General features: G+C 51.6%; 5 protein-coding genes across 9 annotated transcripts; 4 read left to right on the top strand and 1 right to left on the bottom strand.

Moving 5' to 3' along the window:
• Positions 1–2,338: 2,338 nt before the first annotated feature.
• Positions 2,339–29,930, top strand: OTUD5 (OTU deubiquitinase 5). 3 transcript variants are annotated; one of them, XM_057538274.1, is made up of 9 exons: positions 2,339–3,710; positions 13,896–13,986; positions 22,305–22,369; positions 22,457–22,613; positions 22,710–22,858; positions 26,451–26,654; positions 28,138–28,339; positions 28,428–28,541; positions 28,853–29,930. In XM_057538274.1, the coding sequence occupies exons 1-9, from the start codon at positions 3,111–3,113 to the stop codon at positions 28,975–28,977; spliced, it is 1,707 nt and encodes a 568-aa protein (XP_057394257.1). In that variant the 5' UTR covers positions 2,339–3,110; the 3' UTR covers positions 28,978–29,930. The 3 variants fall into 3 exon arrangements, with proteins under 3 accessions (XP_057394257.1, XP_057394255.1, XP_057394256.1); XM_057538272.1 differs by having other exon boundaries at positions 2,340–3,710; positions 13,893–13,986; XM_057538273.1 differs by having other exon boundaries at positions 2,341–3,710; positions 13,893–13,986; positions 28,856–29,930.
• Positions 29,931–32,992: 3,062 nt separating this feature from the next.
• On the top strand, positions 32,993–38,482 carry PIM2 (Pim-2 proto-oncogene, serine/threonine kinase). Its single transcript, XM_007180309.2, has 6 exons — positions 32,993–33,189; positions 33,325–33,434; positions 34,147–34,197; positions 36,081–36,453; positions 36,891–37,067; positions 37,165–38,482. The coding sequence occupies exons 1-6, from the start codon at positions 33,129–33,131 to the stop codon at positions 37,326–37,328; spliced, it is 936 nt and encodes a 311-aa protein (XP_007180371.1). The 5' UTR covers positions 32,993–33,128; the 3' UTR covers positions 37,329–38,482.
• Positions 38,483–39,814: 1,332 nt separating this feature from the next.
• SLC35A2 (solute carrier family 35 member A2) lies at positions 39,815–48,150 on the top strand. 3 transcript variants are annotated; one of them, XM_057538369.1, is made up of 5 exons: positions 39,815–40,408; positions 41,923–42,105; positions 44,658–44,809; positions 46,320–46,466; positions 47,848–48,150. In XM_057538369.1, exons 1-5 carry the CDS (start codon positions 40,318–40,320, stop codon positions 48,016–48,018), a joined length of 744 nt encoding a protein of 247 aa, XP_057394352.1. In that variant the 5' UTR covers positions 39,815–40,317; the 3' UTR covers positions 48,019–48,150. The 3 variants fall into 3 exon arrangements, with proteins under 3 accessions (XP_057394352.1, XP_057394351.1, XP_007180370.2); XM_007180308.3 differs by having other exon boundaries at positions 40,003–40,408; positions 45,730–46,466; XM_057538368.1 differs by lacking the exon at positions 41,923–42,105 and having other exon boundaries at positions 39,877–40,408; positions 45,730–46,466.
• Positions 48,151–48,209: 59 nt separating this feature from the next.
• PQBP1 (polyglutamine binding protein 1) lies at positions 48,210–51,910 on the bottom strand. Its single transcript, XM_007180306.2, has 7 exons — positions 51,753–51,910; positions 51,257–51,341; positions 49,619–49,730; positions 49,313–49,425; positions 48,847–49,131; positions 48,591–48,654; positions 48,210–48,424 (listed from the first exon to the last, which is right to left on the bottom strand). The coding sequence occupies exons 2-7, from the start codon at positions 51,321–51,323 to the stop codon at positions 48,268–48,270; spliced, it is 798 nt and encodes a 265-aa protein (XP_007180368.2). The 5' UTR covers positions 51,324–51,341; positions 51,753–51,910; the 3' UTR covers positions 48,210–48,267.
• A 52-nt stretch (positions 51,911–51,962) lies between these two features.
• TIMM17B (translocase of inner mitochondrial membrane 17B) lies at positions 51,963–55,831 on the top strand. Its single transcript, XM_007180305.3, has 6 exons — positions 51,963–52,114; positions 52,907–53,006; positions 54,060–54,123; positions 55,043–55,171; positions 55,258–55,368; positions 55,459–55,831. The coding sequence occupies exons 1-6, from the start codon at positions 52,089–52,091 to the stop codon at positions 55,545–55,547; spliced, it is 519 nt and encodes a 172-aa protein (XP_007180367.2). The 5' UTR covers positions 51,963–52,088; the 3' UTR covers positions 55,548–55,831.
• Positions 55,832–57,734: the final 1,903 nt, after the last annotated feature.

Here is a 57,734-nt window from a genome sequence, read left to right as displayed (position 1 = left end):
CGTGCCCCATGGACATAATCTGCTCTAGCCCCCTCACTCACAGATGGGGAAACTGAGACCCAAAGCAGCACACGCTTGGTTAGAGGAGACTTGAACCCAGGCTTCCTGACAGCAAACAGCTCTGAACTGAACCCTGATGAAAAGCATCTCTCAGTTTGGCGAATTCCCCTTCCTTGTGGATGTCCCCTACCTGTATTCTCTCTTCTGGACTACTGGATATACTAGACTAGTGTAACTGAGCTCTGTGGAGCACAGAGAAGACAGACCTTGGATTCAGGTTGACCTGGATTCCAGTCCCTGGGTAAGAGAATCACTTATCTTCTCTTGCCTCAGTTTGCTAATCTGTGAAATAATCATTCATTCATTCACCAAATATTTATTAACTGCATAGCATGTGCTAGCCCTAGGGGTACAAAAATGGGCAAAGTAGACATCATCTCTGATCTACAGAGGTGAGCATGGAAGGCAATTAAGCAATTATAATATAGTGTAGTAGAACCAAGATTAGTGGATTACAGAAGCATATAGATGGCAAGAGAACCTAACCTGGCCGAACAATGAGTCAAAGTTAGCCAGGCAAAAGACAAAAGAGTGAAAATGTTTTAGGCAGAGGGAACAGCATGTGCAATGACCTGGAGGTTAGAGCGCCAGCTCAGGGCCTTGGGAAACTGAAGTGGTTCCGCACAGCTGATGAGGAGAGTGTGAGACTGTGATGAGGGTGAGGATGTAGAGGTAGGCCAAATCACAAAAGGCCTTCGAAGCTATGATACAGATGTGGACTTCATCCTAAGGATGATGGATGGGGACCTCTGAAGGCTTATAAACAGGAAAGTCATCACGAGTTTTGTGTTTCAGAAGGATTATTCTGGCTGTGGGGAGTGGGTTATAGAGAACCAGTCCTGGAGGGAGGAAGAACAGTGAGGAGGCTTTTGCAGTTGCCGAGTTGGCAGGTGACAGTGGCTTAGACGGGATCGTGGCAGTAAGAGTTGGAAAGTCAAGAGATTTCAGAGATAGGATTGGCAAGATTTAGGATTGACAGGTATGTGGGAGTTGAGGAAGAGGGAGCAGTCAGGGTTGACTCCCAGGTTTCTGCCTTGGGCAAAGGCTGTAGGGGGTGCCATTCATTCACTGTCAAAGGGAACATCAAAGCTGTTGAGCACACAGTGACAGGCACATAGTAAGTACTTGGTGAAGGTTAACTACAATTATTATCATAAGTTCAGTTTTAGGTGTGTAGTGCTGGACAAATATTGAGTAGGGAGTGGGATACATGTATCAAGTAAGACGGTCCTGAGAAGATTCAATGTGATAATGTGCACAGGCATTTGGCACAGTGTCCTAAACACAATAAGCCCAGTAAACGTGAGTCTTCTCCTCCCATTAAGTCTCATGAGCAGAAAACACCACCATAGTCTGTTTATTACTAACACCCTACAGGGAAGAACTTCAGCTAGGGTTGGCATCTGAAGGGAGAAGGTTAGGTGGCACTCAGAAGAGCTTTCTGATGGCCTGTATATGGCTTGGCTCCTAAGACTGGCAGGGAGCCCTCACCTCTCACAACAACTTCTTGGTTCATGAGCTCATCTCAACTCCATAACTACTCCCTGAGGTAGGCTGGGCAGGCATTATCCCGTTTTACACATGGGTAACCTCAAATTTGAGACACAGTGACCTCCTCAAGGTCATACAGTTGGTAATGGTCCACCGTGCCTGGGACTGAGGTCTTCCTGACTCCAAAGCCTGGGATTCTTTCCACTGCACTGCAGTGCAGACTAATTTACTGAGCACTTACTAGATGCCAGGCACAGCACCAGACCCTTTGCAAGCATTAACCTCTGATCCTTAAATTGGGATTATCATTGCCATTTTACAGAGAAGTAGAAATTGAGGATGGGGTGGCTGTTAAATGACTTGCCAGAGATCACTCAGGAGGGGCACAGGTAGGATTAGCTTATAGCTCTCCATCCGTTCAGTAGCAGAAATTTTACCAACCTTATTGCGAGACGCTGGTTGCTGACAGAGCTGGTTTATAAACTTTGCTCGATTCAGGTAAACACAGTTGGGGGGAGTTGTTGGGGGGGGAAAGGCTGTGCCGCGCCTGCGCGCTAGCCACAGGGGCGGGGAGGTCAACGCGAGGGCAATAGTGCGCCGGTGCCAGAGTGGGCGTGTCTGCTTCCCAAACACCCACTGTCCCAATGGTGCACGTCTGTCCCAAGGTTGGCCCGTTCGACTTGAGTGGTGGCATGTCTTAACCAATCACCGCAGAACTCGGCCTGTTGCCAGGGTGAAGCCGTGCCCGCCTCTCTACTGGATGCGGATTTCTGGTGGGTGGAAACGGAAGTGACGCTTCAGGGGCTAGCTAAGCTCTGGGAGTGTTGATATTTTCGTCAGTCCGGCTGACTGGGGCCAAGTTGGAAGCCCGGAAGGGAGGCGATTTAAAAACTGTCGTGCGCGGGGCAGGCCACGCTGTCCTGTTGCAGTGCCCTCGCCTGCGAGTCAGAGCTTCGGGGAGACAACAGCACAACTGGACCGAGAGGAAAGGCAAGGAACAAGGGTGCCGACTTTGACTGAAATCTGAGACAGAGGGCAGGGGAGGGCGATCGTTCGCTTCTGATTGGCTCGTGGGCATCATCGAGGACCCACGCAACCGCTTCGATTGGTTGGTGCCCTCAATTGTTGTGGCGGCGGCGAAGATTTTGCCCACGTACTTCCGAGCGAGAGGCGGGGCTGTGCCCCGGCGCGCCTGCGCAACGCCCCGGGCCCCACCCGGTAGTTCAAGAACCTGCGAGGGGGCGGGGCGAAGAGGTGCTTGTTTTGGTTCTGTTTCCTTTGAAGCCGAAGGCCGGAACGAGCGTAGCAATAAACTTGCTGGACTTGGAGAGAAGGCTACGACAAGCTCGCCGCGGTGCCTTCATCTTGGACTTCACATCCGGGTTCACCGGCCGCGTGACCCGCGCGCCGCCGACGGTTCGAGAACCGGTGCCTCGATCTCTTTATCCGGGTCCCGGCGATCCCGTCGTGCTTCGCGCACCACTGTAGCCCCCCTTATCCGGGTCCTCTCCCGGCGTGCCCCGCGCCGAGTTTGGTGGGGGGTACTCGGCGGTGCCGCCATGACTATTCTCCCCAAAAAGAAACCACCGCCTCCTGACGCCGACCCCACCAACGAGCCGCCGCCGCCCGGGCCGCTGCCCCCGGCGCCTCGCCGCGGCGGGGGTGTAGGCGTGGGCGGCGGCGGCACGGGTGTGGGCGGCGGCGATCGCGACCGTGACTCGGGCGTCGTGGGCGCCCGTCCTCGAGCCTCGCCACCGCCTCAGGGCCCGCTCCCGGGGCCACCGGGTGCCCTCCATCGCTGGGCGCTGGCCGTGCCGCCTGGCGCCGTGGCAGGCCCCCGGCCACAGCAGGCCTCTCCTCCTCCTTGCGGGGGCCCCGGCGGTCCCGGCGGCGGTCCCGGTGACGCGTTGGGTGCCACAGCAACGGGCGTGGGCGTGGGCGCGGCGGGCGTGGTGGTGGGCGTGGGCAGTGCCGTGGGCGTGGGCGGCTGCTGCTCTGGGCCGGGTCACAGCAAGCGGCGGCGTCAAGCCCCTGGGGTTGGCGCGGTTGGCGGGGCAAGTCCTGAGCGTGAGGAAGTCGGCGCAGGTTACAACAGTGAGGATGAGTATGAAGCGGCTGCAGCGCGCATCGAGGCCATGGACCCCGCCACCGTCGAGCAGGTATTGGGGGGGGGTGACGGGTGACTGGGTGTGGTGGACGGGATGCCCAGACTGGGTAGGGGCCCAAGGAAGGCTATTTGAGATCGCTCCAAGAAGCCTTTGTCTTCTCTCTGAGCCTGGCACTCTTTTCTCTGGTAGTGGGGGTGTGAGAGATCCTCTTTCCCCCGCCAAGGACTTGGGGTTAGAGGCCCCAGATAAGATGGAGGACTTAAAAGCGGGGTCTGTGGTGTCTTCTAGCGCCCGTAGTTGTCATTCTGGGCCCAGGGACCTCATCGTGTAGGGCCAATAGGTAGGGACTCCCCAGGAGAGACAGGCAAGATGGAATGCCTCCTGAGAGGGGAGTCTCATGACTCTCCAAAGGACCTTGGTCTGTGTTCAGTGACTTGAGATTTCTTTTTCTCTGGGATAAGAATCTAAGACTTCTTCTCCAGGGAATACAAGTAAGGTGGAGATCTCAGAGATATGAGTGTCCCCAAGATACCAAAACCGTTTCAGGGGTCTGAGACACTCTATATAGGACAACCCCCTTCTCTTTCTCAGGGGGATACAGCACAGGACCATGCAGCAGTGGGATCTGAGACTCCCTCTTCTAGAAGTCAAGGGCCTGACACACACACATACATACCCCCCTAAGATCCCCTTCCCTATGGGAACAAGGGTCAAAACCAACACCCTGGGACCAGAAAGTCTCCTAGGGTACATGAGATTCATCCCCTTCTAAGTGACAAGGGTCTGTGCTTTTTCTAAGAGGTCTGAGACCTCTTTGGAGGCAAGAGTCTGAATTTCTCTCTAGGAGCTTAAGCTTTTTTTAAGGTCTAGACACTCCCGCCCCCCAGCACCAGGCCTGAACCTTTCTTCAAGAAAATGGGACTCACTGTTTCGGATACTGGAACCTAGGATTCCCCCTGCTTATGGACTGGGGCTTTCAGAGACTGGGTCTGAAGCCTCTTCAGGAAACTGATACCCCTCCACAGAGGTCTTTAGGGGACTTTTCTCCTCAGGGAGTGGTCTGAGTATTCTCTTTGGCCATCTGAGACTCACTGTGCCAAGGACTCTTGAGCTTTCCCTCAAGGACAAGAGATGCATACATACCTCAGTGACCAGTGTGTCTCTAGAGGTGAGGTCCAAGCTTCCCCCTCAAGCAACTTAAGGTACTTCTCAGGAACAGGAGGTCTCCCCTGCAGATTTGAGCCCTGAGACCCTTCCCTTGGGGCATGGGTAGAGTCCCTGGGGAATAGGGTTCCGCATCTCCCCTCATGAGTTTGAACTTTCTCTCAGCATATGTGTACCCCAGTCTTAGAGGCCTTTTGGGGGCATAAGATTTCATGCCTTGGGGACTTGAGCCTAAGCCCCCCTTCCACTTTGAACTAAGTCCTGCGGGCTGCTCATTACTCTTGGGGACATGGGTAAGGTGGGATTCTGGGGGAAAGAGTCTGAGCCTCCTCGCAGGGGCCTGAGCTTCCCCTCTGGGACAAGAGATCCTTCACCTTAGGGAGGGGCTTGAGCTCCCCCCTTGGGTATGAGCCTCCTCCTCCCCTCCCTTCCCCCCCAACCAGGCAATCCTTTCTCACCAGGGAGAGGGATGGGAAGTCCTCCCCAATGTGGCCTGAGGCCTCCCCCATTGGACAGAAGGACCTGGATGCTTTTCACAGTCATAAGAACTCCCTACCTGAGCCTGCTCAGGCTAGGAAGTTCTCCTTACTTTCTGTGAGAAAGTTGTCAGGTACTGGGGATGTGAGGACTGAGGCCTACCCTCAAGAACTAGGAGATGTGTTGAGTCTCTCCCTGACCCAGCTATGCTTCTAATTTCCTGGATCAGGGAAATATTCTGAGCTTTCTGAATTGGTTTCAATAAGCTTTTTTCTTCCCAGAGACAGGGAAGGGGTTTGGGACATCCCCACTGCAGGAAATTCTCCACCCACATTCCTCTCCCTCTTGGTTCAGGTAAATCTTTTTGTACTTCATGGGGGCCAGGGCCTGGTTTTGAGCCCCCGTCCTTGTTCCCTTTCCATGCATTACTACTTCTCCAGGCAGGATAAATCATCTGCCAGGGTGAGGACCAGGAGTTGTTTCTTCTCCCTGGTTGCAGTAAAGTGTGCCTTCCCTTCTCCACAGAAATGAGGAGTCCCAGGAATAGAGAGAAAGTCATGTGCTGCCATGGTGACTAGAAAGACACCTCCTTACATCCCCTTTGCATCTCCTGGGCTAGGGGTCCCTCCCTTGTAATTGTTCCCATAAGAACATGGAAGTAAAGCTCTGTGGTTGCATGATACTTTCCCTTCCCAATGACGGAGGAGAGGCTTCCTGTCCTCCCACTTCTTGGGACAAAGGGAGGAAGAAGATGCTTCTTTTTGCTTCACCTGGTTGAACTTGGGGATGAAAAGAGGGGAGATTCTTCCTGCTGCCCTAGGCTTGGTCCTGAACCGTCACTGGGGGCATTTGTAACCCAGAGGCCAGTTAGATCCTTGGGAAAGAGGGGAGTTGTTGAGAGGGAGCCCAGATGGTGAATCTGGTCCTTGTGACTACTCAGACTTCTTGTCTGTCCTGATGCTGTTACTGTATCTACTGCTTTTAGGAGCCCTTTTGACACCCTGGGGGTCCCAGTGCTAGGAAGGTGGTGTCGTCAGGGGTTTCCTTTCCCAGGTATGGCTGCCTTGCCGAGAGTCTCCCCTATGAAAAGAATGGCTTGAGAGCGTCCTGAGCTTGAGGACCCCACAGGGCATTTTGTGAAGGGGGCCCATGTGCTGAAGTGGTGGGAGAAGGTGGACCTGGCACTGAAGCCAGGATGCCTGGGTTCCCACCCTGGCTCTGATGGGGCTTTTCTGGATGAACCAGAATAGTTCTGCCTGTGCTCTCTGGGCCACAGTTTTCTCTTTGGTCAGGTAAGGAGCTGGTTAGGTATTGTTTAGCTTTGGGATTTTAGGGAGCTCACACCAAAGCCCTTTGGGCCTGGAGGTGACAGGGAACGGTAGGTGTCTTTCGAGGCAGAACTGGGTTCCTCTCCTCTCTCCCCTGCCCCTGTGTTCCCTCTCAACCATCCAAGCTTGGTGGTCAGGACAAGTGGCCTGGTCAGTGTGAGGCTCAGGGTTGGCAGACAGTGGTTTTTGTGGCCAGCTCTGCTGTGGTGAATAAACTCGGGGGTTGCCTCTTGGGAGACCTCTTGGATGGTTTGGAGGTAGGGTTGTGTGTAGAAAAAGTTTAAGCTTTGGAGCTGGCAGGCCTGAGTTCAAATCCCAGGATCTCCTGCTTAGCTGCCAAAAGTCCACCCATGCCCAAGGTTACTGAGTGTCTGAATACCTGACCTGGCCCACCTTGGACCTTGGCTGATTCTTCTCTTGAAGTTTCCCCAGGATCATCTGGGTTCTTCCTAGGAGCCTTTGCAACAACTGATCTTTGTTGGCAAAGACCCTTCATTTGGCTTCTAGGAACCTGCTGATTGCTCTGGTGAGGAGGCAGAGTGGTATAGCAGGAAGTGGTCTCTGCCTGGGTGGTCTGGGTGGTCTGGGTTTGAGTCCTGTATCTTCTGGCAGTTCCTTTTTCTGGGCCTCAGTTTCTCCATCCATAAAATGGGTAGTGGTGAGGAGGGAGGTTGTACTCATTGCTCTGAAGCTAGTTGTAATCTCTTTAATTCTCTGCTCCCTACTCCCCCCATCCATTGTGAAAGTTTTGAGTGGGGCCCCTTAGCTTTTGGGAGTATGCTATGAAGTTTCAAGCAGTTACCAGCTTCCCTCTCCCCAGCCAGTGCTGTAGGCCTTTGTGTGTGTGTTTTTTGTTTTCTTTTGTTGTTGTTGTTTTTACTTTTTGGCTTCACCACTCGGGATATGGGATCTTAGTTCCCTGACCAGGGGTTGAACCTGCACCCCCTGCAGTGTAAGCGTGGAGTCTTAACCACTGGACCGCCAGGGAAGTCCCTGTGTGTGTGTGTTTTTTTAAAATTTTTATTTATTTATTTATTTATTTTTGGCTACGTTGGGTCTTTGTTGCTGCGTGCGGGCTTTCTCTAGTTGCAGTGCGCGAGGGTACTCTTCGTTGCGGTGCACGGGCTTCTCATTGCAGTGGCTTCTCTTGTTGTGGAGCACGGGCTCTAGGCATGCAGGCTTCAGTAGTTGTGGCACGCAGGCTCAGTAGTTGTGGCTTGCGGGCTCTAGAGCGCAGGCTCAGTAGTTGTGGCGCATGGGCTTAGTTGCTCCGCGGCATGTGGGATCTTCCCGGACCAGGGCTCGAACCCGTGTCCCCTGCATTGGCAGGCGGATTCTTAACCACTGCGCCACCAGGGAAGCCCACTGTGTGTGTGTTTTTAACAGCTTTCTTGAGATATAATTCACACATCATGCAGTTCACCAGTTCAAAGTGTACAATTCAGTGACTTTTAGTGTATTCACAGAGTTGTACATCCATCACCACAATCAGTCAATTTTAGAACATTTTTTTCACCTCAGAAAGAAACCCTGCATCATCATCATCCCCCATCCCCTCATCCCCTCTCGGCCTCTGACAACCACTAATCTACTTTTTTTTTTTAAGGAATTCCTTTATTTTTTATTTTATTTATTTATTTATTTATTTTTGGCTGTGTTGGGTCTTCGTTTCTGTGCAAGGGCTTTCTCTAGTTGTGGCAAGCGGGGGCCACCCTTCATCGCGGTGCGCAGGCCTCTCACTATCGCGGCCTCTCTTGTTGCGGAGCACAAGCTCCAGATGCGCAGGCTCAGTAGTTGTGGCTCACGGGCCTAGTTGCTCCGTGGCATGTGAGATCTTCCCAGACCAGGGCTCGAACCCGTGTCCCCTGCATTAGCAGGCAGATTTTCAACCACTGCACCACCAGGGAAGCCCTAATCTACTTTTTGTCTTGATTGATTTGTCTTTTCTGGATATTTCATATAAATGGAATCATACAACATGCAGTCCTTTGTGACTTCGTTCTTTCACTTAGCATAATGTTTTCGAGCTTCATCCATGTTGTAGCATGCATCAGGACTTTTCTTTTTGTTGCAGAATAATAGAATCTTCGTTTTTTATTGTTTCTTTTTGTTGCAGAATAATAGAATCTTCGTTTTTTAATCCCCCCCACCCCCCACCCCAGTGGCCTGGCAGTAGGTTTGGAGCCTTTTGCTCTTTTCCAATTCCTCTGCCCTGGAGAGCTTGTGTTAGTCCTTAGCAGTGTGTCTGTCTGTTTCTCACTGGATGGGTTGCCTATGTTTAGCCTGTGGAGCAGAGCCAGTGTTCCTGGGTATTTTGGGGGAGAGAGGGGTGGTCTTGGCACCAGGCTTGCTGGGACAGAGCTGTGTAGCCCAGAATACTAAAAACCTCTTGGCCGTGGGTTCTGGGAAGACATCTGTCCATGAGCTGCCACTGCTGCTGCCATCTCCCCCTGCCTCCTCCCCGTTTCAGTGGCAACTCATTCATCAATAGACAGAGTCAGCAGCTTCCCAGGCTGGGAGGGGGGATTCCAGGCCCCTGCAGCCTTAATTCTAACCCTTTCCCTGGGGGGATGCAAACAGGGTGGATCCTGTGGGATGTGAGCATTGCCACGTTGCCTCACAGCTCACACAAGGGAGTGCTACAAGGAGGTTGTATTTGTTTCCTGTGGTTGCTGTGACAAATTACCACAAACTGGGTGGTTTAAAACAACAGAAATTTATTCTCTCACAGCTCTGGAGGCCAGAAGTCCGAAATCAGTTTCACTGGGCCCAAATCAAAGTGTTGGCAGGGCCACACTCACTCCACAGGCTCTATGGGAGAATCCAGTCCTCTTCCAGCTTCTGGTGGCTGCTCCCATTCCTTGGTTTTTGACCACATCACTCTGATCTCTGCCTGCTTCTCCTCTGTGTATGGGTGGTCTCCTCTTCTGTCTGTATTAGGTCTTCCTCTGCTGTTCTAAGGACACTCGTGATTGCATTTAGGTCCTACCCTGATACTCCAAGATAATCTCCCCATCGCAAGATTCTTAACCACATTTGCAAAGATCCTCTTCCTGTAACATTTACAGGTTCCAGGGATTAGGGCCTGATGTCTTTGGGTGGTCATTATTCAGCCTACTACAGGGGTGTTCTTGTTTCCCTTCCAGGGCAAGGAAGGGAGCTCATTAAGTGCTCTCATACTGGGCGAAGTCCTATAATATTTGAGTCTTCCCAGTATCCCTATTATTGGGAGGCTTGTTATCCCATTTCACAGATTGGAAAACTGTGGCTCAGAGCAGTTCATCACATGGCTAATAATTAGTGGAGTTGGATTGAAACCTAAGTCAGTTGGGTCCCACAGCCTGCTTCAACTTCTGTTGTGCCTTTGGACCAGTAGGTTGCAGTCTTGCACCTTGGATCCCCTGATGTCAGAGAGCTTTGCCCAGCCCCTTTGTGGAGGCTCAGAGATGTGGAGGGAGTCACCCACAGGTTCAGCAGTGGGCTTGGAAGATTCAGGGTCTGGACTTTTTGTATTTTTATTTTATTTTATTTATTTATTTTTTATTTAATTTTTTGACTGTGCTGCATGGCATGTGGGATCTTACTTCCCCAACCAGGGATCGAACCCTGCAGTGGAAGCACAGAATCTTAATCACTGGACCGCCAGGGAAGTCCCAGGGTCTGGATTTGACTTTCTTAGGCCTGGACATTGATGTAGCTTATGGCTGGCCCAGCTCCCACCTTTCACTCCCGCCATCCCTTCCTTCCTGGGCCATTTTCCTAAACGACTCTCAAGTTGGCGCCTTCCTTGGAGGCTCCTGTCCAGCTGGGGAGAGGAAAAGACTGTGCTCTGAGCTCTTGGGACTCTAAGCTCTTTTTGGAGCCCAGGACCATGACCTCCCTGTTTTCTCCCCGCAGAGGGAGAGAGAGAAGGGGTTTCAGCCAGAGCCTGCTTTAAAGGCTGCTGGTGCCAAAGGCAGTGGGTGGCTAGTGGTCTGGCCTCCAGATCCAGGCCCAGATGCCAGTCTGGCTGCCCCAGTACCGAAGCCTTGCTTGTGCAAGGGGAATGCTCAGGCGTTCTTAATCTTTAAGGACAAATCAGGATTTTCCCAAATGGGCTGCCAGGTACATCTCCATGCTGTGACTCATGAGACTTCTCTTGTTGCCTTTACACTAGGCTTTGCTGGTGCCCAAACCCCAGTTCCTTTCTGCCTTTGTAAAATGAAGATAATGCTTCCTGCCACCTGAGCTGTGGTAAGGACAGTTAAATGAGGTCACCTTTTGCATCTGGCACCTGGCATGGGCAGGCATTCGGCTAATATGAATTCATCTTTTTTCTTGGCCCTGCCCTGCTTACTTGCCTAGTCCTATCCAGGACTTTAGCTCTGCTGAACTCATTGCTGGGCCTCTGGCATCCCTGGAGTGACAGAAGTGATCTCTTATCCAATTAACAAGCGTTTCTGGAGGTCTTGGTGTTTTACTCCTTTACTCAGGTGGCACCTCCTCTCAAGTGCCAGCCTTAATGACTGGCCAGGTCCCTTCCTCTGTTTCACAGCACCCCTGTGTTCACCTCTTTCAAAGCCCTTGCTCACACTTCAGTGTGGACATTGCCTGTTTCCCCACCCCTCTGGCAGTTTATGAATTTATCGAGGTTGAGACCAAATTTGATTCATTTTTCTGTCCTCATTGCCAGCCCAGGGTCTGACTTAGTAGCTGCCTGGTGAACCTTTGTTGGATGAATAAGTAGGAGCCACTCTCGTCCTCTTTGATCCCCTGTCCCCTCTCGATCTCTTTTCCCCCCATACTTGAGGGCAGGAGGTTGCTGTGTTCCCTGCTTTTTTAGAACTACTTCTGTCCAGTCTGGGGTTGTAGTCAGAGTTGCAGCTTCCCTGCTGAAGACCCCTGGCTAGGGCAGGCGCCATGGTGCTGGGAGATGGCTGACCCTGCAGGGCAGGGATAGGGGAACTGGCTGGAGTAGGCCAGTCCAGTGTGACAGCCTCAGGGCAGGAGGGACACCTGGACTGCTGGAATGTTGTACACAAACAAGAGTTTGTGCTGTGGAAGCCCATTAAGAGCTTCCAGGTGCCTTTGTCATCTCTGGAAAGCCAGCCACACCTTCCTGGTGTGTGGGCCCTGATGGTGGGGCTACTGGCTGTTCCCTTGTCACCCTCTCTTCATCCCCTGCTGTGTAGCCACTCACCTGGGACTTTCTGAGGGCCTCTCAGTTGTACGTCATCTCTGTCTGTGCTAGTCTTGCCCCTTCTTTTGTTACTGATGACCACCTCACCAGTGCATGGTTTGTTGTTTAGAAAGCCTTTTCAAGTCCTGAAGCTCCTCTGAACCTCTTGACAGCTGTCGGGCAGATCACATATCCCCCGTTTGATAGGCTGAGGCTTGGAGAGTTCAGGTAGCTTACCTGAACTCATGCAACAAGTGAGTGACAGAGCTGGGGTTGGAACCCAGAGCTTTTTAGCCTCTAAACCTTGTGCTTCCTACTTTGCCAGGAATTTCTCTCACCTGAGCTGGCTAAAAATGGCCTGCAGAGAGGTGACCTTCTCTGTCTGATTGGCATTAGCCCAGATCCTGTAAATCCTTAGGCTGGGTCGTGTCCCCAAGGAGCAGCCTTGGGATTTCTGGTCCCTAGGCCTGATGCAGGCTCAGGCTGGCTTCTTCTGGTGGCCAGCAGATGGCGCGAGAAGGCTGGGAAAGATCTCCTGCTTCTGGTTTGTTTTGTTTTGAGATGGAAAACATGTTTTAAGTGACACTTGGACATTATTTTTTAATAGATTTATTTTTTAGAGCAGTTTTAGGTTCACAGCAAAATTGAGCAGGGGGTACAGGGAGTTCCCATACACCCCTTGCCCCCCCACACATTCAGAGCCTCCCCCATAATCAGTGTCCCCCACCAAAGTGGTACATTTGTTACAATCATTGGACCTACATGGACACATCATAATCACCCAAAGCCCATAGTTTACATTAGGGTTTGCTCTTAGTGTTGTACACTCTATGGGTTTGGATAAATGTATAATGATGTAACCACCGTTACAGTATGTAGCATAGTTTCACTGCCCTAAACATCCTATATGTTCCGCCTGTTCATCTCTCCTTTATTTATTTATTTATTCATTCATTCATTCATTCATTCATTCGTATTTGGCCACGCCAGGCGGCATGCGGGATCTTAGTTCCCTGACCAGGGATTGAACCCATGCCCCCTGTAGTGGAAGCGTGGAATCTCAACTGCTGGATCACCAGGGAAGTCCCTCTCCATTATTTTTTTTAAAAACATCTGAAAATACACACTTGCACAGATTCACTTAACCCCACACCTTTAGGGCCAGCTGTACTTTGGAATTCAGAAAAATTTCAGAACTTAGGAAAGTCACCTGGTATGTGTACTGTGTATTATGTAACACCTCCCGTGGGGTCTATAGCTGCACCTCATAGTCAAACACCTGAATGTTTCTGCATAGAAATGTTTGAATATTCGCCTCTAAGTGGAATAAATGGGTTCTTGTCAACTCAGGTCGGATTGTGGTGCTAAATGAGTTAGATAAAGACTTGGTTTTAAAAGCTTTTAGAAGTTTGGAATTTTGGGTAAGGTGTTGTATACCTCTTATAAAGGAGGCGGTGAAGTAAAATCACCTGTAATACCAACATTTAGGGATAATATTTTGTTGTGTAAAGTCTTCCCAACTTTGTGTGCATGTGTGTTTGTATACATATGCATATATATATGTTAAATGTGTTCTATCACAAGTGAGGTCATACTTTGCATATGTTTTGCCTTATACAGTATATCTTGGAATTCCCTAGCTGTATGTGGAGCTCAGGAACTGGACTCCCGCCAGTCACTCCCTCCTAAACATCTCCCCTACCCTAAGTGACTAGAGGGTCCCCAGGTGAAACTCCTTGAGGTAGAGCCAGGTTCTCCCCCCAGGCACTTGCTGGGTCTGGGCCTCTGGCTGCCTAGGGGAAGGCCCAGCACTGGATTCCCAGCGTGGTCAGCAGTGGTCAGAATACAGATGGGGCTTCTGCTCTCAGGACAGCTGAGACCCCTCTGGGAGCAAGTCTTCTGCTCACACAGTGACTGATTCCCTGAAAGAAAGGGTCTCCTCCTGCTTCACATGCACATGCACAGAGTTGTCAAGCAGGGCAGAGAACTGGACCCTGCCCATTGTCCTCTCAGCCAATCATCTGGGCCCCTTGCGAGCTCAGGGGCAGGGCCCTGGGGCGAGGGTACAGGCCTTTCCTGTTGCTGACCCCCACCTCTTCCCTCCAGCAGGAGCACTGGTTTGAAAAGGCCCTGCGAGACAAGAAGGGCTTCATCATCAAGCAGATGAAGGAGGACGGCGCCTGTCTCTTCCGGGCTGTAGGTGAGTCTCTGCCTCAGCCTTCAAGGGCCTAGGGCTGCCCCTGAGCTGTGTCCCAGTTGTCAGGAGTAACCCGTGTGACAGGGTTGGGGGCAGAGTTAGCTGGTCTTTTAGGGACTCCAGGCCCCAGCCTCAAGTTAGTATCTGGCCTCTAGCCCTCAGTCATGAGGCAGTATGGTGGTATGAGAGTAATAACAGCAATAATAGTGATAAAGAAAATAACATTACTTAGGGATAGATTGCTCTGTCAGACACTACAGGAAACCCTTTTAATTCTCCTCCAAGCTAGGTAAGTGTAGGACTATTGCTTCCAGTTGTTAGATGAGAAAAGTATCTCAGAAATAGGGAATGACTTACCTAGGGTCAGAGAGTACATAGAACATTCGGGAGTCGGAGTCTGGGGTAGGTTAGTCTGAGGCCTCTTAACTGCAGCACACAGCTGTCACCCTGGAATCATAGAACTTTTTTTAAACTTACACGAAAGAAGGATAGTGAACCCTCATGTACCCATCATTCATCTTCAAAATAATCGTTAACATATTGCCAGCCTTGTTTCATCACTACCCCACCCACTCTTTTTTACTCTCCTGAAACGAGTATTTTTAAAGCAAAACCCCATCATGGATCATCTCATTCGTAAATATTTCTGTATGTTTCTCTGACAGATAAGGGCCCTCTTTTTCTCTTTCAGCATAACAAAAATGCCATTATCATACGTAACAAAATAATTCCTTAATACCATCTACTATCCAGTCTGAGCTAGATCTTTGAAGCTTCTCTGGCTCTGAATCTCTGACTCAACGAGCAATTGTGAGGTCCTGTGCTGGTGTCCAAGGGAAGCTGGGAGTGTGATCTGATCCTCCCTTTGGAGCTCTGATATCTCCCAAGGAAAAGTGCCCTCCAATAGGGGCTTTGAGCTGGGAGTCAGAAGCCCTTTCTTCTAGCTCTCCCCCTGACTCATAACTTCCATTTTCCCATCTGTGAATGGTGTTGATTCTGAAGGGCTCATTGAATCCCTTCTGGGTCTGCTATTCTCTTAGTCTGTGCAGACCCTTCATGTCTGTTGGTGGGCTGGACTGACTCAGGCTCCACTTCTGGCTCTACCACTGATTGGTGGTGTGCCCCTGGGCAAGCACCTCTTTTTTTCCCTGAGCCTGTTTTCTGTATCTCAGGTACCTGTGTACCATGAGGCTAAAAGATGTTAAATGATGTTAAATGATAATGGTTAAATGAGATTGCTTTAGTAAATCCCTTTAGTGCCTGACTTGGTAGACTCTCATGGAACAATAGCATTGATAAAGCTTGAATGCTATTATTAGTGGTGCCTCAGAGCCACAAATGTTTGAGTGGGTGAAAGAAAGTTAGGTGGGGTGAGTGGTTGCCTCCCTATTCTACCAAGCAGAAGAGGTTCAGGCAATGGAATCTGCTGGGCTGGGAAAACTCCAACCTTCCTATCCCTGTGGCTCAAGTCCATGTTCTCCCTGGGATGTTTCCTAGAGAAAGAGCTAGGTTTGGGGGCATCTTGGACCAAAGGAAGGCAAAGAAAGAAGAGGTGGGGGCCCATTAGGTGTTAGGCCTGTGCCGAGACCTTAGGTTGAATGTGGGGTAAGCAAGGCTGCTGGTGGAGTGAGGGTCAGAGAATGCAGCTGGGCATCTGGGTCTTGGGTGGTCTTTGAGGCAGACCTTGGGCCTGGTGAGGACCTGGCTTGGCAGTAACCCATGTCAAGAACAAAATTTAAGTGTGTGTCCATCTAGCTGTTTCCCCCAAACACCTTCTGACCCTTCCCCCTCATTGGGGCCTTCCAGTAAGGGGCCTAAGCTTACAGGAAGAGCTGACCATGACAGGTTGAAGGCCTTTCCCTATCAGCACTATGGCTACACATTTCCTCTGACTGGGCTGCCCTTGGGTTTTCTTTGTAAAACCTCAGAAGCCCCACGGCCTCTCCCTGAGAAGTACATGACCCCCGGGCCTCTAGGCCTGACCTGGAGGTTTCCCTGGGGCAGAGTGCACAGGACATGTGCCTGGGAAGGGGACTTTATCTTCAAGCTTTCTGCTGCTGCCCCTCTGCTTCCAGCCTAGCTTGGGACAGGGACAGGTGGTAGTTACCCTAGACTCTGGTGAGAAGGGCTACAGGCCGCCACATATTGAATAGTAGAAGGACCACGTAACTGAGGGCTGGAGTTGGAGGGGGGACCAAAATAGAGGCCACTCTGTCGTTCCTTGACCCCGACTGATTGCTAGGCATTCCTCAGGGTGCTTCAGGTTCACCTGCAAAATTGCGATCATTATCCCATGAGACAGGTGAGAAGATTGAGGCTCAGGAAAGGGAAGTGACATGCTCAGGGTCATTAGTGGCAGAACTGCATGGGAACCGAGAGGTGTCCAAAGGACACATTCTTTCTATGACCTTAGGGAAGCCCTAGCTTCTTAGCTTAGCTGTCAACTGGCTGGGTGACCTTGGCTTTTTTCCTTGACCTCTCTGGGTCTTACTTCTTCCAACTAGGATCCTGTGGTCCTCTACTCTTAGAAATCCTGAGGCAGGTGGGTTTCTACCCTCTGTTTTACCTCTGAGGTCTGGGTGTCCCCAGTGTGAACCAATATCCACTGCTTGTGCCCAGTTCTCTTTTCCACCACCACCTGTTGGGAACTGGTGAGCATTGGCACAGGCTTGGGTGGAGTGGAATTGGCAGCCTGGGTCCCAGAGGTATCCTGTGGTCCACCCTGCCCCTGCTGTGCTCAGATAACCTCCTCCTGGAAACGTGAGTCTGCATCTCTCTTCCCTCCCTCTCTCTGTATGGCTTTGACTCAGCAAAAACCTCTGGCCCTGGCCCTGGTCTTGGCCTTGGCCTCGGCCTCTGTGGGCAGAGTGGCAGCCACATGTGCGTGTGTCTGCGTGGGCCATGGGGATATAGCTGGGACTGTGCATGTTACAGTGATGGGGCCCAGAAACATTAGCGAGGCCCACTGCTCTGGACCTTTTGGCCTTGGAACATGGACTATCAGCATTGGAGGAATGGATCTTAGATCAATTTTGACTCTTCTGTAAAAGGGAAATAGGCCTTAAGAGATAGTCAGGGCCTTATTTTCTAGGTCACACAGCCAGTATCAGAACATTGGTGTTTGAGGTTGAACCAGGCCAGGAGGAGAAGAATCCCATGGGCCACCATGTACACCAGCTTCTGTTGACCTCTCTCTGCCCTGCCTCCTTCAGTGTTCCCATCTTTGCAATGGGCATTTTATTTATCTATCTATCTATCTATTTATTTATGGCTGCGTCGGGTCTTAGTTGCAGCACACGGGATCTTTCGTTGCGGCGCGCGGGCTCTCTAGTTGTGGCATGCAGGCTGCCCTGCGGCATGTGGGATCTTATTAGTTCCCCTACCAGGGATCGAACCCACATCCCTTGCATTGGAAGGCGGATTCTTTTTTTTTTTTTTAATTATTATTAATTAATTTATTTATTTATTTATTTTGGCTGTGTTGGGTCTTCGTTTCTGTGCGAGGGCTTCCTCTAGCTGCGGCAAGTGGGGGCCACTCTTCATCGCGGTGCGCGGGCCTCTCACTATCGCGGCCCCTCCCGTTGCGGAGCACAGGCTCCAGACGCGCAGGCTCAGTAGCTGTGGCTCACGGGCCTAGTTGCTCCGCGGCATGTGGGATCTTCCCAGACCAGGGCTCGAACCCGTGTCCCCTGCATTGGCAGGCAGATTCTCAACCACTGCGCCACCAGGGAAGCCCAGAAGGCGGATTCTTAACCACTGGACCACCAGGGAAGTCCTGCAGTGGGCATTCTTGAGTAGAGGAGCAGGCATCTCAGAGACCAGGCTATTGAGAGGGCTGAGTTCTGCTGTCTCCCCCGCTGAGGGTGTGCCAGTTGGGGTAGCTGGGGCCACAGGCCAGGTATGCACCACAGCTGCTTGACAGGCAGGTGAGGCCTTTTTTTTGGGTTCATCTCCTCAGTGGGGCCAGGGTTCCCACTGGGCCAGGAGAGAAGCAGGGAATAAAGCAGGTCCTGTCTCCCCCTACTGCTTTGTACACACATTTGTGTGGTTTGTTTTTAGATTTCCCTGCACACACCAAGCTTCCTTTTCTGTCCTCAGTGGAGCTCGCTGTGGCTCTTCCAGCAGGCAGGTAGGCAGGCAGGCAGGCAGCAGCCTGGTAGGGAGGTAATCCCCAGGTGCCTCTAAAACAAATTGTAGGGCCTTGTACTTAAACTCTTTATTTATTTTTAAAAAATTTTTATTACTATTTTTTTTGCCTGCACCATGCAGTATGTGGGATCTTAGTTCCCCGACCAGGGATTGAACCCATGCCCCCTGCAGTGGCAGCATGGAGTCTTACCATTGGACCTCCAAGGAAGTTCCCCTTAAGCTCTTTAGAGAGTCCAGGCTCTCCTGTCTTGCTTTTCCACATAATTCCTCAACAAATAGTGACTACATTTTGGGGGACCTTCCCCCAGGCAGCAGGGGAGGGAGGTTGAGACAAGTCTGTTAGAGCCATTGGCTATTCCCCCCTCCCATCAGGCCCCCTGGCAAAGGTTAGGAAGGAGGTGTGGAGGGGTCCTCAGTTTGTACAGCCTCGTATCTTGTCCAGCCTTCAGTCTTTCCTGGTTGGTGGCAAGGGCATCTACTTGTTGGATGCGATAGTTCTCTGCAGTTGTGAGGGTTGTTGTGTGGGTATTTGGCCTCAGGGAACATCTTTGGCAGGATCTGCTGGCTGTGTGCATGCACATGTGCATTTCTATGCTGGTGTCTCTGTATGCTCAGAGAAAGGACAGAAGTAAGGTGTGGGGAGGGAAAGTTCATGCTGACCTCTGTGGCCCTAGTGAGGGGTACAGCCCCTGATATCTGTAATCTCTGCCCACTCTGAGGCCTTTCCTGCGTTCCAGCTGATTCCTGCTTGTGCTGGTGGGGAAACTGAGGCAGTCAGGATCAGGCCTGGCCTAGGGAGTCAGGTGGCTAAGGTGATAGCTGGATTGGGAGTGGTGGTAATGTCACCTGGGGCATCAGTGCTTGAAGTTACCAGTTAACTCTTTGAAAGCCTGGCCTCTCTTTCAACCTCCCAAATGTGTGACCTTGGGCCAACTATGCCACATTTCTGTACCTCAGTATCTGTCCTGTGTAAAGTAGGGTTTTTTGGGGTAAGAATGGAATGAGTTAGAATGTGAAAAGGCCTTGGTGGAACCAATTGTAGTATTGTACTGAGGATTTCTGAGCCCTATTTGGGTTGGGGACAGAGGTGAGGTAGTGGGGACCCCCTTCCAGCTGGACTCTGGGAGGGGAGAGCAGGTGCAGATTGCCCACAAGTGCAGTGTCAGCAAGAGGAGGAGTTTCGGTTTCTATCAAAACAAGTGCTGTGAATTCCCCTACCTCTGCAGGACCATTGGGCCCTTTCCCTCCACCTTGGACCCCACAGGGAAATCCAACTCAGCCCCTGGTTCCATGTGCCACCTTCTCGGGAGGAGGAGGGCTTTCTGCAGGACAGAGGTAGGGCTGGCAAAATCAGACAAGCGTCTCCTGAGTGAGGATTTCTGTGTTCTTAGCCCTGCACTGGGTGTTTTTCCTGCCTTATGTCATTAAAAAGATCCTTCTACTCTCCCTCATTGGCAAGGTACTGTTGCTCTGTTTCCTTGGTTCAGAGATGCACATTTTCTTCCACGTTGATGATCCCCAAACTAGGGTACATCTTATAACCAGTGAGGTGGGTTCCCCCCTCCCAAAAGCTGTGATTAAATACACGTACCGTAGAGAAGGTGATATTTTACATTTTATAGATAAGTAGAGAAGGTCATACTTTGCCCATACGTAAGGAACCCATTTTGTGAGGCCTGTTTGGTTGCTAAAGATTTGAACTACAGGCACAGAATGTAGGCTTGTGGACCTCTGGATTCAGCAAAGGTAGAGAACCAGTTCTCCCTTCATGAGAAGGGACAACCTAGACTTCGAGTTTGGGGCTTTCCTCTGGCTGATGAAGTGCAACAGAAATGAGGAAGGGCTTAATAAGTGGTTCCGGTGACATTCTAGCTGACTTGTGGGCGGCTAGCTATCTGAAGGAGTCATCGTCCTCCTTATGACAAACGGAGCCCTGTCTCTTGAACACCTAGTATGCTTTAGGTGTTCGCAGACCATCCCCTGTAGTCTTAACAACGCCCCATGAGAGGAAGAGGAGTTACTCTCCCCCACTTTATGGATAAGGACATCGCAGCCCAGAGTGGTTAAAGGCCTTTTCCAGTGCCACATAGCTAGGAGGCAGAAGAGCCTTTCTGTCAGGCAAAGGAGTCAGTGACAGGGCAATGGGGGGACCCTCATGGGAAGGTTCTCCCCCAGCTCCCTTCCCTGTCCACAGCCTCCCCTCTTTCCCGCAACGTCTTGCATCTGGCATCTAGGTCGGGTAGATCTACCTCCCAGGCCTGGAAACGCCTGTTGACCCTTCCCTAGGAACATCTCAGCCACCTCCCTGAGCCTGACAGACCAACCCCTATTTTTTAACCCCTTCATTCCTATCTCAGTTCCTGTTTACTGCAGCTGCTGACAGCACTGCCTCTTTGGCACCCCAAGTTTATTCTACAGAAATAGCTCCGGCAGCCACAGTGGGTTCTGTGGTCCTGGCTTCTAAGAAAGGCAGCGGCAGGGGGCCCCCAGCCTGTGCACAGGGCATGTGACTTGCTGGAAGTGCCGCTGGGGGGTGGGGTGGGAGAGAGTGTGGCCGCAGAACCCACATCCTTGTTTACATCGGTGAAGGGGCTACCCCTTCCCGCCTTCACAGCCCCCACTCCCCATCCCTCTCAGGTCTCTGCACCTCCAGGAGGACGTGAGACAGGCATGGGTCCTGTTCTCTATCTCAGAGTGGCCTTTTTCTCCTTATCTCACATAACCCTCCAGGGAAGGAAGGGGAGGGCAGCGAAGGCGTTCTTCTGGCGATTCTTCACACAGGTAGACTGGCTGTCATGGAAGAACTCTGCAGTGTTCCCTGCGGGACCTGCCCCTGCCCCTGCCCCAGTGCCCCAGGGAGATCCCGTCAGAGCAACGGTCCTCCGGGGAGACAAAGGGAAATTCCCTCTTCGTCTTAGCCAGTGGACATAAGGCGTGCCTCATCGTCAAGCCCACTTTAATTTCTCAGGGAGAAGGCTCCCCGGCTCCCCCAGCCTTCCCATCCACTCAGCAAACTGTTGCCAATTTCTTGCACTGCATCAGGCTCTGAGCTGGGGGTGGACTTGGATGTGAACTGCCCTCTGCCCTCAGTGGGAACCCAGTGTGATCAGGCAGATGAAGTCTGTACGCACCTTTGATAAATCTGGTGATAGAGGTGCTCTGGAGGGTGGGGACCTGTTTTAAGAATACATTGCTGTTTGACAAGTAGGCAGACAAGGAGGATGGAAATGATGTCTTAAAAAGGGAACAGCATGTGTGAACATCCTTAAGTGAGGCAGAGGGAGCCTAGTTCTTATTGTGACCAAAACCCTATAATGCCTGGACCATTTGGGCCACAGGCTGCCTTTTCTGAATTAAGCTTAAGTCAGGTGCATATGTGTCTTATCTCTCTTATAGACTACATGCTTCTTGCGGATAGGGGCAGGATTTTACGCACCTCTGTCACCTTCACAGTACTGCACGTTCAGGCCCCACTACAGGAAAGGGGGCTCTGAGTGACTGCTCTGTCCCAAACCCAGTGCTAGTCACTTCACACCTGTTATCTCATTAATCCCACGAGGGGCCTGCCAGGAAGTCATCCAGCTCCATCCCATTTTACACGTGAGGCATATGAAGGTCAGAACACTTGGGTCATTTGCCTCTGGTCATTTTGCTCACTAGTACCTAGCAGAATTGGGCTTAGAGCCCAGTTGTTTTTCTTTTCCTTTCCTTTCCTTTTTTTTTTTAACCTTATAAAGGCCATACTGACTCCTGAGAGTCAGGAAACTGAATTCTAGAATTGAATCTGTCACAGACTTGACTTCTGTGTGACCTTGGTCAAGCCACAAACTCCCCGAGCCTCCGTTTCCTCATGTGAAAAGTGAAGGGGGTGTATGTGGAATTGATGGTACTTAAGGCCACTTAGGGATTTAAAATGTTTGTTGACAAAGTCATCTGCCCAAGAGGCCTGTGGTTGTGTCCCTCTTACCTGTACTCTTGTTCTTAAAGACTGTCCCTGCCTGCCTCTTTTTTCATGACCCTATTCCAGCCCACAAGGCCAAGAACTCTCCATGCCTTAGGGTAGGAAAGGGCATTTCCCTGGCCCCCAGCCCTCCACCCGCAAGGATGTTCTGTGACTCAGAACTCTTCTTTGGTGGCAGCTCTGACCCCAGCCTCTCCTTCTGTCCCCACAGCTGACCAGGTGTATGGAGACCAGGACATGCATGAGGTTGTGCGAAAGCACTGCATGGACTATCTGGTGAGACCTTGCAGAGACCTTGGGGCGGGGGCAGAGTGGGAGGATCTCTTCTCCACATAGAGCTTGCTCCTCTGATCTATTCTGCAGATGAAGAATGCCGACTACTTCTCTAACTATGTCACAGAGGACTTTACCACCTACATCAACCGGAAGCGGAAAAACAACTGCCATGGCAACCACATTGAGATGCAGGCCATGGCAGAGATGTACAACCGGCCCGTGGAGGTGTACCAATACAGCACAGGTACTTCTGTGGTGTTGGTGAGCGACTGATCACGCCTGGTCCGAGCCTGCCCCACCCAGCCCTTTGTGGATGCTCCCTCCTTCTCTTTCTCTGCAGAACCCATCAACACATTCCACGGGATCCATCAAAATGAGGATGAACCCATCCGTGTCAGCTACCATCGGAATATCCACTACAATTCAGTGGTGAATCCTAACAAGGCCACCATTGGCGTGGGACTGGGCCTGCCATCATTCAAACCGGGGGTAAGCAGGTCCCCGTGCCCAGAATGGATGCTGGATATAGAGACCAGAAATCTCTGTTGGAGTTTCAGTTTTGCCCCTAGCCCACAAAAATATCCTGTCCCCTCTCTGAGTCGCCCGTAAGGTCTCACCTCTACCCAAGGTGATCTCTCAGGGCTCATTCTGTGGTCTTGGTTTGCCTGTCTGAGCTGGCTTACCCATCTTTTGTGCCTGTTAAGGGTTGGCATTTTGGGATATGGAGTCACACTTGGGAACTGTGAGCCAGGGCTTGGTCTGGGTGTCTTGGCACCCACATGGATCCTCCTCCGAACCTCAGCAGGTACAGACAGCTATGGTCACAGAGACTTGGAGTGTAGGCCTGGCCCCACCACTTACTGGCTTGGGACCTAAGGCAGATTGTACAAGTAATTTGACTGGCAGCTTGGCCGATACAGAAAGTGCCTAACACTGGGCCTGGTGCCTAGTAGGTGCTCAGAAGGTGGCAGTACATTTTCTCAGCACACACTGACAGATTCTGATTCTCTGTCTCATAAACAGTTGTCTTCTGGGGATTTTGGTATCTTCTATTCAGGTTTCACTTCCTACAAATAAAAAGTGCTCCTGCCTCATTTTAGGAAACACACCCTAACACCAGCACACCCTCTAACATAAAGGTTTTTTGGTTTTGTTTTTAAAATTTTTAATCTCAGAACAGTTTTAGATTTATGTAATTATTGTGATTATAGAATTCCCATATACCCCCTATGATTAACGTATTAGCATAGTGTATTTGTCACACTTAATGAACCAATATTGATATATTAACTAAAGACCATATTTCTGTGACAGTTTCTCTGAATTTCCTTGTTTTTGATCTGTTTACAGACTCTATAGTTTTGCCTTTTCTAGAATGTCATATAATTGGAATCATACAGTATGTAGTTTTCTCAATGGCTTCTTTCAAGTAACACTGTACACTTAAGATTCATCCGTGACTTTCTGTGGTTTGATCACGTGTATCTTTTCTTTTTCCTTTTGTTAAAAATGTGAGTGCCCTAAGTTTTTTTTTAGTAGACTTGCTTAGAATAGTTTTAGATTTCCAGAAAAATTGAGAAGATAGTACAGAGTTCCCATATACCCTCCTCCCCCTTGCGCACATTTTTGCTATTATTCACATATCAGATGACTGTGATACATTTGTTACAATATATGAACCAATATTCACACATCATTATTGACTAAAGTCGTAATATCTCCTTAGGCTCCCTTGTCTGTGATGGTTTCTCACACTTTCATGTTTTTGGTGACCTTGACAGTTTTGAGGAGTACTGGTCAGCTATATTGTAGGATGTTTCTCTTTTGGAATTTGTCTGATGTTTTTCTCATGATTAGACTGGGGCTGTGGGTTTCAGGGAGGAGGATCACAGTGGTAAAGTGCCGTTCTCATCACATCATATCAACAGTGTATACTGTGAACGTGATTTATAACTGTTGATGTCGACCTTGATCATCTGGCAGAAGTAATGTTTATCAAGTTTTCTCCACTGTGAAAATTACTCTTCCCCCACACCACCCCCTTTTCCATGCTGTACTGTTTGGAAGGAAGTCATTTACAGCCCACACTTAAGAAGTGGGGTTAGGGAATTCCCTGGCAGTCCATTGGTTAGGACTCTGTGCTTTAACTGCCGAGGGCCCGGCTTCAATCCCTCGTTGGGGAACTAAGATCCCACAAGCCGCACAGCACAGCCCAAAAAAAAGGGGGGCGGGATTATACTCCATCCCCTTGAGAGCAGAGTATCTACATAAATTATTTGGAATTCTTCTGCAAGGGAGATTTGTCTCTTATCCTCCATTGTTAATTTATTCAGTCATTTATATCATTGTGGACTGATGGGTATATCTTTAATACTTTTACACTTTGGGTTATAATCCAATACTATTTTTATTTTGATGCTCAAATTGTTCCAATTTTGGCTATTGGGAGCTCTTTTTGTTGGTTCCTGCGTCTCTGACATAACCCCATCATTGTGGTGGTGTGTTTTGGGAGCGGGGGGTGTTTCTTGGTTTGTTCGTTTTTGTTTTATTTATTTATTTATTTAAAATTTATTTATTTTTGGCTGTGTTGGGTCTTCGTTGCTGTGCGTGGGCTTTCTCTAGTTGTGGCGAGCGGGGGCTCCTCTTCGTTGCGGTGCACGGGCTTCTCATTACAGTGGCTTCTCTTGTTGTGGAGCACGGGCTCTAGGTACACGGGCTTCAGTAGTTGTGGCAAGCGAGCTCAGTAGTTGTGGCTCACAGGCTCAGTAGTTGTGGTGCACGGGCTTAGTTGCTCAGCGGCATGTGGGATCTTCCCAGACCAGGGCTTGAACCCGTGTCCCCTGCATTGGCAGGCGATTCTTAACCACTGCGCCACCAGGGAAGTCCCTGTTTTATTTTGTTTTAAATACTTACTTTCTGGCACTACAAGGTGCTTCAGGCTCACCTTGTATATTTCCTGCCCCATTCCTAGAACCAGCCATTTCTCCAAGGAGTCCTAGTTCCTTTTATTGGAGAATGTTATTAGAAACCAGCATCTGGGTGCTGAGTTTGCTCCTTGCTATTGGGGTATCCTTGTTTCTAGGCCCTTTCAGCTGACAAAGCAAGGAAGTATATGTGTATGTACTAACCTGTGTGTATACACATATCTAGAAATATTTCTACATGTAACCAACTGTATCTACATGAAGCTGTAGTTCTTACTGATATCTTTAACTGATGGGTACCTTGTCATTTTTAATTTGCAGTTCCTAATGACAAATGGTGTTGAGCATCTTTTCACGTGCTTATTTGCCATCTGTATATCTTCTTCGTAGTTGTGTGTTTAGATTTTTTTGCCCATTTTTTAATTGGCTTATTCTAACAGAGTTTTACATTCTTTTTGGACTGTTATCCATGGGTAAAAAATTACATTTTACATCATTACTTAGCGCACGCACACATTGGTGTGTGGTGTGTATATGTGCATTAAAATAAGTTTCACTGAACGATACTTCACATTTATTCCCTGGGATATGCACTGATACTTTTCATTATTCCGTTTTTAAAGATCTGTTATGTCTCACAGCCTGACAAAGAACACTCTCACACAGTGTTCCACAACTCCCAGCACCCCACACCATGCTGACACTGTTGTCTTGTCCAGTTAAATGCCCCAGTACTCCCTCTACCCTGTGTACACAGAGCTCGCTTCTCGGGTGATCTTTTCTCCTTGTCCCATCTGGGCATAGATGAGGGGGGCCTCAACAACGGAGTCGTCACTGGGTAAGGCTTCTTTAAATTCTAGCCCTGGCTGGAGAGCACCCGACTGCCCCAGACTTAGTACTTCAGTTGAGGTGTCTTAGGGTTGGGAGCAGAGCTTCTGAGTATAGGAGTTTGGAATGACATGTCCCACAACCCAAGCCTGCCTTCCCCCAGTCCCTGATGAATAGGCAGCCTGCCCAGGGGGTTGCTTAGTAAGAGTACCTGCCTTTGTGCCTCCTCTCTTCTGGGCCTGTGGGCCCATCTCCCTGAGCCAGTTCTGGCTCTTGGCCAGAGTTCAGAATGTCAGCCCACATCACTGTTCCTCCCCCACTCCTTGCAGTTTGCAGAGCAGTCCCTGATGAAGAATGCCATAAAAACATCGGAGGAGTCGTGGATTGAACAGCAGATGCTGGAAGACAAGAAGCGGGCCACAGACTGGGAGGCCACAAATGAGGCCATTGAGGAGCAGGTGGCTCGGGAGTCCTACCTGCAGTGGCTGAGGGATCAGGAGAAACAGGCTCGCCAAGTCCGTGGCCCCAGCCAGGTGGGTCCTGGGGTCTGTCACTAGCCTGGCTAAGAACCTGTTAATTCCCACATTCTGCCCACAAACAGGCAGAAAAAAACTAAGCAATTTTGGCATCTGGGAGAGAAGGAAGCTCCCAGCCCCGTCTGTACCTCATCTTGGCCTTAGTCTTGGCATTGTGCCTTAGAACTCTCAACGCCTGTGCAGAACTAGCTCTTTGAAGGAGTGAGGGAGGGCAGCCACTGGTGGTGACATGCAGGGTTCATGGATAGTTTCAGAGGGACAGGCTTTTGCTGAATGTTCTTGTGTGGCAGGCTCTGTGCTGAGGATGTAAAATCAGGTCTGGCCCGCTCCACCCTCAGTGATTCTGTCTGTTAAGGGAAACACATGCGTCAGTGGGACCCTTGACCCTGGCTGGGAGACCAGTGAAGGTGAGGGCTCTGGTCAGTCTCCACACAGAAAGGTTGAACTTTTAGGGCAGGGAGTGGGGCATGACAGTGGAGCCAGGCATTTGAGGAATCACAAGGAGTTTAGAGTGATTAATGGACATTGGCAAGAGCTGAGTAATTCGTTGAACAAATATTTATTGCAGGTCTATGCCAGGCACTGTTCTCAGTGTATAGGGGTACATTGGTAAGCCGGGCAGTCCCAAATCCCTGTCCTTGTGGTACTTACATTTATGCAGAGTGGAACAAAATAAACATAATGAATAAATTAATTGAGAGGTGGTGTGGATGAAAGATGTAGAGCAGGATAAAGGGGATGAGTAGGACTGAGTGGGGCTGGGAGTTCACAGTATTAAATAGCATGGTCGGGGTTGGCCTCAGAGCAGGTGAGATTTGAGCAAAAGCTTGCAGAGGTGAGGGTATTAAGTGCGTATGCCAGGGAAGGCAGAGGGCCAGCTAGAGCAAAGGCCCTGAAGTAAGTGCACACCTGGTGTGATTCAGAAGCAGCCTGGAGGCCATTGTAGCAGAACAGAATGTAGTAGTAGATGGAGTCGGAAGGCGGTGGGGCCAGATCGGAAGGGGCTTGTGGGCTGTGGTGAGAACTTTGGCTTTTTTTCTGAACGAGGCAGAAGCCATGAGAGGGTTGTGAGCAGAGAAAGAGTGGGATCTGACTTAGGATTTAACAGGATCCTCCTGACTGCTGAGTGTAGAACGGAGTCTAGGGGGCAAGGGTGACCAACAAGGAGAAGGCTACTATAGCAGTTCTGGTGACTGACGACAGTGCTGGCAAGGGAGGGGGTGAGAAGGGGATAGATTCTGGATCTATTTTGAAGGTGGAGGGAACAGGTTTCCTGTCAGATTGGCTATAAGGGTGTGAGAGGGGCTTTAAAAGAGCTTACCTTCATCCTGTGGTCCATTGTGTGACCAGGAATGGTGGTGGCCTACGTAGAAGCTATATCATAGCCAGGATCCTGGGAGGGAGCGAGCCCTTTGGGGATGGGGCAGAGGAGGGTTGCGACTAGTATTGGTCCTTACCTCCTCCTCCTTCCTCACTGCAGCCCCGGAAAGCCAGCGCTACGTGCAGCTCTGCCACAGCAGCAGCCTCCAGTGGTCTGGAGGAGTGGACCAGCCGGTCCCCAAGGCAGCGGAGTTCAGCCTCGTCACCCGAGCACCCTGAGCTGCATGCCGAGCTGGGCATCAAGCCCCCTTCCCCAGGCACTGTCTTAGCTCTTGCCAAACCTCCTTCACCCTGTGCACCAGGTCAGTGACTTGCTGATAGGGAGCATGCAGGGGTCAGGAGGTCCTGCCTAGGTCCTGAGCCCTGCCTCTGACTGTCCATCTGCCCCAGGTACAAGCAGCCAGTTCTCGACAGGGGCCGACCGGGCTACTTCTCCCCTCGTGTCCCTCTACCCTGCTCTGGAATGCCGGGCCCTCATTCAGCAGATGTCCCCCTCTGCCTTTGGTAAGCCTCCTCTGTCTAGGGTCCAGGGGCCAGCTGGGAGTTGGGGAGAGATGGAAGAACCAGCTAGTCCTGCAAAGGGGGCTTCTTGGGCCTCTGGCCATCTCCCCAGGAAAAGAGAATTTTTCAGGTCCAAGAGTCTGTCCCAGAGGCAGATCTGAGTGGGGTTTTGTAGGCCCAGAGGAGTCTTCTCCTTAGAGAAAAGAATGATGGGGGCCTGAATGGGATCTCTCCAGAGCCAGGGATCAGCAAAGGGCAAGGAGAAGGCAGGCTTTAAAGTGCTCTGTCATCCTTTTTCCCTTCCTCTTGCCCAGCAGGCCTGAACGACTGGGATGATGATGAGATCCTAGCGTCGGTGCTGGCAGTGTCCCAACAGGAATACCTAGACAGTATGAAGAAAAACAAAGTGCACAGAGACCCACCCCCAGACAAGAGTTGATGGAGACCCAGAGACTGGAGACCATCTCCCAACCCCCACACTCCTGCCCTCTGGTGCCACCCCACCTTCTTTGGCTTTCTTCCCTCTTGCCTTCTTCCTTCTTCCCTCTCTCCCCTCCTTTCACTCCTCCCCACTTCCCTCTGGCTAGCCCACCCCTGCGCGCCCTCTCATTGCTGCCACCACCATCATCACCTGTCTCTTCGCCAGCCGACGTGCCCTGTTGCCCCCTGCACAGCAACATCCCTGCATTCCACAGGGGACTCGGGCAAGGGTGCTGAAGGTAGGCGAGAGGCACACAGAGACAAACCAACTGGCAGCCAGGCAGCCCCTGAGGAGAGACATTCAGACAGAGGAAAGTCTCCCTGTCCCCGATTCCTTCCAAGATCAGAAACTTGGTCACCCCACCACATATGATGCCGGGGAGGTGGGAGGAAGAAGTGGGAAAATCCCCTTCCCAGTACCCCAAGAATGTCTGAGCCTTCAATGTTGAACTTTTTCTTTATTAAAATGTACTTTTATCTTATAAAATCAACCAATCAAAAAGTGATGTAGACAACAGCACTGGCTCTATGAAAGTGGCATCTCTCTGGTTTCGGGGCAGGCAGGCCACGGGGCACGAAGATGTGATTGATGTCCCTGGCCTCCAGCTCTGTGGAGGTGGGCAGGGTCTAGTGTGAGCCAGGGTTGGGTGGGAGGGCAGGGGGGGCAGGTGTCAAGTGGGCTTTGGACAATGAGACTCTGACCTTGCTGCATTCCTTATGCTTCCACCACCACCACCAGTCTTTTTGGAATCTTGGGGTGGGGGGCACCTTTGAGGATCATGGCCGCCGCCCAGGATTTGAGTGTGGGGGGTGGGAGCAGCCTTGGCAGATGGGGCACCCATGCCCTGCAGGTGTCAGCAAGATCCGCCATCTGTAATGTCCTTGGCACAATAAAACCAAATGTCAGTTTCCCCTGAGCGCCTCTGTTCTGTGTGGGACAGGGGGTGGGTGAGCCTCTCATCAGAGGCGGTGATGGCCCAGACCTTGGCTTGACCTCTAAGGGCTGTATGCTCTCCATTGGGGTCTTTGTGGGGGCCCAGAGTTTGTTCGTATTTGATTCACTGGTTACTAAACCAGCTTTTGGACCTGTTACCACCAAGAAAGCTCTGTCTTTGCCCATCGCCCTTGCCTCAGTATTGGCACAGGATGTAGCCTGCCCACTCTATTTCCTGGGGTGTGATGGGAGCAGAGAACTGTGAGCTTAAAGGCAGGGACTGAACTTCCAACTTCTCTGCCTGCCTCTCGCCCCAATATGTTTGCTCTTTCCTTGTGATTGTTTGATTAGGAAATGCTTTGGTCAGCCACAACGGTTGCTTCATAGCAACATGAGTTTAGTGGAAGTGACCAGAGGGGACCCCCCCACACTTGGTTTTAGAAACCGAGGAATAGCTAAACCTTTTTTTGTTCGTATTCCCCAGTTCTCTTGACACTTCTGTCCTTGCCCTTCCTAGACTAGGTAAAGCCAAGGCAGAGAAGGATGGCTGGCCCTCAGGTTTTGTCAGTTGTCTTTGATGTCCCTCAATAATGGGGCCCTTGTGGAAGGATGTGTGTCCAGTTCTGCAGGGGAGGGTGTGGCTGTCTGCAGGGTGTCTCTGTGGAATCCACTGGTTAAGCACATGTGTTGGAGAGTTGGTTTGAAACCTCGGCTTTTTCTAACTATGTGGCCTTGGTCAAATCACAGGCTCTCTGAGTTTCAAGTGTCCCATGTGTAGGACAGGGGTGATTAATGTCTACTACCTCATGCTCTCTCTGGTTGTGAGCATTGAGAGAGGAGTGTATATGGTCAACATAATGTATGACGGCGCAGTGCCTGCCACATTCTGAGAGCTCAAATGTTAGCAGGTATTATTTATTATCCTAATGTTGAAGTTTCTGCACCATTTGGCCCCTGCCTACTTCATCTTGCCGCTCTGTCCAGTTTTCCTTGGCCTCTGCCTGGAATTTGCCCTTCCTCTGTCCCAAGCCTCCAACCTTGTCTTTCAAGATGGGTAGAGGGTCTCCTGAGAAGTCCTGTGTGACCCCGTCCACATTCTCACCTCTATCTACAAATATGTCTTTACTCCTTTCCCAGTAACTGTACTATCAACTTCCTGGGCAAGGGCTATGATGCCTGACTTATCTGTGTATCTCTTAATATCTGCACCCCCTCTAGGGCCTTGCAGGCTTACAGTAGACCCCTAATAAATGTTGGATGAATAAGGGAGAGTACATGTGTGTATTTGCTTTATGGGTGTTTGTGTGTGTGTGTGAGACTGTGGTGAGTCCAAGTCTCTATGTGCATCTCACAGTGTCTTTCTCTAGTTGTGTGTGTGACAAGGGCTTGTTTCCAGGTGTGTCAGATGGTGACTGAGTGTGGGACTCTATCTCTGACAGTTTGTGTCTGTTTCTGAGACAAGTGCATGTCTGTGTGGGTCTGTCTGTGACAGTGCATCTGTGGTTTCTTTCTGATAGGGTGGATGTCCGTTTGTATTCCTGTGACAGATTCTGGGTAGCTATTTCTGGACAGTTTCAGTGACAACACTACATGTCTGCTGGTGTGTGTGTGTGTGTGTGTCTGTGACTGGGTCAATCCATGTCTGTTTTTGTGACACTGCCTATCTGTGGCTCTATCACATAAGTGTATGTCTGCCTTTGGAGCAGTGCATGTGTGTCTTGAGCATCTGTGTGTCTTCCTGTGACAGACTCTGGGTCTCATTTCTGGGACAGTACAAGTCTTTCTGTGACACTGCATGTCTGATGGTGCCAGTATCTTTGTGACAAGTTCTGGCGGTATGTCTGACAGGACATTTCTGTGTCCTTGTCACATGGCAGTGTAGGTCTGTGTGAATCTATCTGGAGTGCCTTTCTGTAACAGTGCATCTCTGGTGTCATTCTGGGACATAATTTTCTGGCAGCATGCCTGCCTGACAGTAGATTTCAGCCTGTGTGTGACAGTACAGATGTACATGTGTGTCTAGGACAAGTTCATGTGAATGTGTCTGGCCGTATGTGTTTGTGTATTTCTCACATGGTGCTTCTGTGTGTGTGTCTTTGGAGTGCATGTCTGTCTGCTTTCAGCATGAGGCCTATTTTTCCCAAATTTGTGACTGAGGGTATTTTACCACCTCCCCGAGCCCTCGTAGCCCCTGTCTTCTCTCATCCAGAAGCACACCCCAAGCCACCACCACTCTGGCTTGCTCCCACCCCCAAGAACCCCCCCCCCCGCCATTCCAGATTCTAGACCTGCTGACTGGGTTCATGGCTGGGGCTAGCCAGGTCTGTCTACGTTAAGGGTTCCACAAACACCCCACAGGCCGTGGCCTCCGGGCGTGGGAACTGTGCCTTGGACCAGCGCTTCCCCTGAGGTGGTTGTCAGGGAGGTTAGCCCTCCCTGACGGCTGAACAGGTTCTTCCAGCATCCCCGGCTTCAGGCTTCGGGCGGAGGCCGCCGGGCGCCTAGAGGGCTCTGGTCCTGGTTTGAGGAGCACCCTTCCGGAGACAGGGTCCTGGATAACCACAGGCCAGGATTCTTAGAACCCTTAGAAGGCCTGGCGTTATCTCCGCGCTAATCTCGAGGCAGCGGCGGCCAACCAACTTCCTGTGAAAGGAGGCGGTGCAGTTTTTTTTTAAGTTTATATATACACATACAGACACATATATAAAAACAACTCCGCGCAACAACCAAAACAAACGCGCTTGCTGCAAAAGGGATTCCCAAAACCAGTTTCCTCTTCGCACGCGCCCCCTCATTTGCATGCAGACCCCGCCCCCGCGGAAGATCCGGGCATGTATTTGCATAAGGGGGTACTTGAAACGTTGAGGGTGGCATGCATATAAGAGCTGGCTCCGATTGGCTGGGGTACAGCAGGTGCTGCGTCCGGATTGATCAAAGCCAAGTGGGCGGGGCCGTCGCCCGGGGCGACTCTCTCGGGAGGCTCGTGCCCTGTCTCAGTAGCGTCGGGGCTGGCGCGCGCGGCTAATCTTAACGTTGCGCTGTTTGCCGGCTCTTCTGGGCCACCAGTTTCCTTACCTTCCACCCTGGCGCCCCCTAGTCCTGGTTCCCCGGCCTCGCTGCCCCGGGCGTCCACGCCTTGCGGGCTCAGCGGGCTCAATCTGCGCAGCTCCTCCTCCATGTTGACTAAGCCTCTGCAGGGGCTCCCGGTGGCCCCCATGACCCCCACGCCGCCGCCAGGTGAGAGAGGCTCCCCTACCGCGCTACCAGGCCGGGCGGGCTGAAGTGGTTGAGGGCGGCGCGGGGGGAGGGGGAGAGGGTCGCGGCCGGCCTCAGCACGCCGCCACCCTGACTTCCTCGCCTCCGCCTGCGTAGGAGGCAAGGATCGGGAAGCGTTCGAGGCCGAGTACCGACTCGGCCCCCTCCTGGGTAAGGGGGGTTTTGGCACCGTCTTCGCAGGACATCGCGTCACAGACCGACTCCAGGTATCCACCACGAGGGTCTTGGGAGGGCCAGGTGTGTGCGTGGTGGCGGCGGCGGGAGCCCTGGGGCTGGGATGCTAATTGAGCAGGGAATGAGCCTACAGTGTGTGAGTGGTAGGGTCATGAGGGCCGGGATCCGGGTTGCTGAGGGTGTCTGAGTGCGCGCGCGCGCCTGTGTGTGTGTGTGTGTGTGTGTGGCGGTCCAGGTGGGTATGTGGGGGAAGGGGGGGTTTCAGGGCAAGGATTCTGGAAGTCCAGGGAGTGAGACTGGGGAGTGGGGGGTCGTGAGGACTCTAGACCTTGCGATCCAGGAGAGGTGGTATATATGTGGGAAGGTGGGGACCTAGAGTTGAGATTTTTGGGATTTTGGAGGCAGGTGTCCAGGGTGGAGCCGTGAGGACCAGGACCCCCCCTACAGGGTTGGGGTGTCCTGGGGCTGGATGGGAAGATCGAGGGCTTGGGGTGTTAGGAAATTCAGAACTCGTCACGTGGAGTGAGGGGTCCTGAAGCCTTGAGAAGGAAGAGCCCAGGGCCAAAGATGGTGGGAGAGATGTACTTGGTTTTGGAGACTTGGAGGGCAGGGGAGAAGCTCCAGCTCATTTGGGGTTGTGGTGTGGAGTGGTTGGTTGGGACCAGAAAGACTAGGGTGAGGGTCCAGACTGGGAGAGGTCTGAGGGTCATCTGCTGGTCCCCTCACCTCAGCCCGCTTCTTCAGGTGGCCATCAAAGTGATCCCCCGGAATCGCGTGCTGGGCTGGTCCCCCTGGGTGAGTATCCTTGGAGTCCTTTTTGACCTGGCGACGCCATCTCTGACGATGGATTTCGCCTTTCTATGGTTTGTATGACTCCTTGGGCCCTGTAACGGTGAGAAGAACACTCCTACCAGCCCATGTTTACTCCCCTGTGGTGATATCCACACCTCCATACATTTCTGACTCACCCCAGTTCCCCTAGAGCCCTGGATTCTCCCCTCCCACCCTCCTTTCTCGCCTCCAAACATTGCCTCAGGGGCTGCCCGCAGGGCATGCTGGTGAGGAAAGAGGGGCAGAGGTCATTGGTTGCTATGGTGACGGTGGCTGCTTCTCTTCTGCCGTTAGAGCGCTAACGGACAACAGGGCGGGTCTGGGCAAGTTGTAGGGGCGGGAGCGCCCCCTGGCGGGCTCTGGGGAAACTGCGCCTGAGCAGGCTGTGGGACCCAGAGGGAGAAGGTGCGCCTGCGCAGTAGCGGAATTTTCATCACCGTGAGAAAACCTGTCTGCGGCTGTGCAAGTCAGCGCACTGGCCGGCAGAGGGCCCCAGCTCAGGCAGGAAGGCTGCTTCTGGCAATCCGTGTGCCCGCGCAGGGCTTCGAGAGTGGGGCGGGTTTTGTGACCAGTAACATGTGTGCCTTTTATTGAGCACCGACTGTATGCCTCAGACTTTGCTTCATCATAAAAGCTTACTGTGTTCCAAGTTCCACTAAGTACTTTCATTCAACACGGTTCTAGATGCTTGGTGACAGTGACAAAATATCACATAATGACACTATTGAGTTCTCACTTTGTGCCAGTTGCAGTTAATCACTTTTAGCTATTTAACAACTGTATATTAGCACCTAGAACGTGCCAGGTACAATTCTAGGCACTTGGCAAAATACTACATTTATTGAGAGCTCTTTTTGTGCTAGTCCTTTTCTACTAATTGCTTTCACCTATTTAACAACTATATTGAGCTCTGCTCTGTTACCAAGCATTGTTCTAGTGTTTGAGCTATGGCAGTGAACAAAGCAGACAAACCATCACACAATAATAGTATTTATTGAGTGCTGTGTCAGATTCTATGCTATAAAGTGCTTTTATCTATTTAACAAACATTTATCAAGCAACACTGTGTGTAAGGTACTATTCTAGTCTCTTTACAGATGTCAGTGGACAAAACAGATAAATTACTACATAATAGTGTTTATCAGTTGCTTCTGCTGAAGGCCTTTTGTTAAGAACCACCTTCATTTATTCCTCAAACATTTCCTGAGGGAATTCCCTGGTGGTCCAGTGGTTGAGATTCGGCACTTTCACTGCTGTGGCCCAGGTTCAGTCCCTGGTTGGGGAAATAGGATCCTGCAAGCGGCACAGCCAAAAAACAAAAAACAAAAAAAATGAACTGAGCTCCTATTACATGCCAGATGTGCAAAGGCTTTGGCTTTTTTAAAATTAATTTTTATTGGAATATAGTTGATTCACGATGTTGTGTTAGTTTCTGCTGTACAGCAAAGTGAATCAGTTATAAATATACATATATACACTTTTACTTTTTTTAGATTCTTTCCCAATATAGGTCATTACAGAGTATTGGGTAGAGTTCCATGTGCTATACAGTAGGTCCTTATTAGTTATCTATTTTATATGTAGTAGTGTTAACATGTCAATCCCAATCTCCCAATTTATCCCTCCCCACCCCATAGCCTTAAGCTTGAATCACCTTCCCAATGGCTATGTGAGTTTAAGCCCTTAAGATGAGAGAACTGAGGCCCAGGGAAGGAAGTGGGTTGCTCAAGGCCACACAGTCAGGAGGCTGAGGAGCTATGATTTAAGTTCAGGCGAGAAGTCAGCCTCAAAGCTGCTAGCCTGACGTCTGTATTCTCTTTTCTCTCCCTGCTTCCCCCCCACCCCAGTCAGACTCAGTCACATGCCCACTGGAAGTGGCACTGCTATGGAAGGTGGGTGCAGGTGGTGGACACCCTGGTGTGATCCGCCTGCTTGACTGGTTCGAGACACCAGAGGGCTTCATGCTGGTCCTTGAGCGGCCTCTGCCTGCCCAGGATCTCTTTGACTACATCACAGAGCAGGGCCCGTTGGGTGAAGGCCGAAGCCGCTGTCTCTTTGCCCAGGTAGTGGCAGCTGTTCGGCACTGCCATGCCCGTGGAGTTGTCCATCGTGACATCAAGGATGAGAACATCCTGATGGACCTCCGCCGGGGCTGTGCCAAACTCATTGATTTTGGTTCTGGCGCCCTGCTTCATGATGAACCCTACACTGACTTTGATGGTAAGGCTTCCCTAAATCTCTGTGGGGGGAGTTTTCACCTTTTATCTTTTTGGCCTCTTGACATTTGATCTCCAGTGCTGGGGTATCCTGTAACCCTTGATCTATAGTACACCTTTATAAGGTTCTTGAGTTTTAATATTAGGGGCTTTCAAGCCTTGCCCTCTAATAAGTCCATCTTCTGACAGTGCCCTGATCTTGTTCTGGGCTCTTATTCTGATGAGGGGATCCTGCTATTATCCTGAGTCTTCTTTTTCTGGTAAGGAGGTCCTACTGTACCTTTTAAGTGCTTTTATTCCATTGAGCTTCTATTCTGGTGAGGGGACCCTGCTCGTACAGTGAATTCTCTTAATTCTAGTGAAGCAACCATACTTCCTGGGGGGGGTGGGATGGGAGAAGGGCATTATCAGAGAATGGTCTAACCTGTGGCTTGTGTGCAGGGACAAGGGTGTACAGCCCCCCAGAGTGGATCTCTCGTCACCAGTACCACGCACTCCCAGCCACTGTCTGGTCACTGGGTATCCTCCTCTATGACATGGTATGTGGGGACATTCCCTTTGAGAGAGACCAGGAGATTCTGGAGGCTGAGCTCCACTTCCCTGCCCACGTCTCCCCAGGTGAGGCCCCACCCGCCCTAGCCCACCAAACTTCATCCCTCCCAGGGATTGGTGCCCCCAACTCACTGCTAATCTCCTGTGTGCTTCTGATCTGCAGACTGTTGTGCCCTAATCCGCCGGTGCCTGGCCCCCAAACCCTCTGCCCGACCCACACTGGAGGAGATCCTGCTGGACCCCTGGATGCAGACACCAGCCGAGGATGCATCCCTCAACACTCCCAAAGGGAGTTCCACCCCTTTGGCCTGGTCCCTACTGCCCTAGTCCTGGCCAGGGCCCCCATTAGTTGGAATAGCCATCCCATGGCCACACCACAGGGATAGATGGACATCTGTTGATCTGGTTTTACAGGTCATTAAAAATCCAGTGTTACTAGGGTCAGAGATTGGGGATCAGGGGTCAGAAGACATAAGCCAAGTTTACCTAGTCCCCATCCCAATCCTGCTAAGGAGCCTTCCTCCCAGAACGTACGCTCTCTTATTCTGGAGGGGGTCCTTCTTTGCTTCTTGTTTTGCTAAGGGTGTTTATTTGGTTGAAATTACTTACATTCTGAGCCTGCAGGGCTCTTATTCTGATGAGCAGTAACCCCTACACTGGCACCTCCTGCTACCACCACACAAACTTAGTTTAAATGCTCTGACTTGGGCAAGGGTGCTTTCCTTCCAAATACCCCAGCGGCTCTTATTTTAGCAAAGGGACCCTTTCCCCTAGCCTAGGGTCCCATATTCAGTCAAGCTGCTTGCCTACCTCAGCCCAGGGTTGTTTATTCTGGGGGAGGTAAGCCCTATTGTTGTCCCAGGGCTTTTGTGTGTGTGTGTGAGGGGACCCTACTCTGTTATCCCAAGTGCTCTTATTCTGGTGAGGAGAAACCCCACTTTCATGATTTGGGAGGGGATGGGAGATGGACACTACTAGAGTCCACTAGAATGGGGTGGATGGTTTTTGGGGGGATGGGGTGGGGGAAATAAGTCTTGTTGTTTGTTCTCCTAGAGCCCCACCCTCCACCTTTTTTGGATTCTTGCTGCCTCCTTCTGAGCCAGGGTTGTCCAGTTGCTGAAATGTAAATACTTATGTATTGGGGAAGGAGAGCTCCAACTGTATCTTCCTCTTCCTTCTCCCCCGCCTGGATTATTTAAAAAGCCATGTGTGGAAACCCACTATTTAATAAACGTAATAGAATCAGAAGCGACTGGCCATTTGTAGATGTGGTGAGGCATTCGTGGAGCATCTACTGAATGCTGAGCCAAGAGGGAGATGGATTGGACCTCTCTGTCCACGGGAAGCCTCAGTCTTGTGGTGCCATCCTGAAGATCTTTTATGGGTTCATTTAAGGTGAAATAAAAACTTGATTTTCCCCTCAGCTCTTATGTAGCACCCCGTATGTGCAGAAAGGCTGCTTTGGAGATACCGTAGACATTGAAGATGTCTGGGACACACTCCCAAATCAAAGATGGCCAGCTCAGAGGCAGAAAAAACTCCTTTCCCCCAACCCCAGGGGAGGAAATACCTTCCCCATGGGAGAAGAAAAGCCCTTTCTGTGGCTTGGTGAGGGCAGGGTGGGGGTTGAGCGTTGACAGGAATCTTCCTAGCCCTTCCTTGTTTTCTAATAACGTCCAAGGTGGAGTCACCTGTTTTGCCCCTACCTTTTCACCTCTTCCTTGTCTTCTTACCTGTTCATCCCGCTCACTTCAACTTCCTCAACTCTTGGCTTACCTGCCCTGCCCTATTCTATCATAGTTTCACTTGTCCCGACCTCAGCTGTACCTTCTCTTGCCCTGCTTTCAACAGCTAACCTAGGGAATTTCCTGGCGGTCCAGTGGTTAGGACTAGGCGCTTTCACTGTGGTGGCCCGGGTTCAATCCCTGGTCGGGGAACCAATATCATGCAAGCCAGGCAGCGTGGCAAAAAACAAAAACAAAAAACTAACCTGTAAACCTCTCACCTGCTGGCTTACCTACCCACTTCTCACTTTTCCATTCATTTTTTTTAAACTAGCCAAGGGGGCTTCCCTGGTGGCGCAGTGGTTGAGAATCTGCCTGCTAATGCAGGGGACACGGGTTCGAGCCCTGGTCTGGGAAGATCCCACATGCCACGGAGCAGCTGGGCCCGTGAGCCACAATTGCTGAGCCTGCGCGTCTGGAGCCTGTGCCCCGCGACGGGAGGGGCCGCGATAGAGAAAGGCCCGCGCACCGCGATGAAGAGCGGTCCCCACTTGCCGCAACTGGAGAAAGCCCTCGCGCGAACCGAAGACCCAACACAGCCAAAAATAGATAAATAAATAAATAAATAAATAAATAAATAAACTAGCCAAGGTATTTTTTTAAATTTATTTTTATTTATTTATTTTTGGCTGTGTTGGGTCTTCGCCTCTGTGCGAGGGCTCTCTCCAGCCGCGGCAAGCGGGGGCCACTCTTCATCGCGGTGCGCGGGCCTCTCATTATCGTGGCCTCTCCCGCTGCGGAGCACAGGCTCCAGACGCGCAGGCTCAGTAGTTGTGGCTCACGGGCCCAGTTGCTCCGCGGCATGTGGGATCCTCCCAGACCAGGGTTCGAACCCGCGTCCCCCGCACCAGCAGGCAGACTCTCAACCACTGCGCCACCAGGGAAGCCCCATCACTTTTCCATTCTTAATGGTGACTCACTTGTCCTCCCTTCTCAGTCTAAACTCTCCTGTGCCATTTCATTAGTATATCCTCAACTGCCCTGCCTTTATCTGCTCGCTTACCTGCCTGACCCTCACCTGCCCTGCTCCCTCAAAGTCTCACTTCCCTCCCAGATGCCCGCTGTCTCTCCAGGGGGCGGGGGTTGGCCTCGCCGACAGAAGGGAAAAGAACTTCAGTCCAACCCGGAAGGACCCAGGAGTTTTGATGCAGAAAGGGCGGTGCCATCAGAAGGTGGCAATAAAGAGCCGAGATGGGAGACGGACAGCGGAACCAAAGAGACGAGGAGACAGAATGGGCGGGCGATATGGAAAGCGAGATCAAAGGGCGGGTTTAGTAACGGGAGTGGGCTAAAGAGGCTCTGTGAAGACGGCGGGAGACTGAGCCGGCTGCGTGCCCTGTCTCCGGATCCTGACGGAATTTGGAAATCCTGAGGCCGCTCTTAAAGTAGCGTTCAGGAGCGAACGAGGAGTGCCACTGCTCTGGGCAGCTTCTCGCTCGCCCCATCCCCACCCCCCGGGGTCCCGGAAGCGGAAGTAACGGACACGGAAGTGGCCTACTGTTGCCGAGGGGACGGGCCAGGCAGATGCCAACATGGCAGCGGTGGGGTCCGGCGGTTCCCCCGCGTCGGCCGGGCCAGGGGCGGTCTCCGCAGGGGCGTTGGAGCCTGGGACCGCGACTGCGGGTGAGACAGGCTGTGGCTGAGCAGTCGGCGGCGGGCCGGGGGGCGGGATCGCTGGGGGGTCAGAAAGGTTCCTCACTGAGGCGAGAGGGAGCATCCCGTACGGACCAACCTATATGTGGCAGTGGCGGGTGGGAGGAGGACGTGTGTTTTGGGGGCGGGGAAGAGACCATTCTGAGGGTGATGGGGAGGTCCCTTCTGCAAATGGGGAGTAGAGACCATTCTGAGTTGGAGGCGGGTATTTCCTTTTGGGGAGGCTAAGACCACTAAGACCATTCTGAGTGTGCGTGGGGGTCCGTCCTTATACAAGGGAGAGACCATTCTGAGAGCGGGAGAGTTCTTCCTTATAGAAGGGAGGGGCTGTTCTGAGGGTAGTGGTTTCTTCCTTGTAAAGGGACAGGGGTATTGTGAGTTAGGGTGGGGCGGGTTCTTCCTTATGTGACTTAGAATATTTTGAGGATAGGGATGTCCATTATATGGGGAGAAGACCGTTCTGGGGGTCCCTTCCTGATGGAGATAGTTCATTGTATGTTGCAGTGGGAGGGGCCTTCCTTATATGGCGGAGAAAGGACGTTCTGAGGGCGCCAGGCCATTCCTTATAACGGGGAGAGTTCATTGTGAGTGTGAGCAGGACAAGGGATAATTTCTTGGCTGGAGGTGGGGGTATGCGGTGGTGGGAGGATGATTGGTGTATAGGGAAATATTTCCTTATATCGTTAAGGGACCTAGACTATTCTTAGTGGAGTAACCATTTACTACATGGGGTTCAATCCTTTGGACAGTGAGGGAATCATTTCTTATATTTGTTAGACCATTCTGGGGTTAGGGAGGAATCAGTCATCATAGGCGGGAGGGGTTGGAGAGACCATTCTGAGTGTAAGGGAATGGAATAATTTAGATGAGAGAAAGTTCCTTAGGGGATGGACATGCCTTATACAGTGGTCTCATTCCTTGTATTAGGGTATCATTTTTCACATGAGACAATCCTTCACTAAATAGAACCATCATTTCATATAAATCTTTGGTTGTTCATCCATAAAATGGGAACACTGATAGTTCCTTCAGAGGTCAGAGCCATGTAGGGGTCTGTTGAGGTGATCCATATAAATCCCTTATCCCAGTGATAGGCACACAGTAAGCACTCAATAAATGTCGAGGATGCAGTTGGTATTCTGTCCAGGGCAGGGTTGCTTCTCACTCAGGGGAGGGAGAGAGAGGGCTGAGGTGGGTGTCCAGGACCTGCCCCACCCATTTCCTGACACCTCAGCAAGGATTCCAGGTATGGGCTGGACAGGGAGAGGCCCACTTCTCCCTTTCTGGCTCTTCCTGCCTGTGGCTGAGGCAATGGAAGCTGGCAGGGATCAGACTCACGTTGGGTCAGCATAGGCAGGCAGAAGGAGGAAGTAGTGGTGGCTAGGAGGATCCTGGTCGAGAAGGGAGAGGGGAGGGTGGTAGTGTGGTTATGCCACAGCAGCTTTTGACCCCTTCTTCCCCCTTACTCCTTCCATTCCCCACAGCTCACCGGCGCCTCAAATACATATCCCTAGCTGTGCTGGTGGTCCAGAATGCCTCCCTCATCCTCAGCATCCGCTATGCCCGCACATTGCCTGGGGACCGCTTCTTTGCCACCACTGCTGTGGTCATGGCTGAAGTGCTCAAAGGTCTCACTTGCCTGCTGCTGCTCTTCGCACAGAAGAGGGGTATGAGCCAGGGAGGGGGGCTGCAGGGAGGGGGGCTGCATTGGAGTCGGTGGGTGGCAGTGTGTGTATGTGTGCGTGTGTGTGTGTGTGTCTGTGTGTCTGTGTACGTACCCACACCCACGTGGAGGGTTTGGTTGGTTGTCTATGAAAATGCCTGGGGACTGTGTAAGTGCGGCTTGGCCGCCTTGTACCTCCAGCTATGAGTAGCTGCATCCACATGTTTATACCCCTAACTCCCCAGGAGCTGGCCAGTAAACACTGAAGGAGTGAGACAGTCTGTGCCCATAAGGTAGCAGGTGACCCTTACATGATGATTTATTGATTTCTCTCTAACTTTTCATTATGGAGAATTTCAAACACAAAATCAGAGAAAATAATAAAATGGTAAAATATCCATGTCCCATCACCGAGATTCAACAATAATCAACTCATGGCCACTCTGCCATTAAACAGCATCAGTGATTATCCACTCACTACCAATCTATGTGTCTGTTTACCTACTCCTGCACCTTGTTATATTGAAGTATGTCCCACATGAAGTATGATTTTGAAGTAAATTCCCTCTTATTATCTTGAGTAAATATTTTGGTACATTTAAAATAATGACTTCAATCAGTCATGACTGCTAGAAATCATACATCAAAAAATTAACAATAATTTTTTAAGTTAATAAAATAATCAAATATCCAGTCAGTGTTCAAATTCGTAATGATTTCTCAAATGTCATAAAAGTTTTAAAAATTTTGTTTGAATCAGGTTTATATAAAGTCAGTGCTTTGTAATTGGTTGGTGTCTTCTAGGTCAGCTAGCCTCTAGGTTCCCCTCCAACTGTTTTTTTTTTTTTCTCTCTGCAGTTAATTTCTCGAAGACATAAGGTTGTTTGTCTTGTAGACTTTGGGTAGCCTGGATTTTGCTGAGTGCCTCCCAGTGGTCTCATTTAACATGTTCTTCTGTCCTCTATATTTCCTATAAGTTGAATTTATTTACTAATTTAAACACCTCCCCCAAAGGCCTTCTTCTTTAAAATGTTGCCCAGTCATTTCTCTATAAAGGCCTCGCATGCGGCTCTGCCCTAGGTATTTACAGTGAAGAAAACATTCTCACCCACTCATTAGCTCCAGGGCCCTGGGAGGCAGCAGTTTAGGAACTCATCTGCTCTGTTCTAGATTGATTCTGAGACGGTTCGAGTGAACACTGTGTGGCAGGCCGTGTTCTGGCTGTGGAGGTGGACATGTTAGCGATGGAGACGTGCATCTTGCCCTCAGGGGGCTGATATTTTAGATGGGGAGAAACAAATAGCTACAGGTTAATCACAGCTTTCATCTCTTATCTACAGTTTCAGCAACCCCCCCGTTTTATTTTTTTAGTTTTCTCATTTGGTGTGAATGTGTCCACGAGTCACTGCAGAAATATGAATGTGCTTGATTACGGTGTGCAGCCCCATATACGTGATGTGTGTTATGTGAAATATATAGCATATATGCCGTGTTACCTTTCTAACACCTGGACATTTTTGAACACCCAAACCCCTGGGTCCAGGGAATTTGGGTAAAGGGTTAGAGATTGATAATTACTTCTGGGATTAATGCCATGAAGGGCAAGGGCAGGGTTTTGTGAATGAGCATCAGCAGGAGTTCCTGCAGTAACCTTGTGCAGTGGTTGTGGGGTTTTCCCTGAGGAGGGACACTCAGATGAGTCTTAAAAGATGAACTGCAAAAAAGTGGGGTGAGATTTGCAAAGGTCTTATTATATAGGAAACTATTCTCATTTATTGATTGGAGCAGGTCCCAGCCAGACTTTCTGCTTTAGAGTCAAGCCTGCATTCTTCCACGTGACAGGGGCAAATGCTTGGTGTGTGTGGGGCTGACAGAAGGAGGCGGCCAAGTGGAAGATGGCCCCTGCCCTCAGGCAGCTCTCAGGCTAGGAAGGAACTAGGAAAAGTCTAAAAGTTGAGTCTAAGGGACTTCCCTGGCAGTCCAGTAGTTAAGACTTCGCCTTCCAATGCAGGGGGTGTGGGTTCGTTCGATCCCTGGTCAGGGAGCTAAGATCCCACATGCCTCGCGGCCAAAACACCAAAACGTAAAACAGAAGCAATATTGTAACAAATTCAATAAAGACTTTAAAAATGGTCCACATCAAAAAAATCTTAAAAAATAAAATAAAATAAAAAAATAAAAGCTGAGTCTAAAACTTTCCCTCTGCTTGGTAAACAGCCTTCCACCCACACTCCTAGAGCTTCTACTTCACAAGCTCCTAGTTAGTGCTGATTATTTCATTGCACAAACTGTACTGAGTGCTTGCCCTGGGGCTTTGTGCCAGAGAGGTGGGCTCTAAGATGAGTGAAATGTGGTCTGTGATTCTCAGACTGAGTATCCGAAAGGCTTGCTGGAGACATGGTTGTACAGTAGAGAAACCGAGAGCGCAGACCTCATTCTAGCCCTCAGGGAGTCGAAGTGTGGTGGGGAGACACAGGACCAGGCGCAGTCCTGTCCTTTAGAGGATCCCCATCTTTGGAAGTCAGTGCTAAACAGGGATCTCCTCCCTCCACCTAGGTAACGTGAAGCACCTGGTTCTTTTCCTCCACGAGGCTGTCCTGGTGCAGTATGTGGACACACTCAAGCTCGCAGTGCCCTCTCTCATCTACACCTTGCAGAATAACCTCCAGTATGTTGCCATCTCCAACCTGCCAGCTGCCACTTTCCAGGTGAGCCCCAAGCCCAGGAACTGGCTGGGGTGGGGGATATAGGATGTTGGGGAGGGAGGGCTGCAGAGAGCAGGGGCTGTGTTTCCTCCAGAATGTCCTTGGATCTTCCTCAACCTCGGCTTCCTCATCTGTGAGAACTGGGAATGGAAATGGTAATAGTAGCTACTCACTGAGATTATTAAAAGAAGTAATATCTGGGAAGAGCCCTTGGTTGGTGATGGATAAGCTTTAGGCTATTTACAGGCAACCTTTAAGATGGTTAAAGAGCCTGGATTCTGGGGCCAGGCTGCCTGGGTTCAAATCCCAGCTCTGCTACTTTCCAGCTGTGTGATATCGGGCAAGTCACGTAACCTCTCCATCTCATCTTTAAATTGGACATTACAATAACACTTCATATGTGAGGATTAAATGAATGCATGTGAAGTGCTTAGACCCACACCTAGCACACAGTAAGCTCTATGTAAACGTTTACTGACGTCATTTCGTGGCTGATTCATTTGTATCAACACATCCTTATCAAGACCTCCCTCATCAGGATGTTTACCATTCATTCATTACCTGCTGTGTGAGGTGCTTCACATACATCAGTTGTATTTACAGATGGTATGTCAGGGCTCAGACAGGGCAAGTGCTTTGTCCCTCATCACACAGCTAGGACACGGGGTTGGGATGTGGACTTGGGTGTGGCCCAGGACATCCTTGCACAGCCATCCTCCTGTGTACTTTCTGGGAGGCACCTCAGAGCTATTTAGCCACATCTCAGTCAGTGGCCAGTGGCTGGATATTTTTGCTGTTTTTATGGTTATCTACCCCACCCTGTCCCTCCATTGTGCCTGGGGGCCCACAGTGGGTGCCGTCCCCCACATGTACATGTTGGGGGTCGGGAGCAGCCCTCAGTGTCTTCCACATACCACTCGCAGGTGACGTACCAGCTGAAGATCCTGACCACGGCACTGTTCTCCGTGCTTATGCTGAACCGCAGCCTTTCCCGGCTGCAGTGGGCCTCCCTGCTGCTCCTCTTCACCGGAGTCGCCATTGTCCAGGCACAGCAAGCCGGCGGTGGGGGCCCGCGGCCACTGGATCAGAACCCTGGGGCGGGCCTAGCAGCTGTCGTGGCGTCCTGTCTGTCCTCGGGCTTTGCAGGTGTCTACTTCGAGAAGATCCTCAAGGGCAGCTCAGGCTCCGTGTGGCTGCGCAACCTGCAGCTGGGCCTCTTCGGCACAGCCCTGGGCCTGGTGGGGCTCTGGTGGGCCGAGGGCACTGCTGTAGCCCACCGCGGCTTCTTTTTCGGGTACACGCCTGCTGTCTGGGGCGTGGTGCTCAACCAGGCCTTCGGCGGGCTACTGGTGGCTGTTGTCGTCAAGTATGCCGACAATATCCTCAAGGGCTTTGCCACCTCCTTGTCCATTGTGCTGTCCACTGTTGCCTCCATCCGCCTCTTTGGCTTCCACGTGGACCCTTTGTTTGCCCTTGGCGCAGGGCTGGTCATCGGTGCCGTCTACCTCTACAGCCTGCCCCGAGGTGCAGCCAAAGCCATAGCTTCCGCCTCTGCCTCCACCTCTGGGCCCTGCACTCGTCAGCAGCCTCCGGGGCAGCCGCCGCCATCGCAGCTGTCTTCCCACCGTGGAGACGTCAGCACGGAGCCCTTTCTGCCAAAGTCAGTGCTGGTGAAGTGAGGGCTGGCGGTGGCGGTGGGGGGAGACAGGGAGGGACACTGGTTGGAGGGTGTTGGGCATCTGCAGGACCCAAGTTGCCACCGGGGCCTGGCTCCCCTGGGGTTGGGTCTTTTCTTCCAGGTTGTCGACACTTCCAGAAGCTTGTGGGACTAGGGCAGGGCATCACGTGAACCCTTCCTTGTAGCCAGGGGTTTTTAGAGCTGCCTCCTCTGTCTCAGTCTAACCCCTTCGGGGACCAGGTTGGGGGTGTTGTCATTCAAGGCTTTTTTTGTCTGCCTCCCTCAGCCAGAGGCGTCCTGTCTCTCATGCCTGGGAGAGTCCCTCCCAGCAATCCCTCCACCTTTGTAGGGACAAATTGGACAAAAATCCTACAGCTCTTTAGTAATGACTGATGCCTACGTGTGGGTTTCCGATTCTGATAGCTTGAGGCCTTCTCTCCTCCCTGACAACCACACTGGATGGATCGTATTAGTAGCTCTTTTTGTGGCCTTGGGGCAGCTTCCCTAACACAGGGACTTGAAAATGGGCCTCTTGTGAGCACCCAGGGAGAGAGGAAGGGGGGCGACAGCTGAGATTTTTGCATCAGCCCATTCAGGGGGAGGGTGCAGTAGGGGCCATTTGTTTGTGATTTGGGGGTTTGTGGTGTAATCAGATGAATGATCCAGGGTGTGGGAAAAATGGAGAAGGGAGGTCCTTGAAGTGGCCTAATCTCATGGAATCTAAGACACCGTCAGTTGCTGGATGCAGGGTTATTTTCTAAGATATCCTGAGAGGAAAAATAAAGCTGCCAGCCACACTCATGATACCCAACTGGCTGTACGAGGCACCCTTACTTCATGGGGAGGGGTGTCTTTAAATTGCTGAAATGTGGAACCTGCCCCCTGCACTCCCCAAAGACCCCTTAACTGTCTCCCAGGGTGTATATGGGGGGGGGGGGGGGGGGGGGGGGGGGGGTGTGTGTGTGTGTGTGTGTGTGTGTGTGTGTGTGTGTGTGTGTGTGTGTGTGTGTGTGTGTGTGTGTGTGTGTGTGTGTGTGTGTGTGTGTGTGTGTGTGTGTGTGTGTGTGATGCCTGGGCTGGGCCGTTGGATCTTTATTTTTGATTAATTTGTTCTGATTTTTTGGTTTGTTTTTAAGGAACTGTAATGAACAAATGTCAGGATACCCAATGCCAAATAAAGATATTGTATTTATTTAGTCCACGTGTAGCTTTCTGACCCAGGGGACCCGCTCTCTCCACGTGGGCTCTGTTACTAACCCTGGGGACTACCAGCCTCACTAGTCATCCTCGCTTGCTCAGGACGTCCACCTGCCAGCCCACCCCAGCTTTCTGTGTTTTTCTTTCCTCCCCGTTCCCACCACAGGTTGCTCACCAAGGTGAAGGGTTCCTAGCCGCTGGGATTGAAGACGCTGGCCTGGCCTCGCTCTCCCTTCTTGCCCTGGTCCAGCCAGGACCAAATGCTCTGATCAGTATTGGGGGCGGGGGTAGACACCGAACCCCCTGTCCCCACACCCCCTCTCCCACACAGGGCTGACATGACTAAACTCTGGCCCAGACAGGACCCAACCACCTCAGCCTCCAGCCCCTGCCACCCCCATGTCCCTGCTACCCCTACAGTATTATTTCTTAGGTGAGTTTTTGTAAATAAAACGTGTTTTGCATCTTGCTGGCTTGGGTTGGGAAGTCTCAAAAGTGTGAGAGAAGGAAGCACTCAGGTCTCATGGGCATGATCCACCGAAAAGCTTTTATTAAAAACCCCAGAGTGGGTGGGGGTGGGGAAGGTTCAGTCCTGCTGCTTGGTTCGGGAGGCCTCGGCATTGGCCCGGAGCACAGCCCCCGGGGATGGGTAAGGGCGCTGCTGGAAGAGGGGCCCGGCTGCTGTCGTGTCTGCACCCGTCTTGGCCTCATTCCGCTTGGGGAGTCCTGTTGACCACGTGCCTCTGGGGGTGACAAGGGGTGGGAGCGGGAATGTATAATATGTGTACTGTGGCAGGCACCTCCCACCCACAACTGACAAAGGGGGAAAGGAGACAGGAAGAAAGGAACGGTCAGCGGTGCAGTGAGTCAAGAGGAAAAAGGAAGGGCTCTTGAGGGGTAGTCAATTACCGGGGTGCATCTGAGTACGAGCTGGGGTCCATGGGGTCTAATTCTTCATCCTTCCGGCTTGCCACTGCGGAAGTAGGTGGCAGAGTGGGGTCTTCGACGGGGGCACAAGGAGTCCCGGATCACCGAGCTCTCCCATCCCCGGAAGAAATGGAGCCCGAGGCTGCCAGGCCCCAGGCTCAGGCACTCGCGTGAAGCCAAGCGAGGGCTTCCTTACACTGTGCACCCCTGGTGCCCCCCTTGCCTCACCCCAGCTTACCCTTCTTGCTCTTGGGGTAGGGAGCCAGCTCCTCCCGGCGATGGTGGCGCCGTTCTTTGCCCTCTTCCCGGTCCACCTTGTCATACCCGCGGTCCCGGTCCCGATCCCTGTCCCGCTCTCGCTCTCTGTCCACCTTGTCATAACCACGCTCCCGGTCTCTGTCAGACTTCTCGTGGCTCCGTTCTGACTTCTCATGGCTGCGTTCTGACTTCTCGTGACCTCGGTCCGATTTCTCGTGGCCCCGGTCCGATTTCTCATGGCTCCGGTCCAACTTCTCCTCAGTATCTGGGGACACGAAAGCCTTGTGACCTTCCTGCTCCCACCTCAGGACCCAGCAGCCTCTGCCTTCAACAGCCTCCTTTGCCTGGGGCTGGGCCTGCCTGGTCTTACCTGCCCCGGTCTTTTACCTGACCCCTCTCGGAGAACTGCTAGAACACTCGAGGCACCCCTGTATCTGCCAACTCACCTGCATTACTGCTCCTGAGCTTCTTGGCAGATTTGGAAACAACGGAGTTGGGATCATGTGGAGACAGCCAGGACACGAGGTCTGTGTCCGCATTCCAGTAGTAAGGGAGCCCGCTGCAGGGCAGTGGGAGGGAGGGAGGGAAGGAATGTCAGCACGGATATCCTCTCCTTGTAGCCTCAACTCTTGTCTCCCCAATCTCTGCCTGTACCTGCCCCATGCCAGGACCCTACAGGGAGGGCCCCCAGATCTCTTCCCTTGTGGCCCCCATTTACCCCCAGCCCGCCCCCGCCACGTCCCCAGACTCACCAGGAAGGGTCAAACACCTTGTACCAGCTTGGCGGCAGGCCCTCCAACCGGGTAGCCTCATAGTCCACAGGGTCATCATCATAGTCCTCGGCAATGATCTCTTCCTCCGGTTCTGGCAGGACAAGGAGGGAAGGAGGACAGCAGTAAGGACCAGAGGGATCCCCATCCTGCAGTCAGGGCCTGGGGACACACACTCACATTCACGTGGACCACGTGTGTGTGCCAGGTCTCAAGTGCCCTAAAAAATATTGCTCACATTCCAAATCCAAGTATCTGAGTATCGGGATTTACCAAAACATTTACCCAAATCTGTTCTGTTTCTGGGTTCAGATATGACATACTGTTACCTGAACTTATCTGGTTTCAGACTTTAGACAGGGATTCATTAAAAAACATGTATCCATATTTATTCAGTTCCTGAGTTCAGATAGTATGTGACACCATACTATCCAAATCTATTTGGATAAAATTAGTTTCAGCAAGGGGCTTATCTAAAAATATGTCCAAATCTGTTCAGCTCCCAAGCTTGGCAAATATGAGGTTTCTGACTCCGGTATATTGAGTAGCAAGTTTGGATAGCACGGGATTTATCCAAACGCTTCTCTGAATCTATTCAGTTCCTGAGGCCTACAACTGTTGTCAGTTACTATCAACAGAATAAAAAAGGTGTATGAGTACCTGGACCTCCGTAGGTCTATCACAGATTTCACCTATGGATATAGCTAACAATGAAATGTATATGTCAGCAACAGCAGAGTGCCTGTCACACAATAGGCCCAAAATAGATGTCAGCTATAATCATCAGTATTGTTAGTAAAATATATACAATCAGCACAGGGCCTGGTACCAACAGCCTTAAAGTAAATATCATATCAATGATCATTATCAGTATTATTAACCAAAGATCTATGCTTGGCACACAACAGGCTTGTAATAGATGTCACTTATCAATAAAGTGAAAATAAGATGAGTTTTCCAGTACCTGGAACACCTTAGCCCAAACTAGATGCCAGCTTTTACTATTATTTACAATAAGATAGAAATACTAGCAACAGCAGCACAGTAGGCCTAAATGATAGATCCTATCATTATTTTATATACTGTTCATCATAATGTGTATGACAGACACTTAAGAAGACCCAAAATACATGTCAGCTATTGATACGTTGAACAATAAGGTATATATCACCAGCACAGTGCCTGGCTCCACAGTAGGTCTAAAATAATGTTATCTACTAGTATGGTAAAGAACAAAGTATTAGCATCCTGCCACTGTGCTTGGCCCACAGGAGGCTGCGGTAGATTTCAGCTTCTGTCAACTGTTACTATCCTTACTATTAGATGCTTTGTAACCACTTCCAGGGACTGATGGGTGGATTAAACTTGGGATATAGAAGACCCAAAAATACACGTCAGCTGTCAGTATTATTATGGATGAAATGTCTATTTCCCGTCCCCACCCGCCTCCTCATACGGTAGGAATGGGTGTCAGGAATACGCATTGTTAACAGTGAAATGCCTGCCACCCCACTGCTTGGTGCGAAGTAGGTCCACGCTAGGTATCAAGTGGCAGTATCAACAACAAAGTGCCTGTCAAGCCTGGCACATGGTAGGCCTATCTGCTCTTAGCTCTCTCACCGGGCTCCAGATGTTTGAGAATGCCTCTCTTGGCCAAGCGGGTCTGCAGCGCAACGGGCAGCGGCATAGCGGATAGCAGACAGACCTAGGGAAGAACAGACAGACCAAAAAACAGCTCAGATGAGGACTGAATCTGGATCTTGTAACCAAGCGCCTCCCCCCAGCAAGTACTCATCTGGACCCCCACCTACCCACCTACACTAGGAGCTGGGCGACAGACCCTACGCTAAAAGGTGGAAGGGATAAATGGCAATATCACCAAAACTCTCACCAACCCTCCTCTCCCGGGCCGGGTGCTCCAGGACCGGGTTCCTCTCCCAGGCCCAGGCTCCGCCCGTTGCCAGAGGGGCCAAACGCGGCTGCCCCTCGTCCCAGAAATGGGCTCACCCAACTTCCCCCGAAGACTACCGGGTGGAAGGAACCAAAGCGCTGGGATGGGGGAGCAGAGTGCAACACCTCCTCCAGCTCCAAAAAATGCGCCCACCCCCGACATTACCAATACAGTCACGCGGGTAGTGGAAAGCTGATAGACTGGCCGTCTCTCTCTCTCTCGTCGCTTCTATGATTGCCAGGACTACACGATTCTCCTCCCAATGCCCAGAACGAGGTCCTCTCTCTCCGAGCCTGGAGGAAACTGGGCTACGCTAAGACTGCGGCGAACAGATGACGCAAACCTAGCTGGCCAATGAGAGTGCGCCTTCATCTGACTTCTGGCGAAACGACCCAATCGTTGCCCTGAAATAGGCAGAAAGCTCGGGCGCCTGTGTGTGTTATTGGTGGGGGTGTGGCCCGGCCGGGGTTTAGCCAGACTGCGCGGCCGGACGCCGGCGCCATGGAGGAGTACGCTCGGGAGCCTTGGTACGGCGAGGGGCGCAGGCCTCGGGACTGTTGCTAGGGCGCCACGGCCAGCGGTGGGAGGCGGGCGGGGGAGGCACCGGCCACACAGCGCCACGTCCCAGACTCGGGAGACTCTTAGACGTTTGTTGTCTCCTTCTGCTCCCCTCCACTTGCTTCCTCCTACTCGGGCTCCGTTAAGAGGGGCCACAACTGTGTGCCTAAAGGAGAAGATGCGGTGCAAGGACGAACCACTCCACGTTTCCCTTGCCTTCGTACCTCCCAGTCTCTCTTTGTTAACGAAAAGACACGCTGGTCGAATCCATTCCAGCCGAGGGGGTGGTGCGGTGTTGAGCGGTGCTGGATCATCCCCACGGTCTGCGCTTGGTTTTTCCCAGTTGTGCGGGTTATAAAAAAAAAAAAAGAGAGAGAGAGGGCGTGGCTTGGTTGGACGTGCTCACTGTGGGAAAAGGGGGTGCGAGCCCGTTCTGCTTTAGTAACAGTGCTAGCTTAACACTTCTGTAGCGCTTATTTAAACTTGCCAACTCTTTGCTTGTTATCAATTCATTTAATAATTGATAGTAGTAAAGCGGTTGATTCCTTGGTTGGCTGCGAAGGGGAGGGGCGGACAGGGCGAAGACTAATATTTTCCCCCCTTCGCACTATTTCTTGCTTAAATGAGGGGGAAAATAATCTATTATCTGAAATTCTGCTTCCCATTTGGATGACTTAAGTTTCTCCCAGTTGGAAAGAGTCCTCGTGACATGGCAAGAGGGAGGGCTGACATTAACCCCATCCTCCCCTTCCCGCTTGCAGCCCATGGCGAATTGTGGATGATTGCGGTGGTGCCTTCACTATGGGTGTTATCGGCGGTGGAGTCTTCCAGGCCATTAAGGGCTTCCGCAATGCCCCTGTCGTGAGTCCTGGCCTTCCCTGGGTGGTGCGGGGGTCCTGCCCTGTCCACATGGGATACTGTTCTGAAAACTGCTTGGAGCTGCCAGTCACATGCACTTATTCATTCTGGTGCCTGCTCACCTACTATATGCCAGGCCTGGCTCCAGGATCTGGAAGTTTGGAGGAACTGCAAGCATGACCTCTGCCCCTCACCCCCCCACCCAACTGGAGCTCCTCTGTGGAAATGCTGTGATACCAAAAGGGTCATCACCAAAACCTAAATGTGTGTGTGCAAAGCCAGTCAGATTTTACCTAGAGGCAGATTCTGGGTTGGAAGCCTGGATAGAGGGAAGTGACAGGAGTTTAATTGGCAGGAGGAGGACAGCCTTAAAGCTGAGAAAATACTTTTAATTTAACGTAATCGATTCCCTCTCTCTCTCTCTCTCTCTATCTCTGAGAACCCCCCCTCCCCTTCCTGGGAGACCTCATCAAATGTCATGACTTTAAATGCCATGCATTTGTCAAGGTCTCTGCAATTTCTCTGTCTAGCCCTGTCCCTCCCCTCATCTCCTGGAGCTCTCTTTCCTGGATCTTTGTCCAGGTTTCTCCCTCTCATCCTCAAGGTCTCAGCATAAATGCCCCCCTCCTTAAAGAGGTCTTTCCTGACCCTTCAGCCACTGTTACAGCTCTTTATCCTATTTCCTCTAGGGTTCTTATTGCTGTCTGAAGCTGTCTTATCTGTACCCTTATTTAGGATCTGTCTCCCCCACTATAATGTGAGCTCTGAGAGGGTAGGGGCCAGGTCTACCTTGTTTACTGCTGTATCCCTGCATACAGCATGGTGCCTGGCACATAGATGCTAAGTAATGAATGAATGAATGATTTCTCATCCCAGCTCTGAGAGCACCTATATTGGGGTGCTCCCCAGCCCCCTAGTTCTTGGCCACTTCCCCACATCTCTACCTCTGATACCCCTACAGGTTTCCTGCCCCCATCCCTCTCTTAAAAGCTAGAAACCTTGTCTGCCAGTGGCCTCAACCGGGCTCTGATTCCCTTCCTCCCCACTTTCCTCCAGGGAATTCGGCACCGAATGAGAGGCAGTGTCAACGCTGTGAGGATCCGAGCCCCTCAGATTGGAGGTGAGAGGTTTGGGGAGACAGATGTGATAACAGAGTTGAGGCGGTTGCTCCTTTGAGTCTAGACTGCAAGTTGGGGGTCCAGATTCTAGTCTCAACTCTGCCTGGGACTTCCTGGGGGAGTGACGTTTCCCAACAATTTCATATGGGTGAGTTCTGGAGTTTAAATCCAGACCCTGGCTCTTCCCTGATGTGTGACCTTGGGCTAGTGGCTTAACCTCTCTGAACCTCATCTGCAACATGGGGATGACAAAACAGTAAGTTTTGTAATTTATGTAACTTAGGTAGTACTTACTAAGTGCTGGTTGCTCTGTTAAGCGCTTTGGTAGTATTAACTAATATAAATTTTCAGAAGTCAAGTAACATGCAGTGCGTAGATCAGGTCCTGGCACACAGTTAGACTTGAGTAAACATTTTAACTATTGTATTGTTAACTGGCTTTGCTAACCCCTTTCCTTGTCCCTGAAACCAAGGTCAGAATTCCAGTTCTGTGTGGTAGTTACGAAGATCAAAGTTGCTCTGTTAAAAGCCATATAGAAGGGAGTTCCCTGGTGGCCTGGTGGTTAGGATTCTGGGCTTTCATTGCCGTCACCCGAGTTCAATCCCTGGTCAGAGAACTGAGAGGAATGAGTGCATGGCGGGGCCAAGAAAAAAGCCATATAGAAGCAGATAAATCTGCCCGTAAACACTTGTCAGCCCCCCATGAAGGTGAAGGGAGTGCGATGGCAATTACAGACAGATTGAAGGAGCTACCACGGAGACAGATGGGGGCTATCCCCTAGGAGTTTGCCATCTGCCCTTGCCTCTGGGTTTTTCTCCCCGTTCTTTGCCAGAGCGTTCAGGCCTTGGGAGTCCCTGGACCCTGAGCCATATATTCTGGGGATTCCCCACAAACATTAATTAGGCCGTGATCCCCCAACAGGTAGCTTCGCAGTGTGGGGGGGCCTGTTCTCCACCATCGACTGCGGTCTGGTGCGGCTGCGGGGCAAGGAAGATCCCTGGAACTCCATCACCAGCGGAGCATTGACCGGGGCTGTGCTGGCTGCCCGCAGTGAGTGCCCCATCCCCAGGCCCCAGCCCCTTCCACCCTGTTCTGCCTGCTCTCACCTCTCTCCCCGTGCCTCCTCATTCCTCCAGGTGGGCCATTGGCCATGGTGGGCTCGGCAATGATGGGAGGCATTCTGTTGGCCCTCATCGAGGGTGTTGGCATCCTCCTCACTCGCTACACCGCCCAGCAGTTCCGCAATGGTGAGTTCCTGGTGAAGCTGGCCAGGGAGAGGTGGGAAATGCTCTGCCTTGCCTCCTCCGCTCATCTTTATCCAATTCTCCCCGCTCCAGCACCCCCATTCCTGGAGGACCCCAGCCAGCTGCCCCCTAAGGAGGGTACCCCGGCCCCAGGCTACCCCAGCTATCAGCAGTACCACTGAGGAAGTGACCGCCTGTCATCGCCACTGTGGGAGCTCCTCCTCGGTTCCCCCCGCGATGATCTACCTCGAAGGGAGGGCTGGCTCCCAGTTGGCCCTGGGACCCTCCAGAGAGGGCCTCTACTCTGTTCCCTTATCCCAGGTTGGGGGTGGGGCACCCCAGCTGCCCTGATGGATGGGTCCCTTCTCTCTCAGGCACCCCAGCCCCCACTCATATGTAACAAGCTCTCACCCCAATCCCTTTGCATGGCACCCTGATCAGTATTTAAAGCCAGTTTTGAAATGCCTATGTATGTACTCCTTGAGCCACCCATTGGAGCTGCTCACTAGGACAAGGGGTAGAGCCCTCTTCAGGGACTTGGGAGCCCTAGGATTTGGAGTCCCACAGAGAGTGGGCTCTAGTAAAGGTTTGTGGGATGAATGTGTAGGAGGGGGAATGAATCAAGATGTGAATAGTACATGAATAAGGGGGCCAAGTGTTGACTCACAAGCAGACAGAAGAGGAACAGGCTTGGGAAAGAAATGAGTGAGCACAGGATTGCTGGGGTGGAGGGGGTGGTTCCACATGGGGCACCTCTGACCCCTCTCCCCCATGTCCCCATTGCAAAGACTGGGAAATCTGACCTCACAGTGAACTCTGTCTTTCTGGATACCAGTCACCCCGTTTGTGAAGATAATTCCCCCTCCATGTGGCCTCACCAGGGACCTGGGATGGAAGTAGGGGTCGGGGAGACCCAGCTTCCTTGAAGAAGGTACCCTTAATCTTCTCTTCTGCACTACAGAGAGATTTCTGCTCTGCGATGCTCAGTGTTGTCAGTATTTAAGGGTACCGGATGAGTTTTCGTTTTGGGGGTGGAGTGGGGGTTATGGGAAAGAGATTTTCTCGGATGGACGTCGGCTCCAAACACTGTCTCTTGCATGCAAACACCTACATGTGTGGGGCAGACGCCTCCACTGGGGTGTAGATGGCCTCATGGGAGACACACCAGCTGTCCCTTTTATGCAAGCCATTGCGAAGAGGTGGAAATGCCCTCTCTCTTATACAAACTCGCTCCCTGGGGGTGCAAATGCTGAGTTCTCAGGCCTCCCAAGGCCCCAACGAGGTCCTAGTGGTCCTCGGAGGTAGTAGAACTGCAACACTGCTTGATGGACTCAGTAGCAGGCCCCGTGCACACAGCTCTCTCAGTGCCCCAGCAGGGCCCTGGCCTCGAACTTGCCGATTCCATGACCACGCCAGCAGCAGCAACACACCTGCCTGGGTAGGACCGGGATGCCAGTCAGACCCTGGGTATCCCAGGCTGCAACCCTTGTATTTCCAGGCCACTTCCTTTGGTCCCGCCCATTCGGTACACCTAGGCCGCACCCTTCCTCACCTCCAGGCCCCATCCCCGCTGTGTTTCCAGATCCCACCCTGCTCCTGTCAAACACAGGCCCGCTAGCTCTTCTGAGCCTTTTCCTTCCTTGAGCCCTCAGGTTCCGCCTGCCTCAGGCTGCTGTGATGTCCACAGACCCTTGTCTCCAGGCCCCGCCCCTAGGTCCAACCCTCCCTATCTTTCAGCCGTGCCCTCTAAGCCTCCTGCAGGCCCTGTCTTTATATATCGACTTGGACTCTTCCGAGGCCCTGTCCCTACTGTGTCTCCCTGGCCCCTTCCAAATGGGTTCCGCCCCGACAGGCCCCCTAGATCTGCAGGTTTCTTGCCCTCAGCAGCCTCTACACCCTACCTCTTCCCGCCTTCAGACCCCGCCCTGTCCTGCTCCTTAAGGTCCCGCCCCTTGGGGAACCTCAAACGCCCGGGGGCCCCGCCCTCCTCCCGCCTTTGGGAGCCCGCTCATGGTCTCCCGGTCTGGAAAGCTGTTGGAGCCGTGGGGCCGTGGAACGGTTCATGGTGAAGTTCAGGGCCTTGTGCTCTGGCTCCTGGGGCTGCTGGCTGGGCCGGGCGGGACCAGTACTGGGTTTAGTAGCGGAGGACTGGGCTTCGGCTGAGAGTTGTAGAGCGGCATCGAGTGGTGGTGGGGCTTCGTGGGAGCCTAGCTGCCGTGGCGTCACCCGGCTCCTAGGTGGGGCTGGGGCGTCCGGTGTCGTGCAGGTCTCCGGAGTTGGGGGGAGTTGGGGCCAGGGCGAGTCCTCAGGCCCCGCCCCCTGACCTGACCGCGGGCCTGCTGCTCTTCCCAAAAGAAGGGAATGCGGGG

This window comes from Balaenoptera acutorostrata, chromosome X, assembly GCF_949987535.1.
Source record: "Balaenoptera acutorostrata chromosome X, mBalAcu1.1, whole genome shotgun sequence".
NCBI classification, from domain to species: Eukaryota; Metazoa; Chordata; class Mammalia; order Artiodactyla; family Balaenopteridae; genus Balaenoptera; species Balaenoptera acutorostrata.
Note: the sequence above shows the minus strand (reverse complement) of the source record. Positions and strands in the feature narration are given on the sequence as shown.

Coding starts and splice junctions, on each gene's coding strand:
- TIMM17B (XM_007180305.3), top strand. CDS start 52,089: ATGGAGGAGTACGCTCGGGAGCCTTG. Junction 52,115..52,906: donor GAGTACGCTCGGGAGCCTTG/GTACGGCGAGGG, acceptor TCCCGCTTGCAG/CCCATGGCGAATTGTGGATG. Junction 53,007..54,059: donor GCTTCCGCAATGCCCCTGTC/GTGAGTCCTGGC, acceptor ACTTTCCTCCAG/GGAATTCGGCACCGAATGAG.
- PQBP1 (XM_007180306.2), bottom strand. CDS start 51,323: ATGCCGCTGCCCGTTGCGCTGCAGACCCGCTTGGCCAAGAGAGGCATT. Junction 49,731..51,256: donor TCTCAAACATCTGGAGCCCG/GTGAGAGAGCTA, acceptor TTGTCCTGCCAG/AACCGGAGGAAGAGATCATT. Junction 48,425..48,590: donor TCGTACTCAGATGCACCCCG/GTAATTGACTAC, acceptor TGTCACCCCCAG/AGGCACGTGGTCAACAGGAC.
- OTUD5 (XM_057538272.1), top strand. CDS start 3,111: ATGACTATTCTCCCCAAAAAGAAACCACCGCCTCCTGACGCCGACCCC. Junction 13,987..22,304: donor CTGTCTCTTCCGGGCTGTAG/GTGAGTCTCTGC, acceptor CTGTCCCCACAG/CTGACCAGGTGTATGGAGAC. Junction 28,340..28,427: donor TCCTTCACCCTGTGCACCAG/GTCAGTGACTTG, acceptor CATCTGCCCCAG/GTACAAGCAGCCAGTTCTCG.
- PIM2 (XM_007180309.2), top strand. CDS start 33,129: ATGTTGACTAAGCCTCTGCAGGGGCTCCCGGTGGCCCCCATGACCCCC. Junction 36,454..36,890: donor ACCCTACACTGACTTTGATG/GTAAGGCTTCCC, acceptor GCTTGTGTGCAG/GGACAAGGGTGTACAGCCCC. Junction 37,068..37,164: donor CCCTGCCCACGTCTCCCCAG/GTGAGGCCCCAC, acceptor TCTGATCTGCAG/ACTGTTGTGCCCTAATCCGC.
- SLC35A2 (XM_007180308.3), top strand. CDS start 40,318: ATGGCAGCGGTGGGGTCCGGCGGTTCCCCCGCGTCGGCCGGGCCAGGG. Junction 42,106..44,657: donor GCTCTTCGCACAGAAGAGGG/GTATGAGCCAGG, acceptor CCCTCCACCTAG/GTAACGTGAAGCACCTGGTT. Junction 44,810..45,729: donor TGCCAGCTGCCACTTTCCAG/GTGAGCCCCAAG, acceptor TACCACTCGCAG/GTGACGTACCAGCTGAAGAT.